We start from the raw sequence: 72,089 nt of genomic DNA on the forward strand, positions 1-72,089 counted from the left end.
TGAAAGAGAGATAGGTTAAGCCTAGGTCTGGGATCCACTGTGGAAGAGGGAGAACACACTTTGTCTCTTGTTGCCCTCACACACCCCGAGAGGTATCATGCTTCATCATTGGGCATTTGCTCCTCGTTGGGCCGGCGCTTTAATGCCCAACAGGTCCCCCGAAGGGTCACTTTGGCGGAGATCTTTTAAGAGAAAAGATGAATGCGGGTGTGTCGGGGGGAGTGGATCCTATGTGCACAGTGAGTGTGTGTGTGGTGATGGATAAAAATGGCTAAAGGATACCAGAAAGGACAAAGTTTTAATGTGTTGGTCCCTTTACCATAATAAAAAACCAGAAGGTTGTGCATTACATCTTTGGGCTGTAAGGTGCCCTATGTAACTAAAATGGTCAGGTCGACATGTTTCGCGCCTAGATGGTCAGAATGATCCTTGGCGCTTCCTCAGGACCAGTAAAAAGAAGTGTGTGCAGTGCTAAGTGAGAGTGCAGGTGTAGTATTATTATCCCCCGTATTTAGGGAGCGTGCTTGTGCTGTGTAACAACTCCAGCTGTGCCACAACTCAATCGTTGCTTCGCCCCTTAGAATACGACCTTGCGTCATATGGAGAGATGCTCCCTGGGCTGGGGTGCCGGTAACCCGTACACTTACGGGAGTTTCACAGCTTAACTGGTGCATCTTAGCACCTACCCGACCTGGCCCCCGCCCGAATGTCATTGTGTCATTGTGGTTTCTTTATCTGGTGGGTGTACACACATTGTTTTTTTGTTTTTGGGTTATCTTTGCTGTAGAAAGGGAGAGGATGTGTAGTAATGTAGTGGGCTGGTGGGTGGAATATAGAACGGTGTTGTGTTCCACGGTTCACTGTAGAGCCAGTGTTGTACCTGTGTCAGTTGCTTTGTGGCTGTCTTGGGAGGATATGGTTCCTTCATGCTGTTTCCAATATACTTATGTTAAGGTTTACTGCCACCTCCGTTCGGTTTCCTCTCTCAGGTGTCTCATCATCAAACCTCCTCAAACCCCCCTGCTTTAGGTACAAAACCAAGGGAGGAAAAACAGTAGCCACAATAGGAACAAAAGCCTGGAACCTCTTGCCAACACACCTGAGGTTGTTGAAAACAGAGACACAGTTTAGGAAGGCACTGAAAACTTGCATCTTCGGATCCTCAGACGAATTCTCTCTATCCCTTATATAGGGGTCCCTGTGGCTCCATTTCGACCTTCCTCCGACTAGCGCCAGGACGCTCCTTTAGGAGTGACAGCCCGCGCTTTATAAATGCAACAATCAAATCAAATCTCCTAAGCATTTAACACTTCAAAAATCAAAAGAAAGGGAGCAAGAGGGAGAGCTTACCCGTTGGTGTTTATAAACCATTGCTTGAAGGCTCGCTCACCTTTAAGTGTGTTTAGGTCATTTTCTCTCATGATAAGTCTCATATATTGAATTGTAAGTTCTTTGTCTCAGTCACCATCCTTTGTATGTCCTGTTATTTATTCACCAAGTTGTGTTGGTCTCGTGCTACAGTCCTCAGATACAGTGCGGTATTAAGACCGGCTTTATTTTGCTATCTTGGAGAAGTTGCCTGCTGACACTTGCTCAAAGCAAATGATCCTCATAAATTAGATTTGTTTTGATTTAACTCGTTTTCTCATTTTTATGTAATTTCTTGCTTTTAATACCACTTTATCATAAATATTTAGTTGGTCTTGATTGTTTTTATCATTCTACCTGTTACATTCTGTCTTCTCTTCCATTTTTTCTTTATCTCTTAGTTTTTTTCCTTCTTCCCTTTGTTTTCTTATTTTCCTGTTATTGTTTGATGCTTTTTTTACTGTTATGTTCTTTTAAAAATCTTTTTAACCAAATAAGGGTACCTCCTCATATCTAGCTGTCACCTCCAGAGGGGCAGGGTTTAATAAGCCGGTTTCACAGGCAATCACTGCACAAAATTTACTGTAGTTCTTTATACTTTGCACATCAAAAATCATTACTTCCTGGCCCTGGTACAAATCTTAAGTCTGTTCCTCTTTATGGTGGATCTCTAGATGACAGATGATATCCTAATAGGTTTGTCTTACTCATAATTTCTTTAAAGTTCTAATGCACCTGAAGAGAGCTGGGAGAAATCAGTGCAGATATGGCAGGTTTAGTTTCAAACTTTTTACAGTCTCTTTCTTAGACCTTGAGGGTCCCATCCCTGTGCCATTCATCACACACACCCTCACCTGCCTGGTGGGCGGAGTAAGACTACCTACCATAGTGCACGTCTGACATATGAGGTTTGTACCTCCTGGACTGACCACAGCCTGCTTATATAGAGAATAAATGCTCCCGATTCCACCCCTCCAACACAGCTCTTTGGGTCTAGCTAGCACTATATAAAACTCAAATAAATAAACTGTTTCTTACTACAGGGTGAGTGCTGGAAACCCTGACTTGTCTTCTCATACCATTGTGTTGGGTTGGTTGAGGTCTCTGTTGGGAAGATGCAACAGTCTGTGACGACCCTAGCCTCTTTACATGGAAACCCTACCCCTCCTCCTTGTCATGGAATCTCAGCCATTGTCAACCCTTTAATGTTACCGCTGGGCCCCCTAAGGGAGCCCGTGACACTGTGGTTAAACTCTATGCAAAAAGTGTCTGTTCTACAGCAGTGTGGAAGCTAGCACACTAACCCACTCCTCCATGCCGACAGTAGTGTAAGAAGGATGCCATGGGACCTGGTGCAAACAGTGCTTAATTTGAGCCAGTGGTTTCCGGTGCTTGGCACAGGACCTTAATTGGTTTCTGGTGCTTGGCACGGCACTTGATTGTCAACACGGCACTTCTGTCAGTCTGCCACATGGTGGCGCTACTCATCTAATTTAGAGATGAGCAGAACAATGGTTGTTTATGAATACAATTTACATAAAAAATTGCTAATACCTGCCTCTTCAACCGTTCCTATAGCTTTGGGAACCTGGAATAATCTGAACTGTTGCACTTACAGGCGAGAGAGAAATGGTTAGTAGTTGTTTTGGTACCGCCATTAACAGCAATGACGGGGGCAATGGGTGATGCAAGCTGCAGTCGCCTCCTGGTCAGGGCCCTGGCTCTTATTATTTTACAGATTAAGCACTGGGTGGAAGCAAGGAAAATTGCCTAGTTCACTGTTGTTGGGATAGCAAGCGAGAACATATTGTTAAGTCTCAATGGGCCCCACAGGGCTCAGGGCCACGGTGCATTGCACCTTCTGCACCAATGGTAGCGGTGCCCCTGCACACCAATGCCCCTATCACGGAAGCCAACGGTTGTGGCAGTGATCTCCATCAGGAACTTGACTGATTTTCTCGCTGTTTTTCCTTTTGGGCAGGGCTGGACTGGCCGTAGCGGGCACCGGGCATTTCCCCGGTGTGCGGCCAAGATGCGGGCCGGTCTTAGACCCATGGGGGGGCGTTTTTCTTACCGGGGCTGCAGTATCGGCCCCCAACCACAAAAGTGGCACAAACCTTTCCACTAGCACCTCCCACAACCATCCGACTGCCCCCCCCCCCCACGCTCCGATCATTGATCCTGAAGGATAAATGGACAGTACTCAGCTGACAATACCAGTGTAAACCAGACGGCCCACTGATGCAGCTTTGGGAGCTTTGAACTTTCCAAACTCCCTGAATGTAAAACAATACGGAAGGTTGTGAATCCATACATTTTGTAACTCTGCATACCCCTAATAATGGGTTCTTCATAATCCTTTCATAATAAACATATTTTTGCTTCGTTGTCATCACCTAGATTCGGTACATCCCACTGAATTAAGAAATGTTGATGGTTAGGCTTGGGTTTTAGGTGAGAATTAGATGTAGGTTAAGAGGTATTTAATCTATGGTAAGAGTAAGAGTTAGGGCACGGGTACGGGTGATGGCTGAGTTCGTAATAGGCTAGGACAAGAGTCGTAGTAAGGGTTAGACTACTGCCTGAGAATGTCTCTATTGCAATGGAATGAAACTGTTTTTTACTCAAGCTTGATTGAGGAAAGGAAGCTATTGGCTATTTCCTCCCTTGTTCCTAGTATATATTGTAAAAATGTATTTTAACTGATTGCCACACAAGGCAGTGATTGGGTAACCAGTATTTGAACATTTGTCTTGCTTCATAGGACTTTTTAGTCTGGTGAAGAGCAAGATGCACAAGACTTCCCATTCTGAGAGGGAGCGTAGCTTTCTGTTAGACTTGAAAAACATGGAGGAAAACAGGGAGAGGTCTTGGATTCGAGTTAACATTGAGGATACCTAGGGTTTGTGTAATGGTGAGATGAGGGAAAAGACAGGGTTATGGTGAACATTAAGGAAAGTTAGGTTTACGGTAATAGCTAAACATATAGGATTAGGGAAGAAGGACATGGAAGAGACAAGGTAAGTGTAAGAGTTAGGGTGATGGTTAACTTAAGGATAGTTAGATTTACAATAATAGTTACATGTAGAATTAGTGATATGGAAAGGGATAGGGTATGGATGAGAGTATTGGTTAGGGTTAACATTAAGTATAGTTCGGTTTAGGGTAATAATGAAATCGAGCATATGTTTCAAGATGGTTTGAAAAGCCAACATGGTAAATATTTTAAAGGTATGATTAGGTAGACAGGTAGTGGAAGAGAGAACATAAGAGTAGGTGTACAAATTAGGGATATGATTAAGGATAGTTAGGTTTAGGATATTAGGTAAATGTGGGAAGGGAAAGAGAAGAGACAGGTTAAAAGTATGTGTGATAGTTAGCATTAAGGATAGTTATGTTTAGGTGAGTTGTAAAAGGTAGGATAAGGGAAGAGATAGATACAGGGTGAGGATAAGGGTACGAGTTAGAGGTAACATTGAAGATAATTAGATTTAAGATAATAGTTTAACATAGGATTAGGGCGAATTAATGGGGAAGAGAGGACAAGAAAAAAGATGTCAAGGTTAGCATTGAGGCATAGGCAGGTTTAGGATAATAGTTAAAGACAGGGTTTGGGTTAAAGAAAGGGGATAGGGATAATGGTATGGTTTAGGGTTCAAATTAATGATAGTTAGGTCCAGGATAATAGATAAAGGTACAATGAGGGATAATGAAAGGACAAGGGACAGGGTCCCAAAAAGAATAGTTAGGTTTAGGTTGAAAGGTAATGAGACAGGTTAAGGTAAGGGTTAACATTAAGGTTAGTTAGTTTAGGTTAAGAGCTAACGGTAGGATTAGGGATAAGGGAATGGAAATTGATTACAGGTATGGGTTTTGGCTAGGGTTTGGGTTATCATTAAGGCTAGATAGGGTTTATATAATGATTAAAGCAGGGAAGAGAAAGGGAAGAAATGGAAGAGAAAGTGTAAGGTTGAGCAATACAAGGCTGTGATTATAATAAAATGCATTATTAATTGGAGAGAAAGGGAAGTTAGCTATCATGCATTCCTCTTCAAATTTGTGGGATATGTAAAGGAATAATAGTTTGATTACAAGTTGATTTTATTTCAATTAAATTCAAAAAGTGGGGTTTTACCTCATGCCTATTTACCTATTTCAACAGAAAACAATTTCAACCATGATTTTTTTCTCAGATCAGTTTTCGGTGGTATGCAACTGTTGAGGTGCAAATGCATTAAAATAGATTTTAAAGTTATGTTTGAAACAAATGTGAAATTCAGTGGATGTAAAAGTATAATATTCAAATACATCCCTTAGTGGTACTATTGACATGACACAGTTTATTTGTCTAACCAGTCAGGGTGGTGCCCTGAGTGGATGACCAGTCAAGCTAGTGACTGGGTAAATAATCAGGTTTCAAGGGACCATCTTGGTGGACAGCAATTTTTAGTTTGGGGAGGAGACAAGAGGCAGCGCGTTCCAGAGAAAGGCTTCCAATACTAAGAGGAACTATAGTCCTCTGCTGGCCTCATGAAAACCCAGGACAACCAGGGAGAAAGAGTCTATTGGGCAGTTAGGTTTTGTTGGGGGTTATGATTAGGGCTGGGCGTAGTTCGCGAAGTAGCACTTCGCGAAGCTACGCAAAGTGAAGTTCGCACTATGCGAGCTACGCGTAGCACTTTGCGAACTGCGTAGTACCTTGTTCGCACTGTGCCAGATGTCGTTTTCAATGATTGCACAGTGCGGACAAGCAACCGGCACTGTGCAATCATTGAAAATGGCATCTTGCACAGTGCGAGCTGTAGTTTTCTGCTGCTCGAGTAGATTTTTACTCGAGCTTCAGCTTTCTCAACGCGAACTGGTAGTTTCTCATCGCGAGCGGTCGCGAGCATACGCGACCACTCGCAATGAGAAACCTCACCTCCTCGTGTTGAGAATCTCGCCGGGAGGTTTATTTTCCATGCTCGCGATCGCCAACTTGAAGTTGCTGATCGCGAACAAGGAAAAAGTCTCGCCGGGATGTCATTTTGCTTGCTCGCGGTCGCCAACTTGACGTTGAGGACCGCGAGCAAGCAAAAAATTACCGCAGCACTACGCAACACTACGCTACGCGTGTTCGCACTGTGCTACGTGCAGTTCGCGTAGTGCGAAGTAGCGCGAACTTCGCAAACTACGCAAGCGTAGCGTAGTGCTTTGCCCAGGCTTAGTTATGATGAGATGTGGGGCAGATGGATGCTGCAGAGGTTCTTGTATTGGAATCTTCCTTGACCTGGGAGTAAGAGTAAGGCTCTAAGAGTTGGAAGATTTGGTCTCATCACCTCTGTGCGAGGCCTGCATAATGTGTCCATCAAAGATTGTTGAGGTGTCTGGTGGGTAGACCAAGAAAAATACTTTTATCAAATCTGTTGATCTGGATGGGATGGGATGATGCTGGCAATGGTCTATTTGTGAGGAAGTCTGTGGATGGGAGAAATATTTGAAGACTCTTCAGGTGGAATGTGAATTTTTGTCGATGTTGATAGAACTCTTAATCCACGAGAGGGTTTAGATGAAGGAAAAGTCAAGGGGCAGATTCACAAAGGGAAACTTACAATTTTTGCGTAGGTTTACTTCTTTTCGGTATTCACAAAGGTAAACTTAGACCAAAAGTCTAACTTGACTTCTTTTCAGTATTTACAAAGGTAGGTTGCTTCTAGTAAAGTTAGACTTGTGGTCTAAGTTTACCTTTGTGAATACCGAAAAGTCGTAAACTTGAACAAAAGTGTAAGTTTCCCTTTGTGAATCAGGCCCGAGGTCACTGGCAGAGCAGGTTGGCACAGGGCAATGGTCAATGGGTTCAAGAGTGGATTCTATTGAAAAGCTACAGCTTGCAATATATTTATTCAAGCTTTTGATTCGCCTTATTAGTTCCCAAAATTTCTTCGGCACAGGAAAGGTTAATACCATGAGCACCTTTTAGGAGGCGATGACTTGGGTATGGTGTAGAACATCACAAGAAGCAACAATGAGGACACGGATGACCGATCGAGCATTTATTTTCCCTGAAATGCATCACATTGAACACTGCAGGTAATAAGTTAGTCATATTCGTGTACAAAAGTTGGCAGATAAAAGACACATGCACTCTCATTATTGCTATTGTAGTTTCTTCCTATGTACAATATATAGAGCAGCACCCAGAAGCAGAGGAACCTCTCGGCTCCTTGTGAGGCTTTGTTCCCTTCACTTGGAAGGGTATTTATGTCTGGCAAAAGCAGATGTGTGTGCAAGTTGTATCTGCATATATATTAAAGATAATATGTAAGAAATGTGTGTTTGGTGGGTACGGGTGGTTTTGCGTGTGTGGGCACATATGCCCACGGCAACCAATCTGGAGCATCTATTGCCAAGAACATGTGTTGCTGATGTGTGCCTACGGTGACTGGTGTGTATTTGAATACAATTCTTAATCTACACATACAACACTAGCTAACATGTAAGGGAATCTGCGTAGATTAAATGAATGTGTTCTTGGGGTACATTTATGGAGTCAGCCATGCAAAGGTTAGTGATTGTTTGTGAGGAAGTTGTCAATGGAGTGTGCTTTTTGCATTTAGACACATTTTGGAAAGCCATAGCTTATTTGCATGTGGTTGGTCCCTGTCTGTAATGACACAATGCGAAAACAAATATATGATTGAATGCGCCTAGAACAATAGCCATTGGTTAAAGTTTATTTAACCACATCCACCCATCGATGTTTGACTCTCTCAATGAGAAACTCGAGGTGGTACAGGCATGCCCACATGTGGGCCCAACAGCTCCGTGTGCCACAGACACTCCGGTTGCACCTTGTATATGAGGCCTAGAAGTATTAAAACACGACTGGGACATGGCCTGGAAGTGGAAGCTTGACTGTCCAGTTGGGTAAAGTCCCAAGCCGGATTTATTTATGTTTGGTTTCCATCCCTAATGCCACAGTGAGGAAAAACCAATGGAAGAGAATGCTATCCAGATGAATCTACAGTGTTTAAGATTATTTCAAGCATTTCCACCCATCACTTTTTGTCTTTTTCAATGAGTTACCCTGTAGGTTTCCTGTGGCACTTGTGCAACAGATTGAGGGAGGTAGCCACATAGTACACTTCTGCGTGCTTCGCAGGTGGCACAGCGACGTGTATCTCACAGGTAGTGTATGCATGTGTACATCACAGGTGGAGCACTTCTGTATACCTTACAGGTATAGCAGCCTTCTGTGTAACACGAGAGGATCTCTGGCCACCACTATAGCTTATAATAAAGAGGATGCAGACCCCTGCCTTTGCTGGGAATGAACACCGGCATAGGCTGGAGGCTCCTACGCGTTGCACCATCATCGACTCTGGGCATCTCTGTGCCTGACACTAGTACATATTGAGTAACTCATTCTGCATGACGTCAGCGCAGCGTGTGAGAGCACCTGAGCCTGGCACCAGCCTCTCTGCGCCCCTAGCATATATGCTGGGCTCCTTCACGCTAACTCCAGCATAGACTAGCCAGAGGCTGAGAGCACCTGTGCATGATGAGCACAGATTGAAGGAAGTTGTCTCCTTGACAGTTGCAGTAACTGAGGGTGCCCCTCCCCCAACACTAGAAGTTGATTGCGCCCATCTTCCTAACACCAGCAGCCAGGGCCATCACAAGGGGGGAGGAGCCGGGGCTCTTTGCATTGAGCTCCACTCCTACGAGGGCCATTCGATGCCACCTGCAGAAGTATTTGCATATCACAAAAGCAGGCTCAGCTTGCTTGTGTGAGATGTTCATGATGAGGCAGGTGAAGTCAGCCACCACTAGGTGGCACCATATGCGGGAGGTGCCTTTAAATGTGTCCTATTCACACAGGTACATTTTGTCCTAAAAGTAATTTTACAACAGCATTTAGCTTTTTTATGCCTACTAGGAATTCACAAAGGGTTCTCTGGTGGGTGTAAATCTATTTACAGGAGTGGAGATCTCTGCCATGCATGCATAGGCCTCTGAGGCTGTAGATCCCATACAGGGGTTGGGAAGTGGGCTTTCCATAACTTGGTTTGCCTTGGAAGTTTGGGAACACCCATAAGCATGTATGTTTGAGACCATTTCCAAACTCCGGCCCTTCCCCTTTCCACTTTGGAAAGGGATGTAAACAGCTCCGGGAACACAAAGTGTGAAGCATTGCTGCTTTTGTTACTAGGGGCTGATATTGCAACTCCACTGCAAAACCGGCCCCCACCGCTGCAAAACCAGCCCCCACCGTTCCAGTCGCCCAAGAAAACGCCTGATGCCCACTAGGGCCAGTCAGAGCCTGTTGTAAATGTACTTCAAACAAGGGCTGGCATAACTCCCCTTCCAGGGTGGGAAGAAGAACGTATTATCCCGAGATTTGCTTGAGGTGTATAGAAAGGGTTTCCTCCACAGGGAAACGTATTCTCCCGACGGAGAAAAACATTGGATTTGCACAGGGGATTTCATTGCCGCTGTGCGCAGTTCTCTGCTATTGAGCTCTCTGTACTGCAGGAATAGGAACCCACGTGGAAAGTCGCACGACCTTCCCAGGAGAACGCCTGCTGCAGCTTTCCAGGCATAGAACTAGGAATGTGTTGTGACTAGAAACACAAGTAGGAAAAGTACATTGAGGTGGAAATCTCCACCCATACTCCTCCTACTTAGGCTGTGTTCCTCTCCCTGAACCAAGTACGTTTATGGCACCCTCTTCCCTAACCCTAGTGACTGGGGATCCCCTGTCCCTGAAACCAGCACAGAGTATGGGGTGTCCTTCCTAGGTTCGGGAGGGCCTCATTCATGCCAAACTTTCATGATCTCCTCATAAGTTTCATGCACGTACAATTATTCTAAATCGAACTAACGTAGGGAGTGCATACCCTGAAAATCTAGCATGAATCTGGCCCTCCTGGACTAACATTGGGTACCAGTCAGTTTTTCCATGGAGCAAATTTCCCCTGGTGCATCTACTTATGCATAGTTCTTATGTCAAAGAAGTGTGTACTCTGTCAGTAAGCATGTGTTAATGCATGTTTTCTGTCTGTGGGTGCATGGCAAAAGAAACTGTGGGCTGCCATCGGCTTCTCTTGTTCTGGACCTTGGGAAAGGGGGACACATGTTGCGGTGCTAGGATGGCTTACTTCGCTCTGTCTTAACAAATGCATAACACTTTCAAATAAATAATAAATAAAATAAATAAACACATATTAAATACACATTAATAAATAAAATCTTTCATGGCACCGGCTGAGGTGTTGTCTGGCGAGGAAGTGCCAAGGTGGAGTGGTCTGTGATTTGGAAGTGTGCCCTTGGGCTCATGTGTATCCAAAAGGGCATGGTTCTGTGGCATCTGCAGGTCCCCTTTCCCTGCCCACTCTTTGAAAATGCCCAGGAGTGGGTGCAGGAGGGAATGATCACAGGCCATAGGTCACGGGCCACAATGGGACACTCATGCAGGGCTGAGGAACTACCTGGGACCTACGATAGAGGGTTGTATGTCATGGGGTTGGAGTCTTAGTGAACATGACCCAGGGCACCGGAAGTTACCACGTTATTGCATTTGCATCCCAGTAAAAGATGCTTCAAGGGTCAACACCTTGCTACCCGAGTTCTAGAGGGGTCTGTTGATACTGTTTTTGCTTTACACCAAGGCTCTCCAAAATCGGTACTGGATGTCGATGCCAGATTTTTAAGATAACTACATTTATCTAAATGGGGATCTGCAAAAAATCTAGCATGAATCCGGCCCTCCAGGACCGACTTTGGAGAACCCTTCTTTACACATAAGGGGAGCTCATATGACCTGACGTCAGAAGGAGCACTTCCTCCCACCGAGTTATTTTACCCAACATTGACTAGGAGGGCATATTTCTAGTGTGTAATTTAAAACTACAATCCAGAAAAACCAACCTTGTAGGTATACATTCTCTGGTACAAGAGGCACCACAGGTGAGAGGCAGAGGGATGGGTGAGCCTAGAGTAAACCCAAGCAGGAATGACCCCATAAAATGCACAGGTAATAGCACTCTTCGATCATGCGGAGGCGACCTCGGACTGTGTCCAGATATGGAAGATAGACACCCTCCGGCAGTGCCCCATAGTTCTGATCACCTCACAGGGAACTCAGCAAACTTACAATGGATTCTGGAAGTGGAATTCTGTTCTGATGGAGGGAGTTACCTACAAGATAAAGTACATTCAATTACTCCACGTCTTTGTCTGAAAAGGCCCACTGGGTAGAACTGTTGATATGGGCATGAGAGGGGGGCACTGGGAGAGCTACAGTTTTCTTATTGCATATATAAGCTTTCATCCTCCACCACTAGCCCAATGTGGCAGAACAAACGTAAGCACCCCCTTGACCCCTAGGCTAGCAGAACATCCATGTGGAGGCAACCCTGCTCAGTCTACCACAGACACTCAAGTTTGGGGGTCTAGGAAGCTGCGATTTTGGATGGGGTTCCTCCCACGCACACCTTGACCCAGCCAGCCTACCTCAACACCTGGCACAGACCAACCTCGGTGGCACAACCTCGCGGACACCACAGGGCAAAATTGGCAACTTATAAAATAAATATTTGTCCCTACAGAAACAAACAGAATAAATAACATGGCGATTACAATGAGTTTTCGGTAAACACTGCGTTGCGCCGGCAGCAGGCCACTGGCGCGTGAGGCGGCCTGCTGACGCTTCCCTGAAGCTGGCGAAAGTCTGGAATACTGCTGCGGTGTCACAGTCCACGTGTTGTCAGCCCTGCAAGCTGCAGGGCATAGGAAGACTAGGGAAAAGAGTCATTTCTCAGAATGGAGGAGCAATACAATTGCATAAAATTTAGCAGAGGTTCCGTTGGTTGGTGGGTGGGTGGATGGGCTATAGTTTTAAAAGGAATGCAAGAATGTCCCGCCCCCCCGCCCACCCTCCGCAATACATAATCTAAATAGTCAACATGAGAAAATTATTCTGGCTTCTCTAAATATCGTGCCTATAACTATTTGCTATAAAATATTCTAGTTGGGGCCTTGCCACTTGAGCACACCCTGTCCATAGTGCCTCCCCCTAAGTATGAAACAGGAAGCCCCTTGCCCTGGACGAATGGCTACCTAAACCCCTTCCCTTGGCCGTTTCATATTCCTGGAGCACTTCTGTCAACAGAATTTCCAGCCTGAGGCCCTCCATCATGAGAACTTGCTGCCTTGACTGATGCATTTGCCAAAGGAGAGTCAGGGTCAAAAGAAGGAAGTGCTGAATTGTCCCACTGTAGAATACCTAAATGAGGTAAGGGTCCGGAAGAGGTCCAAAAAAGTGCTGTGAGAGGAGGGAAGTGTCCCGGGGTTCTGCATGCTCCTATGGGGTAGACCGGTGCAGAAAGGAGGCAGGATTCAGAAAGGACGGGTCAGGACTCACCCCAGTGCTCTGTCGCCCTAGGCCCAGGTACCCTGTGTCTAACGGAAAGGAGTAGGAACACTACCAGAGGGATGTGCTCTCTGAGTCCATCTGCCTGACCATTCCCCCATGCCCATCTCTCAAAACCAATGTCTTTTTTCTTATTGCATGCATTAATTCTCTTCAACGCACTCGTGCTCGGAGCCCTTGAAGCAGGCCGACTCGTAGTGCTTGTTTAGGTAAGACTTGAGGGCGAAGGTCTTCTCGCAGCGCTTGCACTTGTAGTGCTTGAAGGCCGAGTGGGTCTGCATGTGGGCGCGTAGATTAGAGCGGTCGGCGAAGGCCTTGCCGCAGTGCGCGCAGCCAAATGGCTTCTCACCAGTGTGCGAGCGCATGTGCCCCTGCAGTAGCCAGGGCCGACTGAAGGCCTTGCTACACACATCACACTTGTGCTTCAGGTTGTGCGTCAGTAGGTGCATGGCTAAGGCCGGCATGGACACATAGGTCTTGTTGCAGGTGGGACATTTGCGTGCCATCTTGCTGTCCAGGCTCCGGTGCGTTTGCTTGTGTCGGCTGAGGTTGGAGGATGTGGCATAGCTCTTCCCACATTCACTGCAGGCGTGCCTTTGGCTGCCACACCCTGGGCTCCTGCCTTGCCGCCTTGACCGCCCATCACTGATGAAGAAGGAGTCCATGGAGTAGCTGTCCGTGACAGCCGCCTCGCCACTGAAGTAGCCCGCCGAGAGGCTTGAGTGGGGGCTGTCCGGCTCGCTGAAGTCATCGTGCGGTGGCGTGTAGAGGGGGTCGGGGGATGGTGAGCGTAGAGCAGGCGCCTTCCCTTTCTTGTACGGGGTCGAGGTGATGCAGTGCTCAATATAACCTGTGGAAAGAGAGAGAGCATCATGGTGAGCACAGGATCACTTAAGAGACAGTCTGATCACTAACTCTAGATATATTAGAGGGACTATGGGGACTGGTTTACAAGGGAAATCAAGAGATTTTCCAAACAGGCCATTCACTCTCAAAGTGTGGTAAGTCTGGGGAGGTGCCAGAGTCTGTCAAGCAAGTGAATGGTCCTGCCCAATTCTGCACGCATGTTTATAGGCTCGTGCCTTGTGTGACATATTAGACCAGGATGTATATGATTTCTTAGAAAAACAAATTCATGGAATAACATTACTGAGAAACCATTTCACCTAACTGTTTTATAGAAATTTGAAGAATGAATGGTATTTACCATTTTATTGAAACCAATTGATAGAATGTCTTATTTCATAATTTGCTTTTGCATGCTTATTTTTTAAGGTGTAAATGTAAAATAAGGATTAGTTTCAGGTTTTACTTTGAGAAACATTTTTGTCACAGGTTTATATTTCAGTGCTTTACTTCAGGGGACATTATTTTGGATTTTAAATATTTTAATTAGTCAAAAAAAGTACTTTGGATGCTTTGATTTGCTGAATCCTCACCACCCTAAACAGCATCCATTCCTGACCTCCTCATAACCCCAAAACACCATCCATCTCCACACACTGAAAACCCCTCACCAGGCCTGCCCTTCACCAATCCCTAAACCCTAATAGCCAGTTCTACCCCTAAACTCCACTGGTCACTGAACCCTAAAAAACCCTCACTACACCCAAACTCCACTCATCCCCAAATTATAAACTCCAAACATCCCTGAATCCTAAACCCCCTTTCTATGTCTAATCCTGACCAATCCCAGCAGCCTTAAAACCTCTCACTACCTATAAATGTCACCCATCTCTAAACCCTAAAATACCCTCACCACCCCTAAGCACCACTTATCACTTGCCCCTAAAAAACCCTCACCACCCCTAAACTTCACCCATCCCAGAATTTTAAACATCTTTTTCTATATCTAAACCCCAGCCATACCTGAACCCTCAAGACCCCTAACCACCCTAAACTCCACCCTTCAGGAACCTTAAAGTTCTTTTTGCCCATAAATCTCACCCACTCCACTCATTCCTAACCCTAAAAATCTTTCACCACCCCTAAACTCTATCCACCACTGAATTTTAAAAAGTATCTCTGTCTACATGTTAACCCTAAAGCTCTCTCAAAGCCCTACATTCTAACATCCCTGAACCCTAACAAACCCCAAACTAAATCATCTGTTAACCCTAAAAGAAAACCTCACCAACCCCCTAAATTCCACTCATTTCTGATACCGAAAAAAACTCACCACCCATAAACGCTTCCCATTCATGGTTCCTAAAAATCATTGTTTCCGGTTCAGGGAAGACCTGGCTTGGCAGTTCGGGCTGGACTGTTCCCATGAGACACAGGCAGGGCCGGACTGGCTGTAGCGGGCACTGGGCATTTCCCCAGTGGGCCGCCAGGGTGTGGGCCGGTTTTGGCCACTGGGGGCCGTTTTTGTTACAGGGCCGTTTTTACAGCATACCTGCAAAATCGGCCCCTGTAACAAAATCGACCAAAACCTGCCCTGGCAAACAGCTAGTCCGTACCCCCGGCCGAGCACTTTGCCAGGGCCGGTGTTGGTTCCCAGTCCGGCCCTGAGCACAGGGTCAAGACTGATTTGCATATAGCTGGGTCTGAACTTAGGTGGCAAAGTGAACTAAAGAACGATGATGGATTCAACCCAGATCTGTGACCGGGGGCGAGTGTCTGAAAAGTCTCAGCACTCCGTCCATAATCTCCTTGTATTTGCCCGAAAAATCCTATTCAACCCTAAACCTCACCCATCCCTAAACTCTAAAAACCTTCATCACCCCTCAACATCACCCATCCCTGAACCCCTCACTAGCTCTAAACTCCAAGCAAGTGTAATGTAATTTTGGATTTTTCATTAAAATCATTTTAAAATGTTTCTATTAATTTTTTATTTTTTTTGTATTTCAGATTGTCTTTCCTTAAAATTAGTTTTCTGTGAAGTCATTTCCTCTGAACGGTTTCTCTGTTTTTGCTTTACCATTAAATCGTTTACATTTGTTAGACAGACTTGTGGCATTATAGCCAACAGAACCTTGCATACTGCAGTTCTTTATATTGAAGAGTAAAAAAACAAGTCCCAGAATGCAAATATTGCTGGCTGAAAACAAGGAATTGGCTTTAGTTAAGTGTTAACGCATGAAATGGGTCCGCATGGCAGCCTCCTACGTGTTCAGCCTGACTAGCCACCTTCACGTTGTTTTGTAAAAGCTGATCTTGTCTACAAGTCCTTCTAGAATACTCTAAATCAGAGATCTTAAAACGCCTCTTCACAGCGCCATTTTGAAAACTCTAAGGACAATCTACTGTCCCACCACAACAAGAAAGGCCTGGGTGTTGTAGAAGCGTTTTCAAATCACTGACTGCCATTGACAGCCCTGTGGATGTGCCCGTATAAGAAAGGCGTTAGCGACACCTATAGGTATCCTTTGGTAGTGAAGAATCTGCAGCTTGTCCAGATAGTAATACTGCACCAGACAACTCCATATTTATTACATGTACATATTTCACGAACATTTAATTTTTAACTAAGCTCCAACTTGTTTTTTTTGTTAAAGACAATATTTTTCCATACGCCCTCCAGATAATTCCCCGCTCATTAGATGAACCTACATATTTTTAATTTACACTTCATCGTTTTCGCAAAGGATATGCATTAAACAGATCTACAGATTCGTGCTTTAAAACAACTTCCACATCTTCACATTAAACAAATCCGCCCAAATTTACATTTGGTATTAAATTAATCTGAACGTTTAACTTGTTAATGGCGCAGCGGCGCACCCAATTGAGAAGCAAAAGCCAGTCAATGTACTAATCTATGTAGGCCAGTCTGTGAGTGTACTAATCTGTGTACTGATCTCTGTAGGAAAGTCTGTGAGAGTACTAATTTGTGTACTAATCTTTGCAGGAAAGTCTGTGAATGTACTAATCTGTGTAGGTAAATCTGTGAGTGTACTAATCTCTATAGGAAAGTCTGTGAGTGTACTAATCTCTGTAGGGAAGTCTGTGAGTGTACTAATCTGTGTACTGATCTATGTAGAAAAGTCTGTGAGAGTACTAATTTGTGTACTAATCTTTGTAGGAAAGTCTGTGAATGTACTAATCTGTGTAGGTAAATCTGTGAGTGTACTAATCTCTATAGGAAAGTCTGTGAGTGTACTAATCTCTGTAGGGAAGTCTGTGAGTGTACTAATCTCTGTAGGAAAGTCTGTGAGTGTACTAATCTCTGTAGGAAAGTCTGTGAGTGTACTAATCTGTGTACTAATCTCTGTAGGAAAGTCTGCAAGTGTACTAATCTCTGTAGGAAAGTCTGTGAGTGTACTAATCCATGTTCTAAACTCTGTAGGAAAGTCTGTGAGTGTACTAATCTCTGTAAAAAAGTCTGTGAGTGTACCAATCTGTGTATTAATCTCTGTAGGGAAAGTCTGTGAGTGTACTAATCTCTGTAGGTAAATCTTTGAGGGTACTAATCTCTATAGGAAAATCTGTGAGTGTACTAATCTCTGTAGGGAAGTCTGTTAGTGTACTAATCTCTGTACTAATCTCTGTAGGAAAGTCTGTGAGTGTACTGATCTCTGTAGGAAAGTCTGTGAGTGTACTAATCTGTGTACTAATCTCTGTAGGAAAGTCTGTGAGTGTACTAATCTCTGTAGGAAAGTCTGTGAGTGTACTAATCTCTGTAAGAAAGTCTGTGAGTGTACTAATCTGTATAGGAAAGTCTGAGTGAGTGTACTAATCTGGGTAGGAAAGTCAGTGAGTGTACTAATCTGTGTATTAATCTCTATAGGAAAGTCTGTGAGTGTACTAATCACTGTAAGAAAGTCTGTGAGTGTACTAATCTGTGTATTAATCTCTGTATGAAAGTCTGCGAGTGTACTAATCTGTGTAGGTAAATCTGTGAGTGTACTAATCTCTATAGGAACGTCTGTGAGTGCTCTAATCTCTGTAGGGAAGTCTGTGAGTGTACTAATCTCTGTACTAATCTCTGTAGGAAAGTCTGTGAGTGTACTAATCTCTGTAGGAAAGTCTGTGAGTGTACTAATCTGTGTACTAATCTCTGTAGGAAAGTCTGTGAGTGTACTAATCCGTGTACTAATCTCCGTAGGAAAGTCTGTGAGTGTACTAATCTCTGTAAGAAAGTCTGTGAGTGTACCAATCTGTGTATTAATTCGCAAAGGATATGCATTAAACAGATCTACAGATTCGTGCTTTAAAACAACTTCCACATCTTCACATTAAACAAATCCGCCCAAATTTACATTTGGTATTAAATTAATCTGAACGTTTAACTTGTAATGGCGCAGCGGCGCACCCAATTGAGAAGCAAAAGCCAGTCAATGTACTAATCTATGTAGGCCAGTCTGTGAGTGTACTAATCTGTGTACTGATCTCTGTAGGAAAGTCTGTGAGAGTACTAATTTGTGTACTAATCTTTGCAGGAAAGTCTGTGAATGTACTAATCTGTGTAGGTAAATCTGTGAGTGTACTAATCTCTATAGGAAAGTCTGTGAGTGTACTAATCTCTGTAGGGAAGTCTGTGAGTGTACTAATCTCTGTGAGTGTACTAATCTCTGTAGGAAAGTCTGTGAGTGTACTAATCTGTGTACTAATCTCTGTAGGAAAGTCTGCAAGTGTACTAATCTCTGTAGGAAAGTCTGTGAGTGTACTAATCTGTGTACTGATCTCTGTAGAAAAGTCTGTGAGAGTACTAATTTGTGTACTAATCTTTGTAGGAAAGTCTGTGAATGTACTAATCTGTGTAGGTAAATCTGTGAGTGTACTAATCTCTGTAGGCAAATCTGTGAGTGTACTAATCTCTGTAAGAAAGTCTGTGAGTGTACTAATCTGTATAGGAAAGTCTGAGTGAGTGTACTAATCTGGGTAGGAAAGTCTGTGAGTGTACTAATCTCTGTAGGAAAGTCTGTGAGTGTACTAATCTGTGTACTTATCTCTGTAGGAAAGTCTGTGAGTGTATTAATCTCTGTAGGAAAGTCTGTGAATGCGTTTTTATTGAATGTTAGAGGTGGGCGAGCCACAGAAAGCTCGAGCCCGAAGTCTGGCTCTGGCTCAACTCGAGGTCTTGTTGAAACCTCGGGCCTATAACGAGACAAATTTTCATGTGGCTTCTGCCTGCCTTCCCCCTGTCTGTACCCAAGATGTGGTGTTAGGGCCAGAGCTGTTGACTTTGAACCTTTGGAACCAGGTTCGTGTCTTGGAGTCCCTTCAACACCCTGTGATTCTGGGCAAATCACTTCATCTCCACATCTTTATATACAATAAATGGTGGCCTTGTGTAATGTAACGGGTTTAGGTTCGAGTTTTCTCAATATAAAAACTGCTGAGAGGTGCCCAAAGAGGTAACAACAAACCCTTAATATAAGGAATGTTGCTCTAAAATAATCTGCACCATGTACAGAGTTTACATGACAATTGTCTTGCCTCTTAGTTCGCTAGTAGATCATGTTTTTAAAAATATCACTATTAATAAAGTACTTCTCAATGCAGTGCTATAATGTGACACATGAATATCAATACTTCCACATGCTAAATAAATAAACTTTTTTGAATAATGAAGAGACTTCATCATATTTATTGGGATGTTTGTTCTATGAGTTTCATTTTCAGGGCTCGGCTCGTGCACAGGCTCTAAGGTCCGACCGAGCCAGACACTTGGCTCGGCTGTGGCTCAGCCCCCCCCGTTCATTTGTTGGCTCGACCACCTCTATTGGATGCCTGTACTGTTTACGGCCAACTGCTTTGTATTTTTTAATTATGTGTGCAGTTTTGTAGATGCAGTGCACTATTTGAAGAATAGTATCATATCTAAGGTTGTATGAGAATCTATTTGCACTATATCTTTAGCCCCTTGGGAGCCGCAAGTGCCTGGATACCCTCCTGGGTAATTAAATGCGCTATAGAAATCGACTGATTGATTGATTGACTATATCTATGTACATTTTGGTGTGAATAAGAAATACAACATCAGAACCATTCCCGGTCACACTGACCGGGTAGAACCAATCAGTATTTCACCTAGCAACTGAGGAGGACTTTCTTAAAATCTGAATTACGAGCAAATCTTGTTCCCCCGTTGACGTATGTCCAGCTTCTCACTTAAAAAAGTAACTGAAACCATGAGCCCTGTCCTCTCAGAACTTTGTAACTCATCTCTACAGGTGTGTATAGTTCCACTTTCCTGGAAGGATACCACTTCTAACATATTCACTGTGGACCCACCATCAGTGTTCTTGGCTTCCCATGGTGGGTAAAATCACTGAATTAGTGGTAAAACTTCAATTGTGTGCATATTTGGGAGACATTCACCTCTGCACCTGGCTCAGTCGGGGTTTAGAAAGGTCTCAGTATGGAGACTGCATTAGCGAAGGTCAGAAATGACATCTGCGAAACCTTGGATACTTGGGGCACAGCTGTTCTTATCCTTCTCGATCTGTCAGCCGCATTTGATACCATCTTGCCTTCTATACTGATAGAATGACTGGCAGATCTGGGGGATCTGGATTGCGCTCTAATGGTTTTCATCTTTTCTATCAGAATGCACACAAACCATGCACCTAGGTACCATTTTCTCCCCCACTAAATCCATTACGATAGGAGTTCCTCAAGGCTCTGCACTGAGTCCTACGTTCTTTAATCTTTACATTACCCATAAGGAAAAGCTGATTGGTGCATATGATTTTAGATTTTTCGCATATGGAGATGAGACACAACTTATTATGAGAAAAAAATCACTCACACTTGACTGCGCAAACAGCAGAAGTGGTGGTATGAAGTAATCAGGCCATATTGACCCAAGAATGGTGATCAGGAACACAGGGGCCTCTCCCTATAACAAATCCTTTGGAGAATAAAAATTGGGAGTCTAATTTGACACGAACATCTCTTTCACACTGTGTATAAAAAAACACACTGTTGTCCATCTGCATGTGTCTATTAAAAATTATTCAGAACATTTTATCTCTGTTTCCAGTTACATCTAAAATCACACATTTTTTGAGCATTAATTTTCACATTTGGACTATGGTATCCCATTACTTTTTGATCTCCTAAAATATTCTACTTAGAGACTCCAAGTAGTCCGAAACGCAGCAGCTAGATTAGTCTGGTTGAGCGGAAGAAACTTAGGGGCTGATTTACAAGCCCCTTGCGTCACCAGTGCGTCACTTTTCACCCCTTTTATGCTCATGACGGCTCCCGGCCGTCATGCATCACGGTAGGCGTGTGCGCACGACTGCCGGGAGCCGTCGTAATCCCGCCCACCGTTTATTTCTCCCGCACAGCGCGGGAAATAAACCCGCACCCAAGGGGTTAAAAGTGGCGTACCGGTGGCGCAAGGGGCATGTAAATAAACCCCCTAGTCTCCAGCTATCTGCACAAACTTGACTGGGTCCGAACCAGAAGGAGTTTCTTTTATAAGGCACTTTTACCTATTCCGTAAGTTGATCTACAGTCGAAGGAAGGATTTTATGACTTCACTGTTTACTAGATACACACCATCTAGAATACTGAGGTCTTCCTTCCAGCCCCAGCTATCATCCCCAAATTTAATGAAGTAAGAACGGGAGGTGTGGCGCCGCGGCCAGGGCGACTGACTTTGGAATCTGGGGATCGGGGTTCGATCCCCGGCGCCGGTGGCAGATTAGCCTAGCACCATGTGACTCTGGGCAATAACTTGCTTAATCTTCCCGACGGCCCCCAGCGCCTAGAGACCCTTAAGGGTGATTATACGTGCTTAAAAAATGTGGATTATTAATATATCAGTGATAACCCCAGAGGCTTGGAACAAGATGCCAAGCTACTGGAGACCACAAAAGAATTCCTCAAATGTAAACAACACACCTGTCCAACCTTAACATGTAACTAGAGAGATAGATATATATCAGGCTGTGACTTATTTCTTCTCAAATGGATCGGGCGGGATTCCTCTTTTTGAGGATCTATACGCGTTATACAAACATAAACAAAATACTAATACACCAGGAGGGTTCTCTAAAGCTTTACAAATGGGCTATTTGTTCTTCAGTTACTCTGAGAATCCTATGTGGTAGTGTGTGTTGCACAATATGTGTGTGCCGTGTAAATTTATATTGTGTGTGTGTAGGGTTTTTATATTTTGTTTCTGTAGCTTCATGTTTGTGTTGCGGAATGTGTGCACAAGGTATGTACTTCTGTTTGTAAGTTTTTGCTTTATGCTTGTTGAAGCACCATGTCTGTGTACTTTGTGAAGTAATGCCAGTTTTTTTGAAGTGTGTAGCATATCTGTGTTTGTTCTTCATTTCCTTCTTTGCTCACAACCCGACTGCCCCCAGTGAAACGTCCAGTTGACCGGTTACAGTGAAGGATTTGCGTTTTGGACAATGTCGCAGTAGTCAAGCGGAAACACAAGATAGATTCTAGTGGGTACATGAAACTCCAATGGGACCCGCTACAGCACTGGAATCTGATACCCAGCTCCAAGAAGCAGTTGTACATGAATGCCCTCTTTAGCCAGTGCTTAATTTGAGGTGATGGTTTCCAGTGCTCAGCACTGGCACTTAATTGCCAACACTGCCTAGTCATTTAGAAATGACCACAACAACAGTTAATTTTTAATTCAATATGCATTAAAATGACTATTACAGGCCACCTAAGCCATTCTTATAGTTTTAGAGGCCTGGAATACTCTGAAGTGTCACACTTGTAGGAGTGGAATGGTTAGTAGTTGTGTTATTGGCAGCATGGCAGGGGCAATGTGTGGTTCAAGCTGAAGTGGCCTCCTGACGAGAGCCCCGGCACTTATGTTTTTACAAATTAAGCACTGTAAGCAGCTCAGTAGATGTTCCAGACAGGCATGCTATCAGCTTGATCGGAAAGAAACCACCTGTAAGGAGTCAACTGGAGTTTCTGCTCAGTTTTCCTTCGCATAGAACCCCTAGCCTATTTATTATAAGCGTATGCCAAGAGTGGTGAAGGTGTGTGTGTATGTGTGTGTTTGTGTGTGGGAGCCAATGTGTGCATCTGTGTGCCTGAATGTGTGTGTGTGTGCTAAAGACGCATTGAGAGTGTGTGTGAGTGCATGTGAGAGTGTGTGTGCGATGTATGTTAGCATGTGTGCTTCTGGCCTGGCAAGTTGGAGAGAATTCTTGGATTATAGGGCCGGGCACCTTTGTCATACGGGGTACTGGGGGTATTACCCTTAGCCCAATACATTCCCTGGCATTCTGGAGATAATTCTTGGCATATGGGGGCACTCGTGTGAAAATACTGGTGCTGATATATTGGAGGTAACTCTTGGCATAAAAGAGGAGACCCCGGCAATGGGGACACAAATGGCAAACTGCTAACTGTTGCACTCTGGAGTAGGGGTGGGCTGAATTTGCGTGGTCGCGCTACGCAAAGCTCCGCAAAACGGCAAGAAATCTCCGCGAACACGCAGAGATCGCTGTTTGCGTGCTCGGGGGAAATATCTCACGAACACGCATTTTGAGAACGAGAAGAAGCATAAGATTCCGCGAAGCTGCAGAACGCAGAATTTTGGGCAATTCCACGTTATCCGCGGAACGCGAAATTACCCACATTCCTCAAATTCCGCAAGCGGAACAGAATTTACCGCACAGGCCTACTCTGTCGGTAATTTTTCACATTTGGAGTCATCCGCGGTATATTGGAGGGGCACCAACGGCAACATTCTAGCACTGGCTTACTGAATGCAGTTCTTGGCTTAAGGGAGTGCCCATGGCAAAATGATGTCCTTTGCATACTTAAGGTGGTTCTTAAAATACTGCAATGGTTTTTTTTATTGGGTAAGTTCCTGGAGGGTGTCAGGCTTCTGGGACACCTTGAATGTGCTGGAATATTTCACAATTGCCCCTTTCAGAGATAATGGCTTTTACGCAATTTTTTGGGAAAACAGTTTTAAAACAAACTCTTTGTTATCGTTTTTTTCAAACTGTTCTTAGAAGAAATCTGATTCAATTTCTGTGTTCGCTTGCTGGCTTTCTGGTCAAGTATCACACCAAACTACCTTCAAAGATCAGCAGTCTCACAACCGGTGTACAGAAGTAGCAGGAAGCAGAGTGTGCAGTGAGTGAGCAGAGGTCAAAGTGTGTGTAAAGAGTCTTCCAGACACAATCATGCGATTCCTGTAATTATGAGATTCAGCTTGCAGCTTGCAGCGTTCTGAAATCTTCAAACTGCCACCAGTCAGCGGTAATCGCTTTAAAACTTCTATGGCACCTCTCCTTTTGGTGAGAAATCTTCACTCTTCATGTGTGTGTCTTAATCCCGCTCGTCGCCAATGTAAAGAGTCTTCCAGACACAATCCAAGATGTTTAGTAATATCTTTAATGGAGCTTGTAAATCAGCTTCCACATCTATCCCAGTACATCCATTGAATGCCCCTTGAGCATTCCTTCAGTCTTAACATTCTTTTGGAACTGATGACATCATAGTGTCATTTACACATTACTACAGTGTGTGGGCAGAGGGGGTGGAGCAGAGATCTGAGAATGAAAATAACAGCATGGTCTAGTCTTAAACCTGGTCAAGTTGCTCAAGTTTCACAAGTGGGTAAACCCGCCACATTCCTGTCCTACCTGAAATTCTACACAATTTCTAGTCAGAATTGGTCCATGTGACCCTGCTCCGCCCACCCACCAATAATTTTGTGAACCTGGCTACCATGTTCATAGACACCACCATTCTGTACAATAGAGGCACTGCATGCCAGTCTGGGTACTGTAGACAAGGCCTGTCAGCGTCGGAGCAGTGTCATTTTGATCCCATTCTGAGATACTGTACAAGTGCATCATAATCATGCATAGTCATCACTCGAACATATTCTGTGTGATTAATGTTACTAAGGAAAATGGAGTATTGCATATTTAAAGTACTCGACGTGAAGATTAATGAGACTTGTAATTGTGTGCATAGAATGTGACTAATAAACGTCAGAGTAATATTTACATGTAAATGTGACAAGAGAAGTTAACGTTTAAAATGTGTCACGTTGTGAGGTTAATAAAATAGAATGTGTATGTGCAGACTAATGTTTAAATATTTATACGTGTAACAAGAATTATTTCCATGCAGGTGCAGTTGGAATTACATCTTCATAATTCTTTACAATTTATTCATATATTAAGAAGCTGCATTTATTATTTGTGCAGGAATGTGCACATATTTTGTAACCCTGTGGACTGCTAAATTGACATGAGAGTGGCCCTTGAGAAACTGTTCAGTTCAAGCTCACATTTAAAGTCTAACATGTAATTCATATTCAACTTTCAACGTACAATGTATTTCCTAATTTTGTTTCCACTGCATGTGTGGACAAGGCCTCATTAGTTGGCATACAAGGATTTTTTTTGTTTTTTTTTGTTTTTAGATAGCATGGTATGAGAAGGAGTTTGGCCAGGAGAAATGCAGTAACAAGCAAGGAGTTGTGTTCTCATGGAGGAGGAAAAGAATGACCAGGGACGAATTAAGTTGTAACGTATCGATGTGGGAAAGGTGGTGCAAGTATCCAGTTGTGCCGGCATCATGGAAAAGTACTAGAGAAAGTCATTGTCTACCTTGAATACAACTGATATCTTATGCTGTAACTTTGTGAGGGACAGGAGAGACATCTTAGGACTTCACAGGGAGAAGTGTCTGCTTGTATGGCTATATGCTACGTGACCCATGGTTGGAGTGCCTTTTACTGAAGACTCTGACAGCTGACACCTTTCTAATTTCACCTTTATTCAATGCTTCGTAGTTTAGGGTTGTCCCTTTACGGCAGTGTAGAGAGAGACACCTTGCTCATGCTTACCTTTGAGAATCACTTGATGCTGTTTAATACTCAATTCTTTTTCCTAGTTATTTGCGTTGTCATAGGCTTAGTTTTTTTGCTTGGTGTTATATAGGGTGAATCTCTTTATGAAATGTGGACTCATTTTGTTCGTTCTTTACTTCCATATGATAATTTTGAGGCTGGTCTAAATTGATTTATTTACAAAGTTATAATTAAATCTTAGTAATCTCAGATTTAGTTGTCGAGTGGATTATTGTGTGACCAAATTGGTTACACTGTATTGAGATTCAATTATAATTGTTTTCTCTCGCTTACCTCTCAAGCTGCTACAAAGACCATCAGATGGAAGATAATTGTTTAAGTAGGCGCACGCTCTCTCGGTGTAATGTAGACACAACTTGCTGGTGTATGTACTTTTGACATGGCATACCTATCAGAAGGTATGTGTAGGGTGCATGTGTGTGCCCTCATACAGTGTGCACTTTCTATTGTCCCATGTCTCTCCTCCCCCACTTCCACAGGCACAACATGCCTGTGGGCACAATTTAGACTAGGCATAGCATGCCTCCCGGTGGGGGAACAACCTTTACAACGCAACTTTTACAACTCACTACACTTACAACGCATTTTTTACAACGCACAATCCATTACAACGCATGACATTACAATGCATGACACAACAACGCATTTTTAAAAACTACCTTTACAACGCATTCCATTACAACGCATACTACCATTACAACGCATACCATTACAACGCATAATATAGTAATTTTTACCCCTATACTATCCAACACTTACCCTACTGTTGCACCCCCTGGAGTTAGAATAGTAATTTTTACCCCTATACTATCCAACACTTTCCCTACTGTTGCACCCCCTGGAGTTAGAATAGTAATTTTTACCCCTATACTATCCAACACTTACCCTACTGTTGCACCCCCTGGAGTTAGAATAGTAATTTTTACCCCTATACTATCCAACACTTACCCTACTGTTGCACCCCCTGGAGTTAGAATAGTAATTTTTACCCCTATACTATCCAACACTTTCCCTACTGTTGCACCCCCTGGAGTTAGAATAGTAATTTTTACCCCTATACTATCCAACATTTACCCTACTGTTGCACCCCCTGGAGTTAGAATAGTAATTTTTAACCCTATACTATCCAACACTTACCCTACTGTTGCACCCCCTGGAGTTAGAATAGTAATTTTTACCCCTATACTATCTAATACTTACCTTAAATGCAATTTAATATTATGCGTTGTAATGGTATGCGTTGTAAAGGTAGTATGCGTTGTAATGGAAATGCGTTGTAAAGGTAGTTTTTATAAATGCGTTGTAGTGTCCTGCGTTGTAATGTCATGCGTTGTAATGGATTGTGCGTTGTAAAAAATGCGTTGTAAGTGCATGCGTTGTAAAAGTGTGCGTTGTAACGACATACATCCCTCCCGGTGTGATTGCTCTGAAGCGCTTAGTGTGAGCTATGTGTGTGCATGTGTGTTACTTCCCTCCCCTTTTCTCTCCTGTGCCTCTACGTGGACACAGTGTCTGCATGGTGCATAAGCTGAGTGATGTCCCTCTTGTCCCTTGTCCTGAGGGGGGAGGGGGAGAGAGAGACTGGAGAGAGAAGAGAGAGAGAGACTGGAGAGAGAAGTGAGAGAGAGAGACTGGAGAGAGAAGAGAGAGAAAGAGAGAGAGAGAGAGAGAGAGAGGGAGAGAGAGAGAGAGAGAGAGAGAAAGAGAGAGAAAGAGAGAGATATGCATGTTCATGCTTGCCTATGTGGTTGTTGTTTAGTCAGGCCGGATTGGCCATTTACTCCATCGGGCACTTCCCTTGGAGTGGGTGGGTGTCTGAAGCCATAGGAAGCCATAGGAAGCCATAGGAAGCCATAGGAAGCTGGCTACTGAGCCGGCCGATGCCTCTTTGCTGCTCCCTGCATCATTAGCAGCAGACACACGAGGCAAAGAGAAAGAGAGAGGCAGAGAAAGAGAGTCAGAACGGGAGTGGGCGACGGCGAGGCTGGTAGTTTGAACATAATACCAGTGGCTGCTTTTGGTTCTGGCCCTGTGTAGTGTGCCTCAGTTTGTGATTTCACAGAGTAGTATAGCAAGGACGTCAGAGGCCCTGCTGCAAGTATGGAAAGTGGCCAGTTTGATATTGGGGATTCAAAAACAGCAATTATCATGGTTCAATGGGCCCCCAGGCTCTGGGCCCTGGTGCGACTGCACCTGCTGCACCAGTGGTACCGACGATTCTGATCTCACTCTATCCTCGTCCACTCTCTCCAGACACAGAGGCGCCCCCGAATACGCACGGTGTGTACGGTCCTGTTGTCCCGCCCCTCTCCCCAGACACAGATGTGCCCCTGTGTTCACATGGTGTGCACTGTCCTGTTGTCCTGCCCAGGGCCGGACTGGCCGTAGCGGGCACCGGGCAATCCCCAGGTGCGCCGCACGGGTGGGGGCCGGTTTTGGGCCCCTGGGGCCGTTTTTGTTACAGGGCTGTTTTTGCAGCATATCTGCAAAATCGGCCCTGTAACAAAATCGTCCGAAAACCGGCCCTGGTAAAGAGCTCAGCGGCACCCCCAAACCCCGGGGGGGCGGCCGAGCACTTTGCCAGGGACGGTTTTGGTTCCCAGTCCGGCCCTGGTCCTGCCCCTCTCCTCAGACACAGCGGAGTCCCTGTGTACGCACGGTGTGTACTGTCCTGTTGTTCTGCCCCTCTCCCCAAGCACGCATGGTGTGTACTGTCCTGTTGCCCTGCCCTTCTCCACATGGGGGGCGTACGGTGTGTACTGTCCAGTTGATCAGCTCCTCTCCCCAGACAGCAGTGCCCCTGTGTACACAAGGTGTGCACTGTCCTGTTGTCTGCCCCACTACCCAGGCACGCACAGTGTGTACTGTCCTGTTGTCCCGCCCCTCTCCTCAAACACAGCGGTGCCCCTGTGTACGCACGGTGTGTACTGTCCCTCTCCACTAACACAGCGGAGCCCCTGTGTACGCAGAGTGTGTACTGTCCTCTTGTACTGCCCCTCTCCCCAGGCACGCACGGTGTGTAATGTCCTGTTGTCTTGCCCTGCCCCTCTCTCCAGCACAGCGGTGCCCCTGTGTACGCACGGTGTGTACTGTCCTGTTGTCCTGTCCCTCTCCCCAGGCACGCACGGCGTGTACTGTCCTGGTGTCCTGTCCCTCTCCCCAGGCACGCACGGTGTGTACTGTCCTGTTGTCCTGTCCCTCTCCCCTGACACAGCACGCACGTCGCGTACTCCTCTTTCCCCAGCCCACTCTCCCAGACACTGCCTCTCCGGTCCATTAGCTCCCAGCCCATTAGACAGCAGTCAATATTTAATTACTTCCCATCTAGGCCGGCCTTCAGGAAGACCCTGCCCCACCCCCAGGCACCAGCCCAGCCCAGGGGAGAGCAGTGAGGGAACAGGCTGTGGTGGGGTTCCCATCCGAGGAGGCGCATCCGGGATGGAGGCACTTAACCAAACCTGACCCCCCCAGGAGACAGGGGGTCTGCGAGCCACGGTGTCCACAGCCCGGGAGTCCATGCACCGGCAGGCCGTGCTGTATCGCATTATTTGTCACTACTGACTGAAGAGAGGGCCTGGGCTCGTCAAAGGCAGAGAAGCCGCCATGTTGCATCAAATGAATGAATGCCCACCTCAAAGGAATAATGAATGAAAGATTAGGGTTGTCTTCAGCCCCACACGTCACTTTTGTCTCAGAGTCCTTGAGATCAGGTGAAGAGATTTCGGTAAAAGGGAAGCACGCGGGATTTAAGAGATAAACAAGGGGACGCTGGCACCTGCTCCTGCTTTGCACTGGTGCCATCAATCACACAGGGGGCGGCCTGTCACACACTCACTGGCCCCGCCTGTGCATTGCTGGCTTGGCTGCCGGTGAGAGACTGATGTGATGTGCAGTAATTGCAAACCTCAGCAACGCCGAACGGGTACTGGTGCACAGAAGCAATCACATAGCTAACCTAAAAATCTTTATTTCAAACTTAAATCCGGGTTACGAGGTGCAGTCAGGCTAAAACGCAGCGTCTTTGTAATGCCGTGACTTTCTGAAGCGTGCCTAGTCAGTACACGGAGACCGCTACCCGACTACTTTGCTCTGTATTTGTCAGGTCCTTGTCCATACAACACACCAGTGACTACACAGGGTGCACCCTGACAACCCCAGGTATGATGCCTAGCAGAGCCCCCCATGTGAAGACTGTCCTTCTAGTAAAAGGTCTTTCGACAGAGTGCTCTGGCACCCGATAGCGCCTGTAGGCCCAATGGCCACCACCCGATGAAATACAATGCGCTAATGGAGGAAGCATGGCGAATCGATACGCTTTGAGGGCAACACGCTGCCCGCATGATCATGACAGGCACCCCTGCTTGCTTCGGTGAGCCTTCCTCTTCGGCTCCTCTTACCCTGTCGTCCCGAGTGACCGGGGCACGCGCATCTGTTGTGCTCCTTTACGTTCCTTCTTTTCTGGTGGAATGTTTCCAGATTGTGTAAATCTGCGCATCACTATATCCTTAATAACATCCACCGCTGCACCTTGCACACCGCAAAATAAATTAACTTGTGATGGTGACGGCAAAAGTTGCTATTATTGTTTTTTGCTAGACCATTGTTTTTGCTTTACCATAGGATGTAACTGGCCAATTAACCCAGTCCACAACATCCACTACACTGCTTTCACCCTTTACCTTATTCCCCCATTATTAAACTATTACTGGGCGAATAAACCACACATAATTTTCTTTGCACCATCACTTTTTCACACTCAAAAGACCCGCTCCGCTGTAACCGGGTGTTGTAGCACACCAGAGGGGCACTCGACCTCTCTGGTGGGAACCCTATGATGAAGCATGTCACCAACTAGGTTGGTGAGTGAGGGTTCTTTTACAAAGAGAGTGACTTTTTCTATCTTTTATCGGCTCACCACTCTTTAGTTCCACTCGTTTGTTGTTTATGAATTGAGTATTGGGGGGACCAAGAGTGGCTCCACTTTCCCTCTCTCTCTTGTTGATTGATTAAATGTTGCTAATATCCAACTCTTTGTAGGAGGAGAAAGGTTGACGCAACCCACCCTGGGGCACAAACCTGTGACTTCGATGTACACACAGGCCTCTGCTGCAGGTTCATCAACCCTGTAGGCTGTATTATAGATTACAGTACAGGGTTCCTACACAGAGGCATACTACCAGCATCCACCTGGGCCTTCCAAGTGGCCATCAAAGGGCTGTTAGAAAGAAAGACAACCTCCCACAGCAAGAAGAGGAGCCGTCGCCATGTGGTTCTGCGCAGGCTCAGTCACGCAATCAGCTGCGTCTTTGTCGAGAGGGTAGACTCCACTTGAAAACAAGTCCCACAAGGGCATCCTGAACTGAAGCCATCTCTCTGGCATCAGTGCAATGCTAAGATTAGTTTGGCACAGATCTTCAAAAATCAATTACGCATTCCCCGCCGCACCTGGACAAATATATGTTCAGACCACAGAAACGATGTAAACCTGCGGGTCTTCAAGAATGAATTATGCAGGCGCTGCTTCCTTTATGCAGGAGAGTGGAGGCCCTGCAGTGCTCCAGGAGTCAATGTCATGCCCTTGTTTCCCTATACACACAACACATGTCTGTGTGTATCCCATAGGAGAACTGTAGGCCCTCTGAAGTCTACAAATGATTTATGCAGTTTCTGTAGACCTATGGAGGACGTTGCTGCTTCCTCTGTGCATAAAGCATCAGTCTGCGGCAGGGTTGAGGCCCAGGGACGTTAGAGATTGGCTGAAGTGTGTCCTGCTGTATTCTGCACAGTGCATCACTCCAGGGCACAGCGGAAGGCCTGGCGACCTTCGACAATCATGTATGCAGGTAGCTGTCCTTATGCCGCTCCCATTGGTCCACTGCCCCTCTGTATCGATTACCGATGGCAGAAGGGTTGGGAAGTTGCAGCTCTTAAAGAATCGCTAGCGGGGTTCGAATACTGTTGATACTGGTGAATGGTTCATGCAGGTCCTGCTGGAATCAGGGGGGCTGCAGGCCATGCAGACTCTGAAGAACCGGTCGTGCAGTTTCTGTGGCTTCTGTGCATCTCTTACTGGTATCAGGGGGGCTTCAGGCCATGTAGACTTTAAAGAACCGCTCGTGCAGTTCCTGCGGCTTCTGTGCATGTCTTTCTGGTATAAGGGGGGCTGCAGGCCATGTAGGCCTTGCAGAACAGTTCGTGTAGTTACTGCTGTTCCTGCGCATTTATCACTGTTTTCGGGGGGGTTGCACGCCAGGCCATGTAGACCTTGCAGAACAGTTCGTGTAGTTCCTGCTGTTCCTGCGCATTTATCACTGTTATCAGGGGGGCTGCACGCCAGGCCATGTAGACCTTGCAGAACAGTTTCTGCAGTTTCTGCTGCTCCTGCGCATCTCTTACTGGTATCAGGGAGGGCTGCAGGCCATGTGGACCTTGCAGAACAGTTCGTGCAGTTCCTGCTGCTCCTGCGCATCACTTACTGGTATCAGGGAGGGCTGCAGGCCATGTAGACCTTGCAGAACAGTTTCTGCAGTTTCTGCTGCTCCTGCGCATCTCTTACTGGTATCAGGGGGGGCTGCAGGCCATGTAGACCTTGCAGAACAGTTCGTGTAGTTCCTGCTGTTCCTGCGCATTTATCACTGTTATCAGGGGGGCTGCACGCCAGGCCATGTAGACCTTGCAGAACAGTTTCTGCAGTTTCTGCTGCTCCTGCGCATCTCTTACTGGTATCAGGGAGGGCTGCAGGCCATGTGGACCTTGCAGAACAGTTCGTGCAGTTCCTGCTGCTCCTGCGCATCTCTTACTGGTATCAGGGGGGGCTGCAGGCCATGTGGACCTTGCAGAACAGTTCGTGCAGTTCCTGCTGCTCCTGCGCATCACTTACTGGTATCAGGGAGGGCTGCAGGCCATGTAGACCTTGCAGAACAGTTTCTGCAGTTTCTGCTGCTCCTGCGCATCTCTTACTGGTATCAGGGAGGGCTGCAGGCCATGTGGACCTTGCAGAACAGTTTCTGCAGTTTCTGCTGCTCCTGCGCATCACTTACTGGTATCAGGGAGGGTTGCAGGCCATGTAGACCTTGCAGAACAGTTTGTGCAGTTCCTGCTGCTCCTGCGCATCAGTTCCTGGTAGCAAGAGGGCTGCAGGCCTGATAGCACTTGTAGAGATGTGTTCGCTGTTCCTGCTGCTCCTGCGCATTATTTCTGGCAGCAGGAATTAATGCACCATGACCTTGAAGATTCGCGTATGCATTTCCCGCTGCTGTTATCAGTTACCGGTAGCAGGGGGGCTGCAGGTCACTGTGGGCCTTAAGTCTCGCTTATGCAGTTCCTGCTGCTGTTATCAGTTACCGGTAGCAGGGGGGCTGCAGGTCACGTGGGCCTTAAGCCTCGCTTATGCAGTTCCTGCTGCTGTTATCAGTTACCGGTAGCAGGGGGGCTGCAGGTCACGTTGGCCTTAAGCCTCGCTTATGCAGTTCCTGCTGCTGTTATCAGTTACCGGTAGCAGGGGGGCTGCAGGTCGCGTGGGCCTTAAGCCTCGCTTATGCAGTGCTCCAATGCAGCCGCTGTGGCAGCCGGAGCACTGCAGGCCAGGCAGCCCTTTAAGAATCGCGTATGCAGTTCCGGCTGCCCCTGCGGACCTTTCACCGGGCTCGGGAAGGCTGCAGACCTGCCGGGCTCCACGCTGCGCCACGGCGGCGCTTCTCTTGTGCTGTGTCAGCGCGTGGGGCCTTTCTTCCAGCGAGCCCACGTGTGATCAAGGAAAGCACAATTAATTTCCCCGGAGGCTTCATTAATCATCCTTTGACTTACTTTCTGGAGCCGCCTCTTCGCTGTGGCAGGCGGAGGGCACGAAGCTCCGCCTGGCGCGCGCTCCACCCTCGGGCATCTCGCTGGAAGCAGCCCTTCCCTCCTTCATGCGCTTGGCAGCCTTGACCTATTTCTCACCTGCTCCTCTTTAGGTCTGGCTTTTGACAGCGCAGCTTTCATTACAGCCTATTGCTAACGCTAGCGTGGGCTTTGGGTCCGCCCCTTTCGAATATCTGCTTCTTCTGGTCTGACTCTATTAGCCATTAACTTGAGACTTGGGCCCACACTAGTATGTTGGTGGGACCGCCACCACGTTGTCGGTTCAACCGACTTCTATGCCATCGGTCCGACCGCCGGTTTACGATTCAGGCAGTCGGAGCGAGTTGGGTGGGGGGAAAGACCGCCACCTCCGACAGACTCAAGGAGCCCGTGGGGATGACGGTCAGATTCCTAATCCCTATAATGGGGCGGTGCACGCAGGACCCCCATCCACCATGGGCCTCTGCTATGGGGCCAGCGAGGCACATGTGGTGCCCCTCAAACATCCATGTGGTGCCTGGCACACGGTTCATGGATGTTTGCAAACATGCCCTTTTCTATTGCGGCTTGTTCTGCGGCCCTTTTCCAGGCCGCAGCACATGCCGCAATAGAGAAGGGAATGTTTACGACTGGCTCATGGGCGGTCGCATCGTAATATGTCGGGTGAAACCGACAACTACTAGTCGGGGAGTTACCATCCCACAACGATGGCGGTCAGACCCTCATCCGACTGCCATTGTAAAAAGCCCTTTTGTCTTGGCTCAGTCCACTGGAGCAGTTATCTCTTACCAAATGCTAGAGGCTGCTTGGGTGTATCCTTTCACTCTTCTTGGGTGCCTACACTGAACTGCATGAGGGACTATTTTGCAACCAGTCCTCTTTGTACACTGCTGGCTGGCTCCCTCCTGTGTGTCTCACTGTGGTCTGCTAACGCTTTCAGTGTTAGCACATTAAAACCAGACATATTTGCTTTGCTAATGCTTGTTTCTGCAGCCGCACACAATAACGAGGCTCATCATTTGCATTGCCTCCCTTGTTGGCCATCCTGTTGCACATGCGCTCTGGTCGCCAGTCAAACATAAGGCGTGATTTCCCCTCGCTGCTCCTAGGTAACCTGAGTGGTGACTGATTCTGTTCCTGATCCTCCTAGGTCAAGGACGTTGGGTTGGTGCATGACTGAAAAAAGCCATGCCAACGGGATCACTGAGACAATCAACAACACGTGTTGACTATGCTTCTTGTGGCAACATGCATTTCTGGCACAAGACTCTTGGGCTAAAAGACAAAGGAAGGACTAGTCCAAGAGTGACCTTCTGATGATCCTCATCTTATGGCAGCTCCTCCTCTGGCCCGTTCATGGCCATGTGGGCGTTCCTACTTATTCATGAGCGGTTTTCAGATTGGTGGCCACTTCTGTCATTCAGTGACCTCTAGCCAATCCCTGAGTAGTGTATCCTTTTTTTTTTAACATCACTGATATATTTTGGTAGACCCCTCCTAGTGTCCTTTTTGTTCCCAGGAGCTATGAGGCGGGCTCACTCTTTATATCCACGAGTTAACCTTTTCAGTGCAGCAGATGTACTGATTCATCAGATATATCAATAAATATGAGATGTGCTAATATGATGTACAACTACCTTGCAAGTATTGGCCCATCCGAGCAGTGAGTGAAAATAATAAGCGAATGCGTGGGCAGAAGGAAGGTGTAAGCTGAGTGAGGAGAGTGTTAGGACATGCGGTGGCGTTTTTTGGAGGACCTTTCCATTTGGGTTCTATGTCAGAATATCGGCTACTGAAATATTGTGCTTCAGAAATATTGTAGCCAAATATCGACTACTAAAATATTGAGAAGGTAAATATATATAGGTAAGCATCAATCAGTCACTCAATCAATCAGGGTTGGTAAAGCGCAGCTACTCACCCGGAGGGTCTCAAGGCGCTGGCATAGATTTACTATTTTTAACTTTCTTAACTTCTTAGCTCCACATCTACATACCTTGCCTGTATATATATATATTTATATATATACACACATATATATATATATATATATATATATATATATATATATATATATATATATATATATATATATATATATATATATATATATCACTGAAAAAACCATAGGTTTCACACACGTTATAGTTAGGAATTAGCATTTAAAAAACCTTGCAAATTCACTTAAAAAACCATAGGTTACACACATGTTATAGTTAGCTGGGCATTTCACTCGTGAAAAACCACTGAAATTTCCACGTTATAGTTAGTGCAGGCAACTATAACTCACGCGACCGCAATCCTCTGCTGATGACGTCAGATATTACATCACTGATGACATATGTGTTTTTCTGAAAAAAAAATATTTGTAATATATGTATAGCTAAAAATTAATGGAAGAAGACATGGGTAAATAAGTGTCTAAATAAAGTATTAGCATCAACAGAGGATTGCGGTCGCGTGAGTTATAGTTGCCTGCACTAACTATAACGTGGAAATTTCAATGGTTTTTCACGAGTGAAATGCCCAGCTAACTATAACATGTGTGAAACCTATGGTTTTTTAAGTGAATTTGCAAGGTTTTTTAAATGCTAATTCCTAACTATAACGTGTGTGAAACCTATGGTTTTTTCAGTGAATTTGTACGTTTTTTAAATGCTAATTTATGTATTTATTTGTTTATTTATTTTTTTTAAGTTTTTTCACCGTGCGCGTACCGTGCGCGCGCTGTGGGCGTGCGGTGCGCTTAGCGCCCCGCGCGCCCACGTTACGTAGTTCGCGGAATTTTTCCGTTTCTACCGTGCGCATACGCTACGCGCACTCCGCGATTTTTCGTAAAAAAATTTAAATACATTTTTGCCCTTGGGGGTCCTTCTGGGACCCCCTGACCAAGGCTAGGGGGTCAGGAACTGTCCAGCCTGCCCCCTTTTCACGTTATCCACCTTTGTTTTTCACCCCCTCAGACTGCGAGAGACAAAATGGCGGCCGACACTTCCTGGTTTCGACTGATTCGAATGTTTACTAAGATCTAACAACCAATCAGAACCGCGCTCGCGCACGGCAGCGTGCGCGTAGGGTAAGCTTACGGTACGCGCTCGGAGCGCGCCTATAGATATATATATTGATTTAAATGCTATTTTCTCAGGAAATACTGACCAGATTTACACCAGACCTGCAAAAGGCACATCCCTGACCTGAGGACTACCTCTCTGCCAAATTTCAAGTAATTCTGTTCAGCCGTTCGGGCTGCAGCTTGGACTAAAGGTCCTATGGAAAAATGCATGGGGAAAATGCGTTTTGGGACCCCCCCTTTTTCTCAGCCCCCGCTTGACGAATCCCCCCGAGACTTTCAGGGAAGGAGCGGAGCGCCCCACCTATTTTGAAAATTTCGCGAGGATTCGTCAATCGGCGCCAAAGTTATTCACAATAGAATGTTGCGGATTTCCTATGGAAACACGGTCCAAACTATAACTATCTACTGGCGACCGCCAGTAGACAATATATATATATATATATATATATATATATATATATATATATATATATATATATAGTTTGGAAACATTATTTCAAGGCCCCACCCGAGCTGGCACTTGACTTTTCAATGTGACCTTGGGATGTGGTACACCACCCCTATTTAATGGGAAGCCCTAAGCACAAAACGAGAGATAGTACCTGTGAGGTGTGGCACTGAGGGGCGCTGTGAACAGGATTGAATATTGGTAAAGATCTGGAGGACACCTGTGAGAGCGAAGGCTGAGTCGCCAAGTTCAGAACAACCCCCTGCTGAATTCTCTTTTGGCAGGTAGCTCTAGTAGCTAGACTTTGAACCAACGCTGTCTCCACCAGCCCTCTGGCGAGAAGCCCATGTGTGGCTGGATGTTTGGAGGCGTACCACTCCAAAGTTTACTTTTTCTTGATGAACGTCTACCAAATTTACTTGCACATTTTTGACTTTTAAGAAAAAGGTGTAACTGATTGGAGTATTTCATCAGTTGTATGATTAATCGTTTTCCTCTCTCAAGTTTGCTTTTTAATTCTGAGTTTGTAGCAAATTGTTTATCAATGATTTGTTCTTGGTGTGCACTACTGAGAGAGAGCTGCTAAGCCGAGGGGCTGATCATCTGGTCAGTGTGACTCAAAAAAACAAATAGATGGCCTATCATACCATAGTCCATGGGGAAAAGTCTTTTTACATAGACAATTTCCATAGCACATGGAGGATCTTCCTTCAGCCACATCAGATTACTGACCATGTGGCTTGTTAATTGTGCTATGTTTCTGGGGTTTAGTTTACGGGTGGCAGATTTCTCTGTCATTCCCCTCCTCAGAGAAGAAGGGCATAATGATGGCTCCCCCATACCAGCTTCGGTAAATCACAAGAGATCATTGTTGACTGCAATTTGAGAAACTTTGCATGGCTCCTTGATCCATCAAAGTGCTGACCTACACTTTTGATGCTGTTCAGTTGGGGTTCCTGGAGAAGTCAAGCAAAGAAGATTATTGGAGAGAAACGTTTCTATGAACAACCAAGTGGTTGAAAATTCAACAACTAAGTACTGAGAAAGATTCTTCAGAAAGCCGGAAAAATGCTTTTCTGCTGTAAAAATCAATCCTACAATTAAATATGTGTAACGTAGTCTCCTACAAGGAGAAATGTACAGCTAGAGAATTTGTTTGAGCAAGTGCAACTTTCAGATGTTCCATGTTTGGTACTTCAGACCTGGCCGCAAGGAGCCAAGTGTCTGATCCTGCATTTGCCTGTGTGCTCTCAATAGTAAAATTAAAAACGTATTTTTAAATTAGTGAATAATTCCACGGTGTTTGCCCCTTCTAAGCATTGCAAGTAACAGGTTACCATTATCCAAATCAATGGTAGCGTACTAATCTATTTTGAGTGGATGTAAAGATCAGTTGTCTTTCCTGGAATTCAGGTTTATGATCTGCAGGGCCCACCAGATGCCAGCAGAGACTGTTTAATCCATTGATCCATCTTGTAGACCAAGACAGAAGAAAATACTTTTCTTCATCAGAAGCCCAAGCTTGATGGATCCACCCTCGGTATGTCCAGCAGTTGTGGTCTTCTGTGGTGCCATTTCTCATGCTGAGACTTAGAAATTCCCATTAACCTCTACTTGTATGATTCCCGCTTTATGTTACTACACAATGGGTAAACATGTTACACTAAGCATATGTTGAGTTTTTTAATTCCTGGTTTGTTTTTTCTTCATTTTTAGCGTTTAGGCCGCATAAAGATCTGTTTTTCTTTTTGCAAGAAGCTCCCTGAACATTTATTACATAGTTCAGTTGCAAAGTCTATTGTAAGGTAGCCAGCCCATCAAATCTTGAAGAGACCAACAACGGTACCTCTGGCACCACAACGGTGTCTTTGTGTAGGATTTGACACGAGACGCGGCCTAATGCAGCGGAATCCAAGGAAGGCCCAAGAGGAGGAGATCCCTGTCAAATTTTGAAGGTGATGAATGAATATGGACAATTCTTTCTAGGTAGGATTATATTATAAGCATATCTGAAAATCTGGCTTTAATCTGGCCTGGTGCTTTCACTGACAAACATTACTTTTTCTTATTTTAATCTTTCTGAAGGCTGCCAGAATAAAGGATTAATAGGCTGTACCACTGAAAATTGAAAGCAGTCTTTTCCTGGATGTCAGCCATCTATGTTGGATCCATATGTTGAGTCTATAAGAGCACTCTTTCTCATGGAGCCCAAACAGACAGATGACAAGTCTTTTCTTGGTAAAGAAGGAGCCTACAAAGAAGTGGGCCACCATGGTGGGTCAGGGATCTGCGTTCTTTTAGAACATGATACCCAAGGTAATCTAGTGAATGCTCCAATCGTAAAACAGGGTTGCTACACTTGTTTCTGACTTAGGTTAGAGTTGAAGGGTGTATTGCAAAGCTTCAGCCCTTCTTTCCCTCTTTTATGTGGTTGGTTAACCAGCTGGACAGATCTGGCAAGGACCATGAACATTTTGGTAGATTTTGCAGTGGAACATCCTCATTGAGCCTTTTGTTAGTAGTTTGTTAGGGAGATACATGTCTGCTTCCGAGATATAGTCCCTCCAGGCACTGTGAAAGTTATTTAACCACAGGTCCAGCCTTAAACCAATCCCCTCATAAACAAAGGGCTAAATATTCTCCAGTGTCAAAAGTACCAAGCAGGAATATATTTCCCTTTAGAACGTAGGGTTAGGCGTGACAGGTGTGCTTTAAAAGAGCATCAGTTTCTAAAAACAAGGAGAGAACGTTCTTAACTTTCACGGGTACTCAGCAGGGAACAGAAGAAGGGTGAACTAAAGGGGTCCCACTTGAGTTAACAACGAAATATGGGCTATTCGTAAGTTCTCACAGGTGGCATGGACGCGTGCATTTAAGGCGTATCCGCTTCTTATAAGAAGGAAGGAAGGGATATTCCTAAATTGCCACAATCAATCAATCAATCAATAATCTTATAAAGCACAACTACTCACCCGTGAGGGTCTCAAGGCGCTACTGACCCAATGAGAAGTTTCCTTTACCATCATGAAAGGGGAAAGAAGACTTCACGCTGGGGTTTTGTAACAATTAAGGAATATTCTCTCCCTCCTTGTTAAAACAAGAAATCAGGAGTTAGCCTTCGACAAAACGGTGACGGGAACTAAACAAGAGCCGCACTACTGTTTACCTCACTCCACCCTTCCGTCATCCCTTTGACCCTGAATGAAAGGAAAGCGGCAGAGTTCTTGAGATCACTCATTTCGCAACTGGCTAGTCCACCAGTGACTCTAGACCCCCACTATTGGCACACCCCCACTGTATTGCATGAGCTATATTGCATGATAACATACATACATGCCAAAAGACCCAATTTATGCAGCAGATTCCTTATTTTTAAAGCCAAAAATGGCTTTAACTTAGCTTCTTCCCACCTAAAAAATCCAGCGTTCAATAACAGGGTACAGTGGTAGACAATGCACTTGATACAATATTGTTGTAGGTCAGGCTGCTATTATTGACCTTGATAATCTGTGCTTTTCTTGACGCTGATATTCGGTGCTAATACTGCCCTTATATTGTGCACTATTATTGCCCTTGATATTGTGTGCTATTATTGCACTTGATATTGCATGCTGGTATTAACCTTGATATTGTGTGCTATTATTGACCTTGATATCATGTGCTATTAATGACCATGCTATCATGTGCTATTATAGCCCTTGATACCATGTGCAATTATTGCCCTTGATATTGTGTGCTATTATTGCCCTTGATATTGTGTGCGATTATTGCACTTGATATTGCATGCTGGTATTAACCTTGATATTGTGTGCTATTATTGACCTTGATATCATGTGCTATTAATGACCGTGCTATCATGTGCTATTATAGCCCTTGATACCGTGTGCAATTATTGCCCTTGATATTGTGTGCTATTATTGCCCTTGATATTGTGTGCTATTATTGCACTTGATATTGCATGCTGGTATTAACCTTGATATTGGTTGCTATTATTGACCTTGATATCATGTGTTATTATTAAGGCTCCCTGTTTTCCGTTTTTACGGATTTTTACAGATAAATACAGACAGAAAACATTTATTTTCTTGTCTGTATTTATTTTTAAATGTGGATAAAAACGGAAATTGGGTTGCTTTTTCAGTAATTCTATATAGTGTCTGACATGACTGCCAGGCCAATTGCTGTGCGGATTGATAGGTATAGGGATAAAAAAGAAAGGAATTTTAGTAAAGAGGTTTTAACAGAAGTAGATATGCACAAAGTTGATACTGAAATATGCATATTTTCTTATCAATGCATTGATTTATCTTTGTGGGGGTTTACAACATTGAAACCTCATAGCCATTCAAGCATGAGTGCATATTTACCGGTTAAATAAATGTGGAAATATACTAATTTCAGCTGCATTTTTCCACAAATTCCAAAATAAATATGGATAAATACAGATAAAATTAGCAAAAAATAAATATGGATAAATACAGGCGGAAATGTCAAAAAAATAAATACCATAAAACAGGGAGCCCTAGTTATTATTGACCTTGCTATCATGTGCTATTATAACCCTTGATACCGTGTGCAATTATTGCCCTTGATATTGTGTGCTATTATTGCCCTTGATTTTGTGCGCTATTATAGCCCTTGATATTGTGCACTATTATTGCCCTTGATATTGTGTGCTACTATTGACCTTGATATCATGTGCTACTATTGACCTTGATATCATGTGCTATTATTGACCTTGATATCATGTGCTATTATAGCTCTTGATACCGTGTGCAATTATTGCCCTTGATATTGTGCACTATTATTGCCCTTGATATTGTGTGCTACTATTGACCTTGATATTATGTGCTATTATTGCCCATGATATTATGTGCTATTATAGCCCTTGACATCATTTGCTATAATTGCCCTTGATATTGTGCGCTATTATAGCCCTTGATATTGTGCGCTATTATAGCCCTTGATATTGTGCACTATTATTGCCCTTGATATTGTGTGCTACTATTGACCTTGATATTATGTGCTAATATTGCCCATGATATTATGTGCTATTATAGCCCTTGATATCATAAGCTATAATTGCCCTTGATATTGTACGCTATTATAGCCCTTGATATTGTGTGCTATTATAGCCCTTGATATTGTGCGCTATCGTAGCCCTTGATATTTTGCACTATTATTGCTCTTGCTATTGTGCACTATTATTGCCCTTGATATTGTGTGCTACTATTGACCTTGATATTATGTGCTATTATTGCCCTTGATATTATGTGCTATTATAGCCCTTGATATCGTTTGCTATTATTGCCCTTGATATTGTGTGCTACTATTGACCTTGATATTATTGCTATTATTGCCCTTGATATTATGTGCTATTATAGCCCTTGATCTCGTTTGCTATTATTGCCCTTGATATTGTGCACTATTATAGCCCTTGATATTGTGCGCTATTATTGGCCAAGATATTTTGTGCTATTACAGCCCTTGATATTGTGTGCTATTATTGCCCTTGATATTGTGCGCTATTATAGCCCTTGATATTGTGCACTATTATTGCCCTTGATATTGTGTGCTACTATTGACCTTGATATCATGTGCTACTATTGACCTTGATATAATGTGCTATTATTGACCTTGATATCATGTGCTATTCTAGCCCCTGATACCGTGTGCAATTATTGCCCTTGATATTGTGCACTATTATTGCCCTTGATATTGTGTGCTACTATTGACCTTGATATTATGTGCTATTATTGCCCATGATATTATGTGCTATTATAGCCCTTGACATCATTTGCTATAATTGCCCTTGATATTGTGCGCTATTATAGCCCTTGATATTGTGCGCTATTATAGCCCTTGATATTGTGCACTATTATTGCCCTTGATATTGTGTGCTAATATTGACCTTGATATTATGTGCTATTATTGCCCATGATATTATGTGCTATTATAGCCCTTGATATCATTTGCTATAATTGCCCTTGATATTGTACGCTATTATAGCCCTTGATATTGTGTGCTATTATAGCCCTTGATATTGTGCGCTATCGTAGCCCTTGATATTTTGCACTATTATTGCTCTTGCTATTGTGCACTATTATTGCCCTTGATATTGTGTGCTACTATTGACCTTGATATTATGTGCTATTATTGCCCTTGATAGTATGTGCTATTATAGCCCTTGATATCGTTTGCTATTATTGCCCTTGATATTGTGTGCTACTATTGACCTTGATATTATTGCTATTATTGCCCTTGATATTATGTGCTATTATAGCCCTTGATCTCGTTTGCTATTATTGCCCTTGATATTGTGCACTATTATAGCCCTTGATATTGTGCGCTATTATTGGCCAAGATATTTTGTGCTATTACAGCCCTTGATATTGTGTGCTATTATTGCCCTTGATATTGTGCGCTATTATAGCCCTTGATATTGTGCACTATTATTGCCCTTGATATTGTGTGCTACTATTGACCTTGATATCATGTGCTACTATTGACCTTGATATAATGTGCTATTATTGACCTTGATATCATGTGCTATTCTAGCCCCTGATACCGTGTGCAATTATTGCCCTTGATATTGTGCACTATTATTGCTCTTGCTATTGTGCTCTATTATTGCCCTTGATATTATGTGCTACTATTGACCTTGATATCTTGTGCTATTATTGCCCTTGATATTATGTGCTATTATAGCCCTTGATATCGTTTGCTATTATTGCCCTTGATAGTGTGTGCTACTATTGACCTTGAAATTATGTGCTATTATTGCCCTTGATATTATGTGCTATTATAGCCCTTGATATCGTTTGCTATTATAGCCCTTGATATTGTGCGCTATTATTGGCCAAGATATTTTGTGCTATTACAGCCCTTGATGTTGTGTGCTATTATTGCCCTTGATATTGTGTGCTAATAGCTATTATTGCCATGATGCTGTGTGCTATTGTTGCCCTTGATACTCTGTGCTATTATTGACATTGATACTGCGTTATTATTGACCTTGATGTTGTGGACTATTATTGACCTTGATATTGCGTGCTTTTATTGACCTTGGTATTGCGTGTTATTATTGACATTGCTACCGCATGTTATTATTGACCTTGATATTGTGTCCCACGACCACAGTATTACTGCTGGAGAACTTTAAAAGCTTGAGAGGGAGCACACGAATGCTAAAAAAGGTGGCCCGGCCTACAGTCTTTCCGGCTCACAAAACCAGCTCCTAACCAACAGGCATCATTCACGTTGTGTGGCAGAGGTGGTGCAGGTGGCACGCTTTCCAGCGCACTCCATGCCATCCTCAGCCAGTAGCATCACAGCAAACCTGAGCTCAAATCCTTTATGGGAAACGTAAATGATTAGTGGCGGGAGATGTTATGTCATGTTATGCTATGTCGATTTGTATAGCGCACTGATCACTCGAGAGGGTATCTAGGCGCTTGGGCTAGGTGTATAGATCTGTGGTTCCAAGGAGCTTATATGACGAGCCAGGCCTTCAGCATCTTGAGGGACTCAAGCGGTGAGGAGGAGGCTCTGATGTGTTAAGGGAGGTCGTTCCATGTGGTAACCCCTACACCATACCTTCCATATGCTGGCAGGGTGATTAATAGCTTGTTTATCTAAACCTGGGGCATCAATGCGCTTTACAGCAGCCGTGAGGTCTTTGAGAGGCCAAGAAAACAAGCAGAAACAAAAAACTGAATGGGACGGGGCCTAACGGGTTCTACTCCAAACCTTCGCCCCTTTTCTTTTCTGCTTCAGAGTCCTAAAGCCCTGTTATCTTGAGGGTCTGTCCCCTACATTGAAGGCCCCACGCCTGCTCTCTTCCTGAACCTTTCCCAAGCCCCCTCTCTATTTTGTTCCCTCCCACAATTAAACCACCAGCCTCCACCGTGGTCACCTCCTGGCTGGACCACTGCCTCTTCTTTCCAGTAGCGCTTGCCTGCTTCAACCCGTTCTACTGCTGCCTGGAGGACCATCCCAAACTCTGGCTTCTCATCCTTGCACCCAACCCCACAAGTAAGATTGCTATAGGACTCCATGTCTCCAGAGACATGCAGCCATACAGGACCGAGTTCAATAATAGAATGCTTGCTTTCTGGATGTTATATTCCAGGCTCACCTCCATTTGCACTAACATCTGAAAACGATGATTTGTAAAAAAAAAAAAAAATCTCAGGGCTGCAGCATTGCGGCCTTGTTGACGTGGAGCTGTCTGATAACCTTGCCCGGGGTGAGGCAAGGTCAGGAAGCAGGGTTTCTGCCTTATCCTCGAGGGCTGATCTTGTGATGGCAGCCTTCATGTCCCTCCCACTCAAAGCGCTTTGAGGTGGCGACCAGCTACATGACGCGCTCTACAAATGCATTAAATAACCCGTTGCCTTCAAGAAATGCACGTGCATCGCCGAAGCAGGCGCAGCACCGAACGAGCTTTCTAGCCACTAACAGCGCGTAGATAAGAAAGCGTGAGCGACAAAGGCCGACGGTAATGACGTGTCCACAAGTGCTTCGACCCACGTGCTCGTGTGTTAAATGCTCGGCTGCAAAAGCCCGTTCCCCCTTCCACCCCGGGGACAATGGCGTCCCTCCGCAGCCACCCCTAGCCTGGCAGCAGTGCGGTGGGCTGCGCACAGGTGGTAAGTCCTTCCTTAATGCCCTTTCTTCCTATCCCCCTCGCTCCCGCGCCCCTCCCCCCGCCCTGTGTACAGAGCGCCGTCACACGCTGCCTGCTTGGGGAAGAAATGCTTCCCTCAGCAATTTTTCACACTTCCTTGGAACGCCGAGCAAGGTTATTTTCAGCAGAACAGCCTGAGCCCGGCGTCTATTCTTGCACTCACCCCTCCCCCTCTCCCTCGCTCCACCTCTCTCTCCGCGTGTGACTGAGTCTCGCTCTCTCTCTTCTTCTGGTTCTCTCTCATTTACCCCCCTCCCCTCATTCTTTCTAATATCTCTCCCCCCCTTCTCTCTTCTCCCCACTCATTCTCCCCTCCATCTTTCCCCCTCTTTCTCTCAGCGTATGGAGTGAGCCTCGCGCGCTCTCTCGCGCCTTCTGTTTCCCCTGCACGTGCCCCTCTGTCGTTCTTTGTGATCTTGTTCTCTTTCTTGATCTCCCCCTTTCTTGTTTTGCTTCCTTCGCTCTCCTGTCACTGTATATCATCCTATGTTCCCTCTTCCCCTCCTTCCCTCCCCCTCCCTCCCTCTATTTCTGTTTCTTTTTCTCACCCCCTCGCCACTTCTCTCTTCCACATCTTCCTCTCTCCCTCGCCAACTCTTCCCCCTCTATTCATTCTGTCCCTTTCTTACCCTCGTCTCTTTCTCCCACAACCCCTTCCTGTTTCTCCCCCTCTCGTTCTATTCATCAATCTATCCCCACCTTTCCCCCTCCCCGTGACCCCCTCGTTCCCTGTTGTTGTTAGGCCTGGGCAAAAATTTCGTTCCGTTCGCGGAAATTGCGATAATTTGACATTTTTGCGTTCCGCGGAGAGCGCGAAAATGTCAAAAATTCCGGTTTCCGCAGCTTGGCGATAATTTGTTTCTTGCTCGCGCTGTAAAATGATACATTCTCACGCGCGCGCGATCGCCTTACCTGAATCCCTGCGTTCGCCGACAAGTTTTCTTGATCCGGTCGCGTTCTCCATGAGATGTTGTATTGTTTTTAGCCATTTGCGCTGTCTCGCGACAGTTCGCGCCCGCAGTGACGTCATGCGTCGCGCGATCACGTCTTTCTTCTCGCGATCATGCACCGCGAGAACAACTCAAAACAAGATGGCCGCGCCCGCAAGCAACCACATGGGTAAGTTGGCGACCCGCAACCATGCAGAAAATCTCGCGAACATGCCGGAAAAAAACTTCCGCATCTTCGCGATATTTCTGCTTGTTTGCGATAATTTTAAACATTCTCGCGATAATTTGCGAAGGTTAATTCCGCAAATTCCGCCCACCCCTAGTTGTTGTTACTCATTCCCTCCCTCACGCCCTCTGTCTGTTTCTGTATCCCCCTCATCGCAAGTCTCCATAAACTCAACACATGAATGCATCGACCTCTATGCTGGGGCCCCTGTGCCAGCGAAGGAGTCCGAAGGTGACGCCGCAGCCCACGGAAGTGGCGCATAGTGCAGCCGCGTGTGTGATCCTGGGCTGGTAACAGAGAGGGGGAGGGGCCTGAAGGTCAGAGCTGGGGTTCACTGGCGCAGGAGTGTGTGATCCAGGCATACACAAGGGGGCGCTGGAGTCTAGCCGTGAGATACACGAGCAGCGCTTTGTTTAGGGTCCAGTAGTGAAACAGGGAGGGCTGAAAGTCAGGATTCATGCACATTGCTGGAGCTGGTGGTGTGATCCATTAAAGATACACGGATGCTCGAGGTCACGAGTGAAGTACATTAGCAGAACTGTGCTCATGACCCTGGCCAGCAGGGTCAGGGTTGAAATACTTTGACAGAGGTGCTTGTGTCTTCCCAATCATGGCACGCGCCGGTGGTGAGGGGCTGCAGGTCATGGTAAAGGTGCCGTGTGACCCCAGTGAAAGGAAACCATGGGAGCTGAACGCCTGGAGTGGTGTGCAGGGCGCCAATCTCTCTCTTTGCTCCCCCTACCCCTCTCTCTCTGTCTCTCTCACTCTTTCTGTCTCCCTCTCTCTGCCTCTCTCTCTTACTCTTTCCCTCTCTCACTGCCTCTCTCTTTTTCTGTCTCCCTCTCTCTTCCTCTCCCTCTCTTTCTCTCTATATCTGTCTTTCTCGCTCTGTCTCTCTATGTCCCCTCTCACTCTTTCTCTGTCCCTCTATTTGTCTCTCTGTCTCCCTCTGTCTCCCTCTCTCTCTCTCTCTCCCCCACTCTCCTTTTCTCTCTATATCTGTCTCTCTATATCTCTCTCTATTTCTGTCCCTCTCTGTCTCTCTCGCTGTTTCACTGTCTTTCTCTCTCTCTCTCTGTTTCTCTGTCTCTGTCTCTCTCTCTCGTTCTCTGTCTCTCTCTGTATCCCAGCCTCTCTTTCTCTGTCTCTCTCGCTCTGTTTCTCTGTCTCTCGCTCTGTTTCTCTGTCTCTCTCTCTCTCTCTGTCTCTCTCTCTGGTTCTCTCTCTCTCTCTCTGTATCTCTGTCCCTCTCTGTCTCTCTCTCTCTCATTCTCTGTCTCTCTCTGTATCCCGGCCTCTCTTTCTCAGTCTCTCTCCCTCTGTTTCCAGGGCCGGACTGGCCGTAGCGGGCACCGGGCAATCCCCAGGTGCGCCGCACGGGTGGGGGCCGGTTTTGGGCCCCTGGGGGCCGTTTTTGTTACAGGCCCGTTTTTGCAGCATCGGCCCTGTAACAAAATCGGCCGAACACCGGCCCTGGTAAAGAGCTCAGCGGCACCCCCAAACCCCGGGGGGCCGGCCGAGCACATTGCCAGGGCCGGTTTTGGTTCCCAGTCCGGCCCTGTCTGTTTCGCTGTCTCTCGCTCTGTTTCTCTGTCTCTCTCTCTCTCTGTTTCTCTATCTCTCTCTCTGGTTCTCTCTCTCTCTCTGGTTCGCTCTCTGTCTCTGGTTCTCTCTCTATGCGGCTGGCTACAGGTTGGAAATAAAGTTCTCCAGCAGTGCTGTGTGGGGCAGTGCACGGGTACTGCAGAGCTGCTACAGGTGCCCCCTCCCATTTTACACTTCCCTTAGGAGCCCCGCCATCTTCTGTACCAGAGGACGGGGGAAGGAGGATGTGGCTGGGTGTTTGTGTGTGCACAGCTATTGGTAAAGGATTGCTGGCCCCTTTACAGCTGGTGTCTGATCAGAGGGAGATGCAGAAAAGGGGCGGGGCAGCTTATGTGGGGGATCCGATAGAGGGCGTGAGAAAAAGGCCTGTCCAGGGTCCCAAAGACACGGGCCAATTTGCTTGCTTGTCTGGCCCCCTTGGACATCGGCTGGTTTGTCTGGTCCCTCCAGGGCCCCATAGACATGGTGGACAGTTTCGTTGGTTCCATAAGTGTGGGCGTTCTTTGCGGAGGCTTGTCTACCTCTAAAGCAGGCCTGGGCAGTGAACTCTGTTACTTTCGCAGAGTTTTCTGAGTTTTCCGCACTCCGCGGAATTCCGAAAAAACAAAGCTAAGCAGAGTTTTTTCCACGCTCGCTCTCGCCAGAAGAAAATCTAATGCTAGACCACATCCCAGTGAGATTTCTCAAGATGAACGGCCGCGGATGGTCACGACCGCTCGCATTGAGAAACCATCCGTTCGCGTTGAGGAAACAGCCGCTCGAGTAGAACATCTACTTGAGCTGTAGAAAGATGCTGCCCCCTCTTGTGCTGCGCACGGTGCCATTCGCGCCTATTTTTCCGGCGCAGGTCAATCACCCAGCGCTAAAAATCAGCGCAAACGGCGTGACCTAACACACTCCGCCACTTGCGAAACTCCACGTGGTGCGGCACTTCGCGAACTCCGCCCAGGCCTACTGTAAAGCTCTCATTGCAGCACTGCAGGGAAGTTTCTATGGCATGCCTGGGGTGCATTTAGCTCACCTTATGTGAGATGTCAGGCAGGGATCGACCAACTTTGACCCTTAAGCACTACCCTTCCCCACACAGTCCAGGCCATATGCTCCTCTCAGCTGGTACAACAACCCCTGCCCTGCACTCAAAAGAGCCCTAACCCGGAAGAGCCTTACATTGGAGGATCGGGGATTCTTACATCCAGGTGCACTCTACTTGGCGCCCTGGCCAGACCAGCTGATGGTACAAGACGGTTCACTCTGCACAAGGGACAAGACCCGTGGCCACCCGCAGAGGAGGTCAGGGACCTGGGGGAAAGAGGCAGGGGTCTGGGCACAGAGGAAGGGGCCTGGGACACAGAGAGAAAGGTGCCACACAGAGAGAAGAGGGCATGTGAAACCTAGAAAGCAGATATTGGGCAGTGGAGAAGTAGGCATGAAGAACAGAGGACAGGACCAGTGTTAAGAGGGAACTGGCGTACAGTGGATTGAGAAACCTTGGGGCACAAAGAGAAAACACCAGAGAATGGGGCCTGAGGCAAAGAGGAAGTGGGTGAAGCGAGCAGAGAAAAGGGACCTGCAGACACAGGTGAAAGGGGCATGAGGCGCAGAAGAACAGGGCACTGGGCACAGAGGAAGTGGGCATGGGCAATAGAGAAAGGGAGCCAAAGTGAATGGGGGCACAGACAGGAGGATTTCAACACACAGGAAGGGAGCATTGGGACAGAGATGAGGACCATGAAGTAGGCCTGGGCGGTGAACTCTGCTCCGCTTGCAGAGTTTGCGGAGTTTTCCGCACTCAGCGTTATGCGGAGATCGCGGAGTTCCCAAAAACTCTGCTTCGCGCAGCGGAGTTTTTTTCCTCGCTCGAAGTTCACCAACGCCAAATTGGCGAGCACGAGCAAAATAAATCAACTTCCTGGCGAGAATTTTCCTCGTTCCCGATTATCAACATCAAGTTGGCGAGTGTGAGTGTGGAAAATAAACCTCCCAGCGTGATTTTTCAAAGCGCGGGGGGGTCAGGTTTCTCATTGGGAGTGGTCGCGTACGCTCGCAACTGGTCGTGTTGAGAAACTGCCCGTTCGCGTTGAGAAAGCTGACGCTCGAGTAAAAATCTACTTGAGTGCCAGAAAAGGAAAGCCTGCGCTTTGCATGGTGCCGTTCGCGATGATTGCACAGTGCGGACAAGCATCCAGCACTGTGCAATCAACGCAAACAGCATTTTTCTATCAAACTCCGCCGCTCGCGGAGATCTGCGTAGTGCGGTGGAGGTTTTTCACCACTTCGCGGAGTTTCACGTAGCGCAACTCCATAAAATCCGCCCAGGGTTACCATGAAGGCGAAGGGGGGGTGCTTGTGGTACCGAGGAAGAGGCTGGGGGTGCATGGAAAGAGCCTCAGTTAAATCCTGGGGAAAGGATGTAGCCTTACGGCTAGAGAGGTCGACATTAAAGCTGGGGAACCGGGTTCGAGTCTCGGCAACAACGCTAAACATCCTGTGATCCGGGCACATCTGTTAATCTCCCCGTGCCTAACAAACATGAATGTGTCCTTGTGTATCAAAACTGGTGCTATGTAACCGCGATATCTTCGGGTATAGTTCGCGCTTATATAAAATTCTAAAAAAAGAAAAAATGAGTATGAGGCCTGGAGCACATGGAAAGAGCCTCAGTTAAAGAGAAAGAGGCCTGGGGTGCATGGAAGATATTCCTGGGCACAGAAAGGGCACAGGCCACAAAAAGGTCTCTGGGGTGTAGTGGGAGAGGTCATGGGTCACACGGGGAGGTTGAACTGGTACAGAGGGAGAGGGCATGTGGTGCAGATGACACAGAAAGCGACCTGGGCTACAAAGAGGGTCACGGGGGAGGACAGAGGAGAGGGACTGGAGCACGGATGCAGGAACAGGAGTTATGGAGGACGGAGCATGGGACAAAGAAGAAGCGGTGGAGGGCACAGGGGAAGTGAGCATAGCACGGGGCATGCGGGAAGGGAGAGGGGCGTAGAAGAAGGGGCATGAGGAATCGAGGAAAAAGAACTGGGAGGAGCAAAGGAGGAAGGCCCGGGGCAAAGAGCGGATAGCACGGGCTGTCAAAGGGCACAAACGGAGGCGCATGGAGCACAGACGGAGGGAAGCATGGGGCACAGAGGAGGGAGCATGGAGCACAGAGGAGGGAGCATGGAGCACAGACGGAGGGAGCATGGGACACAGACGGAGGGAGCATGGAGCAGAGACGGAGGGAGCATGGGGCAGAGACGGGGGCATGGAGCACAGACGGAGGGAGCATGGGGCAGAGACGGGGGGCATGGAGCACAGACGGAGGGAGCATGGGGCAGAGACGGAGGGGCATGGAGCACAGATGTAGGGGGCATGGGGCAGAGACGGAGGGAGCATGGGGCAGAGATGGAGGGAGCATGGGGCAGAGATGGAGGGAGCATGGAGCACAGACGGAGGGAGCATGGGGCATAGACAGAGGCAGCATGGGGCACAGATGGAGGGAGCATGGAGCACAGACGGAGGGAGCATGGAGCACAGACAGAGGGAGCATGGAGCACAGACGGAGGGAGCATTGGGCACAGACGGAGGGAGCATGGAGCACAGACGGAGGGAGCATGAAGGAGAGACGGAGGAGCATGGACCACAGACGGAGGGAGCATGGAGCACAGACGGAGGGAGCATGGGGCACAGACGGAGGGAGCATGGGGCACAGATGGAGGGAGCATGGAGCACAGACGGAGGGAGCATGGAGCACAGATGGAGGGAGCATGGGGCACAGACGGAGGGAGCATGGAGGACAGACGGAGGAGCATGGAGCACAGACGGAGGGAGCATGGGGCACAAACAGAGGGAGTATGGGGCACAGGGAGAAAGAGTCCAAGTGCACACAGGGCGGGGGCCTGGCGCACAGAGAGAAAGAGTCTTAGGGCTCAGAGGTAAGGAGCCTGTGGCACAGAGGTAAGGAGCCTGGGGCACAGAGGAAAAGAGCCTGGGGCACAGAGGAAAAGAGCCTAAGGCACAGAAGCAGGGAGCCTGGGGCACAGAGTTAAGGGGCCTGGGGCACAGAGGGAAGGAGCCTGGGCACAGAGGTAAGGAGCCTGGAGCACAGAGGCAAGGAGCCTGGAGCACTTAGATAAGGAGCCTGGAGCACAGAGGTAAGGAGCCTGGGCACAGAGGGTAGGGGCCTGAGGCACAGAAGTAAGGAGCCTGAGGCACAGATGTAAAGAGAACTGGAGCACACAGGTAAGGAGCCTGGAGCACAGAGGGAAAGAGCCTGTGGCACACAGGTAAGGGGCCTGGAGCACAGATGCAAGGAGCCTGGAGCACATGGGTAAGGAGCCTGGAGCACACAGGTAAGGAGCCTGGAGGACAGAGGTAAGGAGCCTGGAGCACAGATGCAAAGAGCCTGGGGCACAGAGGGAAAGAGCATGGTGCACAGAGGGAACGAGTCTAGGGCACAGGGGATTGGGAATTAAGGCACACAGATTGGGGCTTGAACTAAGAGGAAGCGGTGAGGCACAGAGGAAGGAACATGAGGTACAATGGAAGGGGCCCTGGGAACAGAGAAGGAGAGAGAGGGCCACAAACGAAGGAGTCGAGGCACATGGGAACTGTACACGAGGAACAGGAAGAACCTGTGTCGTTGCGGAAGGGAGCCTCGGGCCTCCAGGATGCAGCATGCCATATAGGGGAAAGGGTCGTGGGACAAAGCGGGGCTCCGAGGAATGGGGCCTATGGCAAAACGGAAGGGAGCCTGGGACGGAGAGGGAGGGACGTGGGGCACAGGCGAAGGAGGGCCGGAGCCCAGACAGAGTAGGCCTTGGGCAGTGCTGAAAGGACCATGGGCATGCATGAAGGTCCCTGTGGCACGGATGAAATGAGACGGGGCACAAAGTAAGAGGCCCTGATCACGGAGGCATGATGGGAGCGGCCACGGAGGAAGGTGGCTGAAGAACAGAGGAGTACTCCTGCGTCACAGAGGAGGCGCGTGAGCGACATAGGAGTGTAGAAAGAGGATGTGAACACAGAAGAAGGACCAGGGGCATGGTAGTAGTACGCATGGGGCCGACAGGAATGAGCACGTGACAGGAATGGACACCAGGAACAGAAGAAGAGGGGCTCACGTGCAGAGGAAGGGCTCGGAGCCCAGAATAATGGGATGGGACTGGGGGGGGGGGGGGGGGGGGGCGGTGGTGGAGGGCGCACAGAAAAACGGTCTCCGCAGCACCTGTGTTATCATCCTCAGGGGGTCTCCACCAAACCCACTGTACATCTGCAAGTCGGTCATCCGACGTGAAACTTTAAGATCCCGCACCACACTTTTGTTGGGCATCATTTTGTGTTACGTCACTTGTATGCTGACCAGAGGAAAAGGCACTGGGGTACAGATGATGTGTGTATGTATCACAGGGGCACAGAGGAAGAGTGGACGAGGCCCTCACGAGAGGGGGGAGGGGTACAGGGAAGAGGACATGGGGTTCAGAGACAGAGAGGTAAGCTTGAGGTCCAAGGAGTCGATGTATGGGGCCTGAATGAAAGGAGATGAGGCAGAGAAAAGGACTGGGGCACAAAGAATGGGGACACTGGCGTAGACAGCGTGGGCCTGGGGCACAAAGGGAAAAGAGGGCCTGGGGGAGTGAGGAGAGGACCTGTGGCAGGGAGGATGTGTGGATGAAAGAGGGGGATTGGGTACAAAGAAAGGGGCCCTGGGTACAGAGGAAGTGGAGGGCACCGGGGAAAGGGAGGGAGCGGTTGTGGAGACAAGGAGCTGTGAAGGAGAGCTTGGAGCAGAAGGATTCTAGGGTACAGAGGCAGTGGCCTCAGCAGCAGGCTGTAGCCCCCCATTCTGTACTCTCTCCAAGCCTGACCCAGACTCCCCCTTTCCATCCAGCACAGTGCGGGCCACCCCACATACCTCCACAGCTCAGTAATTATATAACGGCCCACCACTCCTCCCAGTTCACACCGTCCTAGCCCTGTGCTTCCATCGCAGACCGATACACCCCCATGACTTCCGGCCAGAGATAGTAGCATGCCGTCGAAGCACAGGATTGTCGTCACAGCCCGCCACAGTTCAGCGCACCTCCCATCCCAGTACACTCGGTGCACACCATCCCACACCTCACAGCTCATCACTACATGGCTCACTTCGCAGTCCAGCTCGCGCACCTGTCATATACGAGGGCGCTTTCTATCACTTCTCATCACAGCCATGTACACCTCCCATCTTAGCCCCCCCCCCCCCTCACCCCCGTACATCCACGGCAGCCCAGAATAACCCCATCATAGTTCAACATGTCTTACATCACACCCTCGACCCATCGCAGCTCCTATTAAAGGCCAGTTCGTTCCTCAGAAAAGTCCAGTGCACGTGCCATCAGACAAGGTGTGCACGTGCCGTCACGTATCTCAACATAGTTCAACATGCCTCCCATCACAGCCCACCTCCCGTGACAGGCCAGCACGTCTCTCCGTCGTAGTCCAGTGCACCCCTGTACGCCCCATCACGCCACTGCACACACCATTCTAGCTCTGCATCTCCCATCGCAGCGCTATACGCCCTCCCGCGCAGCCCAGCAGCATGTTGCGCATAGAGGGCACGGGCACGCGCCTCTTTAATTCCCATAAACCGAACCCTGAAACCTCAAACCCCGAAAACAAACAGCGACTCACCATGTTCACTGTCCGGGACCCCCAGGCTGCTGAGCGTCTGGCCCAGTACGTAGGAATCCTCCAGCAGGTGGTAGTTAGGGGCTCCTCCGCCAGACTGAAAATCGTCCAATTTAATCTTTTTCACAAGAAACGAGCGCGGCATAATTCTGCACTCGAGGACGCTTAAAAAAATGTCCTTCTTGTGACCCCGTACGCAGAAATCGGGCCCCCTGCAGACGGGAGCAATCACGGAAGCCCGGTGCTTGCTGGATGCGCCCTGGATTCAGCACTGGACAGCGCCGACTTTTCTGCAGTAGCTGGAGAGCGGGAGGGAGGGCGGAGAGCAGCCTGGTGGGAGGGAGGGCGTCGCCTGAACTAGCTGAGCTCAGCAGCGCCGTCTTTATATGGGGCTCCGGCCCGAGATCAGGTGGTGCTATGCGATGGAGCTGGTTAGCTCCCTAATCCATCAAAAGTCCCCCAGGACAATCACCACATTACCAATGAACCGGCTGTGCGGGGAGGAGGGGCGGAGGGGCACTTTCCTCAGACAAAAACACTGATACGTCAAGAGTCCTCCAAACAATGGGTGCCAGGCTTGGGAAGGGGTATCTACCTCCGCCACCTCGACAGAAGCGGCGTGAAGGCACCAGTACTGCCCGCAAAACGGGAAAAAACACAACAAAGACTTGTTTTTGTCTAGCGCCTAAATGATAACACTACTTCGTGTTTTATCCAGCACTAGCTTCTGCAGATTTTTCTTTATAGCGCAGGGAATAACGGGTATTAAAATCTTTCAGCCTAATTATCGTGTATCGGCTCCGGCAGGCTTAAAGGTCGAGTTAGCCTGCCTGTTGCAGATATCTGCAGAAAGCGCCAACCACCCTGGTAAATGCATTGGTTCGGTTCGTCCTCCGAGTTACATTATCCTGGTCGTGTTGACCGTGGTCCAATACTTTGTTCCACATCCTGGCTGTGTGATATATTTGGGGATCGAATCAACCGTGCGCACATTTGTATTATTCTGACCATGCCCCCGGCATTTTAACCCCCTCTAAGTTGTATTTTCAGGCGAACGGAATGCCATGCGCCCTGATGGCATTGCTGCCAGTCGTACGTATAGCAGACACACCTGGAATTCTATATCGGCGCTTAAATATAGTTGTTGCATTTTTCATCTGAACGCGAATTATTTTATCAACCTCGGAGGATGAAAGGTCGAGTCGGCTTCCCCTTTCGCCTATAGACTGCACACAAGTGTGTTTGGCAGGCACCCACATCACTGAGCGATGCTACGACTTACTCCTGCACATGCTTGCCTGTCCTGGGGTTTTATTTTACTCCATATCCAGCTATCTGCGCCTGACTTTTGGACATTGTTTTAGACAATGACTTTCTCCTACCCCCCCCCCCCCCCCCCCCCAAAAGAAAGAAATCTGTTATATGCAACTTTTATATTTCTATCTAGATAAGCTTACATCTGTAACTACTTCCTTTACATTTCACGACTTTATATTTTAGTCATCATTTTAATGTATTTATTTAGCGGCATCACCATTGTGTCAGGAGGGACACCTGTTATGTGCACCCTCATACAATTCAGCTGTCAGAGTTTGCTGTTTATACGTTACAATTATTGTCACCAGCGTTGCCGTGATTGTGCCCAAGTGCCCCTTACATTCGCCCCCACTCTTTTCAAGGACACCGTTTGAGTGCTTGGGTGAGGGGTCGGTGGGGGAGGAGGAAGGGATTGAAGCGGCATGGGGAGGGGGTAAACAGAAGGAGAGAGTGAGAGAAACAGAGGTGCAGGCAGCCTAGAGGGGGAGCGGGGTGGGGGGGGGAAGCCTGAGGGGGTTGTTTGGGGGGGGTGACTCGCGGTGAGAAGATGAAGTCTGTGTCCCTTGTTCCCTTTGTCTCGGAGCAGCCAGTGTGTTGTCAGAGGCTGTGAATAATACAGAGGGGTCCATATGGCATGTATTGGGGGAGGGAAGGGGCGAGATGCTGACACCGCCAGTTTGACAGTGCGGGGTAATAGACAGTGACGGACTTGGCTGTGCAACAGGGCGTGGGCGGGGCTTCCGGCTCTGATGCAGCACGAGGAGGTCGCAGGGGGCTGAGGCAGAAGGATGCCAGTGAACAGACACAGGGCCCAATCTGACTGTCCTTCCCATGCACGGGCCATAGAGATGCAGGCAAACCAAGGCCTGAACCATAGAGATGCGCAGAGGCCGAGGTCCAACCACGCTGTCTTTCCAGGTCCGAGCCATACAGATGCAGGGAATGATGGTCCTTCACATATATGTCGGGGGAATTTTGGTTAAATTAAAGATCCAGGGGCTAGCATTACCCATAACTCTTTTAATACCTCTCTTTCATTAAAGGAACCACAGAGAACGCTAAAAGCAAGAGTGTCTCTCAGCACAGAACAGTGCTCTACCACAATCCACAACGCCCCTGTTCCTGCTTCTGAAGACCGGCGAACTTCGGTAACTTCCATATAGGACTCGTTCTAATGACAACCTGCATGTACCGCTCCTTGAAAACCCCAACTTCACCACACAACCTGGCCTCCTGATGAGGTGAAACAGACTAATGTTAGTCAAAATGACACTAGCAACATCCGAGCAACACCAAAGGCACAAATGGCATTTTACTTACTTTACTAAGCAAATCAAACTGTTATCTTCTATTTTATTTAAAAAATAAAAATAAAAACACAAGTCCTGTTGAAACTGTACTCACCTGTAACTGGGGAAGCCGGTGAGATAATGTCATTAATATAATCTAGGGTCTTCTGCAGTGCTGAATTTGTAAACTACTGAGTGCCCATGCCCACATTTTTGCTCAGAAGTCTGCGGCCGGCGCTGTCAAAGGTCAGGGCGCCGAGTCCGAAGTCTGCTCAGTATTGATTCCACCTCGTTAATCCACCACCAGACCCCCCCCCCCCCTCCACCGGACTAGTGCAGCCTCTTGTTTTCTCCCTTCGTCATGCTTTTTTATAACTTTCACATCCTCCTCCTTTTTCCCTTGTGTGTTTTTCTTGTTCTGGGTCAACTTCTGATGAGGAAACATCTGTGCCAGTCTCTAAACCTAAGTGCTGGTGGGTCCCACCTGCAACCACCAGCTCAAATTAAGCACCGATCTCCTGACATATACTTGCAGAATTGTCCTTTTTGTCAAGACCAGAGGCTAGTGTTATGCATGCTTGAAGCCACCCAGAACCACTGGACGTACATGCTCCACAGGCTTCGAATAAGAAGTTGACAGTAGATGCATTTGACTGATTGGCAGCTTTCATTCTATCCTTCAAAGTGCCTCTGGCACAAACACCTCTCCTTTGCATGACCCATCAAGCTGAATGAGCAGTAGTGGCTGTTCTTCCGCTAAGGCGGAGTAGCGTCGCCCCGCTGTTGTGCAGCAGTGAAATAAATGAAAAATAAAATGATAATAACATTAAGGTTATTAACATTTTGTTTTGTCCTGCTGCGGCAGCAGCTTTGCTTCTCTGACGCGGGAGCAGGGGGAGTTGTGAGCACACTTTGTAAGTGCACATGAATGTTGGGCCGCCCATCTGGGACCGGCCAAACATTCATGCGCACTTAGCATGTTCTCCACCTAGGCTGCATTACAGTCTGGGTGGAGAACATGCCCAGGCTCCCATTCCCTGAAACCACCAGTACCTTATTTTACATTGATTTAGGGACTTCTTTAACCCCTTAAGTCGATCTCTACCTACACAAAATAAAAAGAAACGTAATAACTCAGGTGAAAAATCGCAGTGATCTAAGCTTTGTCATTTAACGGGGTCTAGAACTTTCAGCCCTGAAGATACTTCTCGCCGCAGTCTCTTTTGGTTTCCTGACACATTCGCTCACATATCCAACTATGGGGTAACGGCCACCAGTCTGCACGCTTTGGGTGGATTATCCCATCAGGAGTGATCAAAGATAGACACTGATAATCCTTAATTATTCCTTGTCTTGATGCTCTGCCCTACCCACAATCTGTGAAAAAAAAAAAAATCTACCCACAATCTGTGCCTGTTGAGAATCCACGCTCCTTCAAACATGTGTCCCACTCAGCGTGATCTTCATCACAGTTTACAAAATGATATCCATAACCTTCATTACCCCTACTGTTTTGACCAGTGCAGGTCTCTTTTGACTGGAGCCTCCTGGGGCACTCATCTGTTGCTTGTCACTGGAGACAGCATTTGTTTTGAAAGTGTATAGGCCAACATCTTCCTCAAGGCCATGGTCGGCCTCCATTGCTTTCAAATGTATTTCTACTTCCTTCTTAGCCATCTGGCCCTTCTGTAAATACTTCTTAATTTTGGGTTTACCTCCTTTCTTCTTCTTTCCACCGTAGACCTCACAGTCTGCCCCGGTCAACGGCCAATCATCCCAATCCACCATGTCACCCTCTCTTCTTGCACTTTTCCCAGCTACACTTTCACTACTTCAGGCTACAAACTTTGAATCTCCTTCTGAAAAAGCAATCTTAAATTCTCCATGGGACTTGACCCCATCTCTATTACTTCTAATCCTTCATCCATCATACACTTAATTATTGCATTTTTTAACTGGAAACACAAATCACACTTTCTAAAAGCCTACAGATTAACAAGGCTTGAAAATGTCACAAATCCAGCAATAACTAAAATCTCTAACCCAAGTATAGTGATGAAGACAACCCTTCTGAAACTCTCCCTTAGCAAAACATTTTCCCAGTAACAGTCAATGCAATATAGACCAAAATAGTTGCCCAGCACCCGACACACAGAACAGCAACCTGCCTCCTTTAGCTGCAAAGAAACACCCCCATCCAACATGGCTAATGTAGTGTTGTGTTCTTTCAAGCAAGACTACGTGGCTGACCTGAAGTCATAAAGGCAGGCCACACAGTTAACTGCGTACTGGCCCATTACGCGAGCCACAACCGGTGCCCGCACTAGCTAGGACTCTCGCTGGCACCAGATCCCTTCAGCTTCACACCAGCAAGGATTACAAGAGTACAACTCCCTCTGAGTGGAAATGCTGGCCCTAACTGATGCTTTCTTAACACAGAAAGTTTAATTCTTGTAAACTCTCTGTTAAAATGTAATAGAAAATCCCCAGACATCAAATACCACCGTAAAAACCTACATATTATTCCATATACCAATACTTACCTCCTTGAATGCCTCCAAGAAACAACCACACCAACTAAATAAGTAATAAACGTATCCTTAAGTGTAAAAGCTTCATATATGTCGCCAACTAACCAAGTTCGCAAACTATCAGGCGTGGCTCCTCAGCTATGGTGGAGGAGCGTCGCCCCACCGCTAAAACGCAGCAGTAAAAAGAAAAATAAAAGGACGATAAAACTGTTTTATTGTCATTTTATTTTTACTTCCAGCCTGCCGAGACGGGGGCGGGGCCATGCAGCAGCGTCACACAGCAGGCACTAAAAGTGTGCATGTAGGTTTGTCTGGCCGTCCATACCCCGCCAAACCCACATGCGCACTTGGATATCTCCAGGCTGATCGCTTGGAGATATACTAGTGCTCAGGGGCACAGGCTCCAAGACCCTGCTGGAGCGCAAAACGTGGCCGCTCTGCCCAATCCCAGCGTTTCTCTCATACTGAGAGAAGTGCTGGTATTGGGTGGGATTTGGGATCCTTTGCCCATGGGAATTGTAGTTTCGTCGGGATGAGAGCAGTGAAGCAGCGCGGCGCTGGAGGAGAAGATTGCGGAGGTCGGCAGGAAAGGTACATTTCTATTTTTATTATTATTTTTTCCTATCCCGCCCCCTCATCTCGGATTGACTGCAGCCGCCCCTGCAAACTATGGTAAGAACCTTAAAATGTAAATTTCCCCTACAAAGACCAAACATTTATTTTCTATGTGAGGAGCAGCATTGAACGAGGAAGCCTGTGGAATGTGGGCATGATTGTTCTGTGATGAGAGACATCTTGCTCTGAGTGCTACCTAGGGTTACTTCAAAGTGTGCTGCAGTACTGGAGTGGCATTAGTAGTGTCATGCATAATGGTAGTCTCTGTCTTGAGATAAAGGGGCTTATGTACATGCCCATTGTGCCGCTGGTGTGTCACTTTCTTTGATGCACCGGCGGTGCAGTGTGCCTGCCCATATTTACAAGGCCACATAAAGCCACCCTGTGTGGCTTTTCATGGCCTTGTGAATGTGGCCCCCTTTCACGCATTACTCTGCGTGAAAGGGGCATTCCACGGGTGTTGCTGTGGGTGTTCCCCCTGCAACAACTATGGAACCCAACACATTCCTAGATTTACAAGGTTTTCTAAACCTGTGAATGTGTCAGATTCCTGCACCTCCCCAGGGAAAGCGTAAGGGAGGCGCAACGAGGAGAAATCCCTTTATTTCTGCTTGTTTTTCCTATTCCTATGTGTGCTGCATTAGAGGAAAACACCTTTCCTGATTGTTTTGTGCAGGAAGGTGTCCCTTCCTGCACAAAAACAATCACCCCTACAATGTAGACACCCTTGCACCATGGCGCAAGGGTGCCTGCATTGGTGCATGGAATCCCATTGTGCCGTATCTTGTAGATACGGCGCAGTCCTACCCTTTTCTTTTGACGCACGGCAGCGCAGCAGGAACGCTTGCTGCACGGGCGTGCCTCAAAATATTGTAAATGAGGCCCAAGGTCAGAAGCAGAGTCGCCGTGTCCCTCAAGACCCGAATAATACAAGAGAAAATAACCAGAGGCACGTGCACACTGTGCCTCTCAGGAATGAACTTTTGAGTTCCAAAGAATCAAAGGCTCACTCACTCTTTCCCCCCTTGAGGGCAGAACCACTTGGAGGAAGGGATTCCACAATTCACCCATTGTCTATCCGGGTCCTGAACTATACAGATGTAAGGAATGGCAAGTCTCTAAACGAGTGTAAGGAAAATCAAGATTGTATTAAATATATGGAAGCTAGCATTATGCATTAGCTAATTTATTCTACTCAAAAAGCAGCTTCTTTCAAACACTGAACCAGAGAGCACTTACAAAGCTCGAATGTCCATCACAACATTAATTAACAATAACACCCTAGATTGCTCCTCTTTATGCTCCGAAGGCAGATACATTCTTACATCATACTTGAGGAACTGACAGCGGCACTCAGTGGCAGCTCCTCTGCTAAGGCGGAGGAGCGCCGCCCCACTGCTATTTGAGCAGCGCAAAAAATAAAAATAAAAGGATAATAACAAGACGTTATTATCATTTTATTTTCCTGTGCGGGGCTGGAGCCAGGTTGGGATGGGCGGGGCTGGGCTCGCCCGAGCAGAGTGAGGAGTGGTTTGCACTCCTAAGTGAGCATGACTGTATGGCTGCCCCTCTTATGTGCACTTAGCATGTTCTCCACATGGCACAGAACATGCCCCGGCACCCAGGCACTGCCTTAGCAGCCAAACCGGCCGCTCGGACCCATCGCGAAGCTGCGCGAGCAGCATCATGATTGGCTGGGAGAGTCTGGGAGGCTGGGTGATGCCGTTGCTGCCATTGCAGAGAGATGAGGACGGAGGAGAGGCGAGCAGCAGCAGCGAAGGTACATTTATTATTATTTTTGTATCCACTCCCCCCCTCTCCTGCCACATCACCCTTGTTCCGAGGCAGTCGCCACAGGTGCAAACTCTTTACTCCCACACTCCATCATCCACATTAGAAATGCAAATCACTTAGCATCTAGAAAAGGAAACATTACCCCTATGTTTCGATCCACATATCTCAACTCTCCTTTTAAAAACATGTACCACAGACCATCTGCTATAATTGCGTAGAAAGACAATTTGCCATAACAAATTTAGTAATATGAATAATCCTATCTAATATCAAACATTCCCTATTCATTTTGTTTTTATTTTTTTCATATATATTTGTTTCTCTCCTATGGGTGGGTCAGGGGATAGTGCTAGGATCGCCGTGCCCGTTTCACAAAGGTAAACTGAGACGGAAGTCTAATTTTACGGCTTTCGGTATTCACAGAGGGCATTTACGAGTAGTAAAGTTAGACTTTTGTCTCAGCTAAACGTAAGTTTTGGTCTTAAGTTTAACTGAGATAAAAAATCTTGGTCTCAGTTAAACCTAAGATCAAAACTTTAGTTAGGAGGTGAGTTGTGCTGGAGGTACCAACTCCTTCGTCTTCCTGCACCTAGAATGTCCTGGAGGGCTGGCCCCCTTCATCCTCCTACATGCTACCCAGTACCTTTTCATTGTGCCCACCAACCATGGTTCCATAAAGGCCCAGAAAATATCTGATCCCCTCAAATCATACCATAGACCCTTGTGCAAACCTTCGCATTCAACTGCTGATGCCAAGGACCCAGAAACAGTAACTGAATAGATGGTGAAAGAAGACATATTGCCCGAGAAAACTCCTGCAGGCTGAATATCTCTAGTCAACAACCTATACATCTCCACCTTTATCTGCTTGATCTTTTTTGGAAGGCAGCCTTAGGCTGCCACCTCTCTGAGCCCATTGTAATATGTGAAAAAGAACAAAAATTATGTATTGGCCTGGGGAAGCAAAAGAATAAAGTTTGAAATGTCACACACTGGAGGCCAACCCAGTTTAATACACTGTGTGAAAAGGCAATAATAAACGTGAGATGGGGGCATCTTTCAGACTTTATCTACCAGGCTGGATGTCCTTCTGGTATGTAGTTGACTAGTTTCTGCGATCTGTTAACTGGGATGTCCTGCATAGGATGATTTTTGACCCCACAGATTGACAGTGTATCACCGCATTGATTGGCGAGCACTATTTAATGTTATCAGGACGCTTGTAGAACTTAGACACATTCTTTCGCATTGTCAAACTGTTTTAATTTTCGAGTGAACATCTGGGTAGATCTACTGCTTGGTTAATATTCCCATCATATGATCTGTGGGCGAAACCATTTGTGGCTTCTGAGAACAGCAGATGCGAGCAGATGTGAGGGACCCATTATCATTTTTATTGCACATATACTCAAAACGTTTACTTATCCTCTCAAGCAGGGCTCTGCCTCGGTAGAATTTGGATAAAGGGGCACCTCAATTTACGTATTGCCACTAAGGCTGGTGGACATAACACAGTATTGGTTGTGATACCACTTTTTTTGTACCAGCCCATTTGAAATGAAACTGCTGGGCGCGTGGGGTCTCATTTACAAGCTTTTGGTGTAGGGCAGCGCCGCAAGCCTTCTTGCTGCATTGCCCTACGTCGAGAGAAAAGGGCAGGAATGCACTGTGTCTTTGAGATATTGTTAATTGTGACTTATATAGCGCTTAATACCAGCAGGTTTCTATGGCATATTCCTGTCCTCTTCCCCAGTGCTGGCACACAATTGGCTGCCATGCGCCAACGCAGGCACCCTTGCACCATGGTGCAAAGGTGTCTGCACTGTGGGAATTATTGTTTTTTTGCAGGAAGGGAAGGGATACCTTCCTGCACAAAAACAATCAATGGAGGTGATTTCCTCCTTCTCTGTGTGCTGCTGAATGCAGGAGAATGCACAGAAAGAGGAAAGAACGAAGACAAATAAAGTTATCTCTCCTTGTTGCACCTGCCCTATGCCTCCCCTGGATAGGCGTAGGCTTTTGACGCATTCTTAGGTTTACAGAACGTTGGAAATCTGGCAATGTGCCAAATGCCATGGGTGTTGTGTGGGAAGACCCACCCTAATGCACATGGCATGCCTCTCTATCGCAGTGTGAGGCAGTGACTTGCGCTGCGTTGCCTCACAGCATATTTACAAAGCCATGAAAAGCCATGCAAGCTGACTTGAAGCAGCTAGACTCGGACAGAGCCACGTGACTGGCCGGCACAGCACTAGTCACAGGTCGCTGTAACTCCAGTGTCCAACCGTTCCTGGGAGAGATAATCCATTGTTAACTAACAACAGAACTGGATCTATCAACAGCATTGCAAAGTGGCGGCAGAGTTTGGAGAAATATTGGCAGAGCATTTTGGGATCTGTAATCCATGGAAACGTGTTTAGACTTTACGTTGGGTCCAAGACAAAAATAGCATGTAAATTGAAGTCATACAAGGGTCTAGTAGGAGTTCTGGTGATGATGTCCAGGCTGCAGTAAACAGCCTCCCAGTGGTAAAGAGATGAAGTCGTACCACCATTAATGAAAAGCATTCCAGCTGCCTACCCACGCAGCCCTGCCAGGTTTCCAGGCCCATGCATGATGCCTTGCCCGAGTCTAGGATTTTCCTTTGAATTATGCGACTTGTAGTCTTGTTTGTTCAATTAAATCAATGATAAAACAGGACTTTAAGTCCCAGAATTCAAAGAAAAGAAAACCTGGACTAGAGCAGCTCATCACGCATGGACGTGGGGAGCTTGGCAGCTGTGATCATCCCATGGATTCTAAAATTCTGATAAATCTTTGCCATGCAGTATGGTCAGCCACAAATTACTTTCCCAATGAAAAATATTGTACATTCTGGTACCCGTCAACCGTAGTTTGCAAACTGTAGACCACCCAAACTGAAAGAAAGCAACACCCAAAGGAAAAAATGAGGTACCTCTTCCCAAATAGGATTTCTGGTTTAAAGATTAGTCTCATATGTCTTCAGGACAAGGGAAGGGTTCAAGAATATTCTATTCATTTTTAAGAGCACAGTTGTCTGTTTCCCTCACAAGGATCCACATTGTTATGCATCTGCTGAAAAGAGGACAAGCATTGGCAATGCCAATAGGTCTGACTGTAAAAGAATATTGTATGATAATGTGTTAAAGTAGATAGCATGGGAATGGATATACATTTGTGTGGAAGCAAAGGACTGTAGAATAATATTGCTGTAGGTCCAAAGATCAAGTGGAAGTTGCACTGTCAAGCCACACCTAAAAGTCCATGTAGGTTAACCACTACCCTCATCACACGTGTGCTGCTGCCAGTGAAACACCATAAATTATCTAGTTATCTAAGACACATTAATAGCGTTACAATGTCAGGTGTGCACACTGAAAGTTCAAGCTCAGCCAGCTTCACAAATAAAGTGATCACAGCTGCATGGAGGGCAAGCACTTTTTTTGTGGATGCACACAACTTCTTCCCAATCAAAACATGTACTCCTGACTTCCAACGTGGGCGGAGCCAAAACCCCTCTCAAGTGATGCTCACATAATTGTCTGGCGTCAACTGCGCTGTCAAGCCAGACCAAAAAAAGGGACAAAGTGATAAAGGAGTGGTATACTACTATACAGGAAAAGGGAACCCAGGCTCCAAGTACTCTATCGCCCAAAACACAACCCATAGTATAGACAGACCAATGATAACAGCCTCTTGGTGCAGCATCAGCAAGTAAATATCTGTGATTGTGGAATAGGGACTGCCCAGCAGCTGACATATGTCAAACCCACGGTGGAGGCGAAGCCTATCATGGTGATGTCCAACTCACATCAAATGATCCTGCAGTAGAGACAGGCCGTCGTGTTGACATTACATTAGTGGCGGGTGTAACTTGCGTAATTTGCGTAATTCTGTGTAGTGTAATTATGCGTAATTTCCCAAGAATTCTGTGAGATTACGCTTGAATTACGCGAGGAGTAATGTGGAATTACCGAAATTACTCTGATTACTCCAGTGTAATCGAAATGCTTCCCAGATCTACATCACATGCCCGTTTGGCTGGCTACCATCTGCAGGGCAACAAGAATGTGCATGCCACAGACATGTTAGCTCAATGTGGCCCTGCAGCCCTGACGACGCCTAGTACATAGACGTCTGTCTTTGTTGCCAGCTCATGTTGACGATGGTCATCTGTCATGCAGCAAGCTCACACCTGTGGCACAGCATTACATGTGGGCTGCTGTGTATGTATATATATATATATATATATATATATATATATATATATATATATATATATATATATATATATATATATATATATATATATATATTCAATGCCCCCTGCTGGCATTCACTGTGACTGGTATGTCACCATTGCGAATACGGAAAAGGCCACCTCAACATTTCATCCTTCCGAGATTGGTAAACCAAGTAACATAAAGGGCCTTATTCCACGTTATGTAAATCGAGCTCAAACAGTGGTCGCGTCCTATTTGACATTCCAGGTCAGGCGATAATTTAACTCTGACCCTATGTTTTTTCTCCACACCAAATTTGTTCCCCTTTCCGAGTTTTTCGGGTGGAAACAAAATCACATTGCTCGTTTCGACAAACGCAGAACTAGGAATGGGAAGCTAAAATTGTCCTAGTAATTAATGCAAGGGCCATTATGGTCCAATGACTATTTTACCTCCTGGATTCTCTCTGCCTCCCTGAACAAGTAATTAAGGTAATAGTAACAACTGGTATTTACCTCAACTTCTTAATCATTATTACAGGTGGATGAGCCCTTGGAGGCGCGAGCTAGTTGCCTCGCGAGGGGTGCAGCTTCCAATGGTGTGGCAAGTGCAATGGCACCGGGGCCACTGATCCCTGATTATTGCTGTATTTTATCATTCAGACAGCAGCAAAGGGGCCCATTTAATTCCTCGTACGAGGGCCCATGACGCCCTGGCCACGGTACTGTGCCTTGCTCTGGATCAGCTCAAGGTCCTCCTGACCCTCAAGCTCAGAACGAGCCCAGCCTGTTCCCTCTCTCATGGAGCCATATTTACAAGCCCACAGCGCCATTGGAAAATCAACATTTTTTTTTTTTAAAGAATTTTTATTGTTTTCAGAACAGTTAAAACAAAAAGACACTGAAATAAATCTTGCGCACAGATCCTTTGACCAATTAGCACCCAATTGCACAATCCCACAACCAACCCCAGTTCCATTGTACTGATACAGACCGCAGCTTCCCACCTCCCCACAGCCCCACAGGCCATCTCAACAATCCGAATCAGAGGAGTCCTCATCTGAAAACGATGGTGGGTCACATGTTCCCCCCCTATACTCGTTCCATGCCCCCCAAACCTTGTCCCACTTGCGAGGACATCCCCGCCTGATAAATACTGATCGCTCAGGGAACATGGCTACATCCATATCTCTCCTCCATACGGACAGCAAAGGCACCCCCACCGTTCCCAACTTTTGGGCTATGTTCCTTTTGTATTACAAAACGAAGAGAGGGGCCCCGTACCATAAAAGGGGTGGAGCACCAAGCAGACAAAAGTCAAATAATTTTTTTTCCCCTTTTAGAACAGAATTCGTATCAACACATTCACAACAACACCCAATCTCTCACCAGGATAAGACACCAAAGATAATCCCCAAACCAAGTTTCATGTGAGAAATTCAGTATATTTTTATTAAAAATAATTGATCATATGAAATCACACAATCAAAAATTCATAAAGCACAAAGTTAAAAACAGTTTAAAAATCTCCAAGGAATAAACAATATAGTAAAACAGTACACATTTGACAATACACGTATAACAATACACAACGATGGGAGACTTAGTAAGAACATTTTTTTGTTTTCTTATCAGTAGGAATAAGGAGACATATGATCATGATCAGCTATTTTCCTAGTTGATTGTGTCAACATTCGAGTAGTTCGGAAAACACGTGTCAAAACAATCTATACTCTCCCTCCTATAATTGCGTCGACGCGTTTCGGTGGGAATCAGGAGATAAACGACCACCTTCTTCAGGACAAATATTATATTCTCCCATGCAGTCAATATACAATCTAAATCAAATAACAGAATATACATATTAAAAACATTTAAGACACTCTATTGAATTCAAAACAATTTTTTCTTAAACTTTGCTCTTCCCTAATGAACAGTCATATATAGACCCACCCTCTTACACATTTTAGGCCTGATGTTCGTAAGACACAGAGGAAGATACCCTACATACAGCCAGACATATGCATGTACTGGCATGGTGTTGTTCTCCTGGTGATTATCCATACATATCTCCACTCACACTTAGACCAAAAATAATCTCACACTTGTCCTGATTTTATAGTGTCACATAGATCTTCATGTATCTACCTTATATATACTGGACGTATTCCTAAAATGGCTACTGAAGGGATCTTAGCCTCCTCCTCGTGTCTCATCAAAATCACTCAATGGGGTTGCATATCGATCGGTTGGCCCATGAATCTAAGGGAAATATTTATAAGACATTTAGGTTACCTTTGAGGCTAAATAGTATCCTGTGATCCACTCTTTAAAAAGACACCAAAGGTTACCTGTTGTCTTCTTTTGTGTGTGTAATCACCAGGTGCAGATATAGGTATTGATGATAAGGTAATCTAAAGAGAAAACATAATTCATACTACATATTGTTCTATTATGAGAAAACTTGTTTAAAATTGGTCTGAGACAACTCAAACTAAATTACCTATTGGAATTACCTTTTAGGATTCAATGTATTAAAAGCTTCTTGTTCTTTTGAACAGAGTCGTAGTGTGTGAGAGATTCTTTTCTTCCCTCACAAATCAAAACACGGTGGTTGAATTCCTATGGGCAGGAGAGAATTTAAACATCAGATCCCACCATTGTTTGGTCAACATAAATATTAGAGACCGTATTATCCACAGACATTACAGCGATCCTAAACTCTTGCCAGACTGATAATCTTCGTTTAGGTCGCCTATGTGGAGCATTGAAAAAATCCCACTGTCTCCTATTTGCCTCCAAAACTAATAAAACCCTAGCTCGTAACTATAAGTCCTAACCAATTCCGTATTATCGTATGCTCAAAGTCAACCTGTACCGAGCATCTGTCTTCTAAGCACAATATACAACAAACAACCCATCCTCATATTGCTCACCTTTAAAAAGCGCGTATGCGTCATAAAGCATCCATGGGTCCCAGCAACTCGACGCCATAATGCCGACTTGCTCGTCTTTTATACTTCGTGTGCCCGAGACAATTGTGGTCAGCTGAAGTTAGAAGGCAGGCATAGACCGTTGCCAGCGTAGCGGCCATATTGAGTTGTCCTCTACACCGGCCCAAGGAAGTAACATGGCTCAAGGTGAGCGCAATCTACCCTAGAGATAGAGCGGAAACTATGGCGGCCATCATAGAGTGCCTGTCCATCCAGTTTAATGCACCGCCTGGGTACATGGATCTGGAGGACAAAAATGATATATGACATCCCTTAGCGTATGCTGTTATTGGGAATAAGTTCTACTCCTGTTATTGGGAATGAGTTCTACTTCCTTTTCGTGAACTCTAACATATTCACGTTTTCATGACCAGTTACCTACGAAAGTCTCCTGGCTCAAAGTGAGAACAGTACACTGAAAAAGTAACACTAAAACTGTGGCGGCCATCTTTTAATGCCAATCCGTACAGCTTAAACTGGGAAAAAGACCACGAAAGCGTGGCTCAGGAGGTAAATAATATAAAATAACCAACGGCGTATACTTATGTTAGGGTTCAATTATATTTCCTATCCCCGAACCTAAACATCTTCATAGAAATGAAGACACCTCACATAAAGCTCTATATTAAAATCAGTCCCACCCAATTTCGGGCGCTGTTAACAGAACCACTGTGTTTCAGTCCTCAACTATGTATGGGCGAAACGCAACCGTCTCTTGCCCAGAGATATATTAAAAAGGAACCATGGAATATTGCGCCAACAGAAAAAAACTAGTTTGCAGAACGCAATATGTAGTGACTACCATGAGCACATAATTCGATCAATCCACAGTTCTAACTGTAACCTCCCTATGGTTTAATAACCAGAGATGGTACTATAGGGAATGTACATTCAAAGGCCTTTTTACCATAAGTCACCTCAAGTAATGCTATAGCAAATATATCAAAAGGAAGTTCTATTACATCAACTTATTAGACGTTCCCATTCCGCCTTTGAGTTTAGACCTTTCCGTACTGTGTTGAACAGAGAAATATACCACTGTTCTCTTGCCTTCCTTTTCTGTTCCATATTGCCACCACGGCGACCCATCCAGATTTTCTCTAATGTAAACCACTGTATATCAGAGTCATTGTGGCCAACTTCAGTGTAATGGGTGACCAAGGGGGCATTCACTTTTCTCGTACAGATAGCTGAGCGGTGTTCTTGCAATCTAATACGTAACTCTCTGCCCGTTTCCCCAACGTATCCTTTCCCACATGGACAGCGAAGGAAGTAAACAATATTCTTGCTCCTACAGTTGTTCAAAGATCTAGAGGAGACCTTGCGTCCATTGTGTTCCAGAACAACAGATTCCAGACACAGGGGGCAAACATTACAAGAACCGCATCTCACGTTCCCGAGAGCAGGAGTTCCCTCTAACGTACTCTGAACTTTTCCTTGATTCTCTCTGTACGTGTGAACTAGCTCGTTCCTTAGGTTCTTATTTCTTTTGAATGCGAAAATAGGTTTATCTAACTTTGTTTCCTCATCATTGTTGATGATATGCCAGTTGCTATTAATCACATTTTTAATTCGATTGCTAATGTGAGAAAACTGGCTAACAAAAACAATCTTCTCAAAATCTTTTTTGTCATTCTTCGTTTTGGTGAGCATTGCTTCTCTATTGTAGAATCTTGCTCGCTTAAATGAATGCGTTATCAGTTTTTTCGGATATCCTCTCTCTTTAAATTTCTTTTTCATTATCTCAGCGTGTTTGTAGAAATCATCAATATCTGAACAGTTTCTCCGAAACCGGAGAAACTGACTAAAAGGGATGTTATCTCGTTGCGATTTTGGGTGGAAGCTCGAATAGTGCAGCAGGGTATTATTGGCAGTGGGCTTGGTGAATAGTTCCACTGCCAAACATCCTCCCACATCTTTGATTGTAATGTCAAGATATTCCACCCTATCTCTACTCCACTGAGATGTAAACTTAAGGTTAGGGTCACCAAGGTTAAGCCAAATTAAAAATTCTTCTAGAGCTTGAACTGCACCTTCCCAAATGAAGAAGATATCATCTATATAACGATACCAGCCCACCACATTCTCAAAGAAGGGGGCTAGTTCGTTAAAGATGTGTTTCCTCTCAAATTCACCAACATAGAGGCAAGCCAAGCTCGGCGCACAGGTAGCCCCCATGCTGGTGCCTTTCTTTTGTTTATAGAGCTGATCCTTGAATAAAAAAATATTATTCATTAGAACCATCCTGGCGCATTCCA

At 46.2% G+C, this 72,089-nt stretch overlaps 1 protein-coding gene across 1 annotated transcript; it reads right to left on the reverse strand.

Annotated features, from left to right (window-relative positions):
• Positions 1-7,395: 7,395 nt before the first annotated feature.
• Positions 7,396-55,388, reverse strand: SCRT2 (scratch family transcriptional repressor 2). Its single transcript, XM_085619558.1, has 2 exons — positions 55,053-55,388; positions 7,396-13,631 (listed from the first exon to the last, which is right to left on the reverse strand). Exons 1-2 carry the CDS (start codon positions 55,192-55,194, stop codon positions 12,925-12,927), a joined length of 849 nt encoding a protein of 282 aa, XP_085475684.1. The 5' UTR covers positions 55,195-55,388; the 3' UTR covers positions 7,396-12,924.
• Positions 55,389-72,089: the final 16,701 nt, after the last annotated feature.

The sequence above is a fragment of the Triturus cristatus genome, chromosome 7 (genome assembly GCF_964204655.1).
Source record: "Triturus cristatus chromosome 7, aTriCri1.1, whole genome shotgun sequence".
Lineage (NCBI taxonomy): Eukaryota > Metazoa > Chordata > Amphibia > Caudata > Salamandridae > Triturus > Triturus cristatus.

What these genes read in the sequence shown, in the direction of transcription:
- SCRT2 (XM_085619558.1), bottom strand. Translation starts at nt 55,194, where the DNA reads ATGCCGCGCTCGTTTCTTGTGAAAAAGATTAAATTGGACGATTTTCAG. An exon ending in GGTCCCGGACAGTGAACATG is followed by an intron (nt 13,632 to 55,052) that starts GTGAGTCGCTGT and finishes CTCTTTCCACAG; the next exon opens with GTTATATTGAGCACTGCATC.